The 72089-nt window shown below is 44.3% G+C and overlaps 1 protein-coding gene across 1 annotated transcript; it reads left to right on the top strand.

Annotated features, from left to right (window-relative positions):
- The first annotated feature begins 25009 nt into the window (after positions 1-25009).
- On the top strand, positions 25010-53222 carry UFM1 (ubiquitin fold modifier 1). Its single transcript, XM_069758935.1, has 6 exons — positions 25010-25114; positions 33935-33991; positions 43427-43484; positions 44399-44438; positions 45356-45388; positions 51594-53222. Coding segments are annotated over exons 1-6 (258 nt in total). The 5' UTR covers positions 25010-25112; the 3' UTR covers positions 51662-53222.
- Positions 53223-72089: the final 18867 nt, after the last annotated feature.

The raw sequence follows: 72089 nt of genomic DNA, 5'->3' as shown, positions 1-72089 counted from the left end.
CATCAAATTCAGGGCAGCGCCTGAATCCACAAATGCCATGACAGAATAGGAAGACAAAGAGCAGATCAAAGTAACGGACAAAAGAAATTTCGACTGTACCGTACCAATGGTGGCAGACCTAGCGAACCGCTTAGTGCGCTTAGGACAATCGGAAATAGCATGAGTGGAATCACCACAGTAGAAACACAGCCCATTCTGACGTCTGTGTTCTTGCCTTTCAGCTCTGGTCAAAGTCCTATCGCACTGCATAGGCTCAGGTTCATGCTCAGATAATACTGCCAAATGGTGCACAGATTTACGCTCGCGCAAGCGTCGACCGATCTGAATGGCCAAAGACATAGACTCATTCAGACCAGCAGGCATAGGAAATCCCACCATGACATCCTTAAGGGCTTCAGAGAGACCCTTTCTGAAAATAGCTGCCAGTGCGCATTCATTCCATTGAGTGAGCACGGACCACTTTCTAAATTTCTGACAATAAATCTCTATCTCATCCTGACCCTGACACAGAGCCAGCAAATTTTTCTCTGCCTGATCCACTGAATTGGGTTCGTCGTACAGCAATCCGAGCGCCAGAAAAAACGCAACAATATTACATAATGCAGGATCTCCTGGCGCAAGGGAAAATGCCCAGTCTTGAGGGTCGCCACGTGATAAAGAAATAATGATCTTAACTTGTTGAACTGGGTCACCAGAGGAGCGGGGTTTCAGAGCCAGAAATAGTTTACAATTATTTTTAAAATTCAAAAACTTTGCTCTATCGCCAGAAAATAACTCAGGAATAGGAATCTTAGGTTCTATCATAGGATTGGAGATTGCGCCTGTGCTGCCAGTGCGGCCACCCACCTCCCCATCTCTCAAAGAATGTCGGTCATTTGGGTGGTTTGTGATCGCTTCTCTAAGATGGTCCATTTGGTGCCCTTGTCTAAATTGCCTTCCTCCTCTGATTTGGTGCCGTTGTTTTTCCAGCATGTGGTTCGTATTGCGCAAAAAATACGCCAATGAAAGTCTATGGCGGCGAGAAAAATACGGATTACACACGGACCAGCAGTGTGACTTGCGAGAAATACGCAGCGGTGTTAGAGAGAAAAGCCAGCAATTCAGTGCGGTGTACAGTAAAATCACACTGACAGCTTACAATACAATAAGTAGAATAAATGTGTACACATAGTATAGGGACATATATATAATATATATATATATATATATATATTAACCCTCCGTCAGGGGCAACTGATCTGACAGGCGCAGCTCACTTAGTTTCATTTCTCTATTTTCAGTGGTTTGTCTGGGAAACACCATCCTCCCAGTACCTTCCTAACTTTAAAGGGCCACTGTCACCCCCCTCCAGCCGTTATAAACTAAAAGAGCCACCTTGTGCAGCAGTAATGCTACATTCTAACAAGGTGGCTCTTTTAGTTTTGTGTTCAGGTATTACTAAAATAAAGCGCTTTGAAACTTTGCAAAAATACCTATCTTTGTCCACGGAGGCGGGTCCTCAATCCCCAGCTTGAACGGTACTTTGCCGTCACTCACATCTTCAGGGGCTTTCGGCGCTGCCCCCTCCGCGCTGTTTTCTCTTCAAATTCGGCGCCTGCGCTGTGTAAATCTTTGTGGGGCAGGCGCAGTAAGCTCTGGCGGTCTGACGTCCCAGCCAGGCTTGGAGACTGCGCCTGTGCTGCCAGTGCGGCCACCCACCTCGTAATCCCTGCCCCGCTCTGTGTTATGCATTATGCACAGTGCGGGGCTAGGATTTCTGGGCATGCGCACTGCGTGTCAGACTGTCACCCAGGTCCCCCGCCTTACAGCCTCTGTCTATTCAGCTGATCGTGCCTCCTCCTCCTCATAGCAATCGCCGGGACGATCAGCTGAATAGACAGAGGCTGTAAGGCGGGGACAGTCTGACACATATGATCTCATATCAGTAAATATGCTGCTGGTCCGTGTGTAATCCGTATTTTTCTCGCCGCCATAGACTTTCATTGGCGTATTTTTTGCGCAATACGGTGACAAACACAGCACTCTGCGATTTTCTACGGCCGTAGAACACCATATAATACGGATCAGTAAAATACGGCTGATAGGAGCTGGGCCATAGAGAAACATTGTACCGTATGCAATCCGTATTTTCAGCACCTCTCTTACGTCCGTAAAACACGCTAGTGTGACGCCGGCCTTAGACAATTATATAGACAGGTGTGCGCCTTTCCAAATCAAGTCCTATCAGTTTAATTAAACACAGCTGGACTCCAATATTAAGGAGTAGAACCAACTCAAGGAGGATCACAAGGAAATGGACAGCATGTGACTTAAATATGAGTGTCTGAGCAAAGGGTCTGAATACTTATGACCATGTGATATTTCAGTTTTTCTTTTTTATTAAATTTGTAAACATTACATTTCTGTTTTTTTTTTTAGTAAAGATGGGGTGCAGAGTGTACATTAATGTGAAAAAAATGAACTTTTTTGAATTCACCAAATGGCTGCAATGAAACAAACAGTAAGAAATGTAAACGGGTCTGAATAATTTCTGTACCCACTGTGGATGCGGAAGCATTATTATTGAAGGTTATTTGTCCTGTTTTGCAAGATACACTTAGTGAGTCTCTATCCCTCATTTTTTATCTGGCACTTTTCTTGAATTTTAAATTATGTTTTACTGGTATAGTAATAAAAAATTAATGTTTTAATTTTCATTTTGTAGCACTTTTTTCTGCCTGTGGTTATTAAACTGAAACTAAACCTGTCAAAAACTGAACTCCTCGTGTTCTCTCCCTCTACTAACCTACCTTTGCCTGACATTGCCATCTCCGTGTGCGGTTCCACCATTACTCCAAAGCAACATGCCCGCTGCCTTGGGGTCATCCTTGATTCTGACCTTTCATTCACCCCCCACATCCGATCACTGGCTCGCTCTTCTTACCTGCATCTCAAAAACATTTCTAGAATTCGACCTTTTCTTACTTTCGACTCTGCAAAAACTCTTACTGTTTCACTTATTCATTCTCGTCTGGACTATTGTAACCCTCTACTAATCGGCCTCCCTCTTACCAAACTCTCCCCACTCCAATCTGTCCTGAATGCTGCTGCCAGGATCATATTCCTCACCAACCGTTACACCGATGCCTCTACCCTGTGCCAGTCATTACACTGGCTACCCATCCACTCCAGAATCCAGTACAAAACTACTACCCTCATCCACAAAGCACTCCATGGCTCAGCACCACCCTACATCTCCTCTCTGGTCTCAGTCTACCACCCTACCCGTGCCCTCCGCTCCGCTAATGACCTCAGGTTAGCATCCTCAATAATCAGAACCTCCCACTCTCGTCTCCAAGACTTTACACGTGCTGCGCCGATTCTTTGGAATGCACTACCTAGGTTAATGCGATTAATCCCCAATCCCCACAGTTTTAAGCGTGCCCTAAAAACTCATTTGTTCAGACTGGCCTATCGCCTCAATGCATTAACGTAACGATCCCTGTGTGGCCTATTTAAAAAAAAAGTTCTCATTCACTTTATTCAGTTAATAGCCCTCTGTGTCTGTACTGTTACTTACTTAGGCAGATAACTGGTTCATGCAGCTTTACATGAACACCCGAGCCTTACACTATGGCTGGTCCGAATAACTAAAGCAATTGTTACCATCCACCTCTCGTGTCTCCCCTTTTCCTCATAGTCTGTGAGCTTGCGAGCAGGGCCCTCATTCCTCCTGGTATCTGTTTTGAACTGTATTTCTGTTATGCTGTAATGTCTATTGTCTGTGCAAGTCCCCTCTGCAATTTGTAAAGCGCTGCGGAATATGTTGGCGCTATATAAATAAAAAAAATTATTATTATTATTATTATTAAGCACGTAGGTTGATATATTGTATAAATTGTTTACAGGAAGTGCCTACCTATTGCTATAGGATTACTATATTAGGACATTAAGCAATATGATTACTGATTGTATTTTTATAATGGTATTATTGTATTTATGCCACATTTTATATTGTAATAATTTGCTTATTATTTCCAATTATTAGCTTGTCAATATAAAGCACTTATGCTGGTTATTATTACTGAAGCATTTGTGCCCTTTAACGCTCCATTAATGTGCATGTCTGCTTCTTGTAGCCTAGTACAGTGAGAGCTGGGAGCCATGTGGATGCCATATAAATAATACATAGTATCACTCAGATAAAGTCACAGTCAGAAGGAACATACCGTACACAAACCCATGATACTGCTATATCTGAAGTCGCTTACAATGTATCTTCTTGATGACCCAAAAGAAAGTAAAATTGAACAATCCATATAAAGTAGTTATTTGTTTGCTCTTATGCTAGTAGAAAACCAATCCTCAGGTCCATAAATGGCTGTGAGATGAGATCTACGGTTAAAGGCAGATTAGTGATCTCATTGTTATTGCAGTACACAGCTATCTAATACTGGATAGCATGCCAATAAGTTTTATCCTTAGGACAGAAAATTACTGATGAAGTTCTGATTATCAGAAATGCCAGACTATTGCAATTGACAGATTCGGCAGGCTTTAAAGGGGCATTTCTATTTTCAAGATCCTATCACAATATGTAGTAGGTGTAATAATATTAGCAAATACCTCCAATTAAAAATGTGGTATAGTTCTTCTGATAAGCTATGTCGCTTACCTTATGTGCAGGACATTCCAGTAGCTTAGGTATCTATGGTTACGCCCAGTGGTGTAACTTGAAACTCATGGGCCCCGATGCGAAAGCTCCAACGGGGCCCCCAAATATTTTAAATCATTAATAGCAATAGTCTTTTTCTATACGCCAAAGGGACTTTTAGGGCCCCCGAAATTGCAGGGTGAGGGTGCGATTGCAACCCCTGCACCTGTTGGAGCTATGCCCCTGGTTATGTCCACTGATAAAGTGACAGTTAGCTTAGTGGTCATAACTAGAGATGAGCGAATATTTCAATATTCGGTTAGGATTACAATCGCCATATTTGCAATACTCACCGAACAAAGCCGAACACCATTGGAGTCATTGGGAGTACAGAAGAGCGAATATGTTCGGAAACGATCATAAATTTGGCACAAATATGGCAAATTTGGATTCAGCAATCGCTTTCCGAACATATTCGCTCATCTCGAATCATAACCATCGATACATAAGCTACTGAAATGCCCCGCACATAAGGTAAGCATATGCTACCACCTCATATACACAGCTTAAGCGGTTTAAGTAGCTGTGTGACCGCTCATATGCAATTTGCAGACTTAGTCAAGTGCCAACTAACTGCTCTTACTGATTCTCTCAATGATTAGTGAAAAATCAATGAAAGAAGCAAGAAGCTAAGTTAATTGACACATTATAATTATGAATATATGAGTGATGACAGCTGAAAATCAGCAAACAGAGCTGAATCCTGACAGTGAGTATATTGCATGCTGATAGGATTTGGCATGCATCAGAGCTTAATTTAATGATCCTAACTAGAGATGGGCAAACCCAAACAGTAAAGTTTGGGGTCCGTGCCGAACATCTGCTGTTTGGGCATGAACCCCAAACATGACTTCACCAGGAAGTCCGTGTTACTTTTTGGGTTCGGCCCCCATGAACACCGGGTGTTTCTCACACTGTCATCTGCAAACACTGCCTATGATCGGTGATAAAATCATTACCACCGGTCAGACAGCCGCTGTTCCCACGCTGGCAGCTGCGATTGGAGGTAAAAAGTTTACCTCCGTTCACTGGCATCGGCTGATGGGAATACTACTTGCATCAGCCTATGCCTGCTGCAGCTAATAACAGGGAGAGCAGATGGCGGCTGATGTGATTATTCATCAGCCGGCGCTTGAGCTCTAAGTAAATAATTTAAAAAAAACATGTGGGTTTCCCTGTATTTCTGATAACCAGCCAGGCAAAACTGACATTTAAATAAATAAATAAATGTGACACTAGTCACTACTCACGGACAGGCCGTGAGGCAGAAGAGTCAGATGTTCCAAGGTCAATACTGAGAGACTACGTAGATAACCAAGGGAAAAGACAAAGGCGTAAGTCAGGTCACAGTCCAGGGTCAATAACAAGAGATAGCGGAGCAAAGGCCGAAGGACAAGACAAAGTGGTAGTCAGAACATGGTCCAAAGGGTCAGGCAGCAGAAGATCAGTACTCAGAGCAACAGAATCAGGCTAACTCTCACCAAGAAGCACAAACTACGTCTGGCAGGAATTAGGCACAGACAGGTCAGTTAAGTAGCTATGCGATTACCAGAACACTGAACACCTGCAGAAGTCCCGCAAGCACCAGTCACAGATTGGACAGCAGAGCTGTCAATCAATGCACCAACAGCCCAGCAAGCCCATCACAAAATTGGTCAACCAAGCTTTCAGTCAAGACACAGACAGCTCAGCAAGACAGTTTCCACAGAACAGCATAGCAATCATTCAGTGAGCGGAGGAATCGTGACAATAATTTAAAAAATAGTGTAACCACCATTTTTGATGACCAGCCAAGCTAAAGCAGAGAGCTAGGGGCTGGTATTCTCAAGATGGTAAGAGGCCATGGATATTGGCCCCCCACAGCCTAACAAATAGCAGCCCGCAGACGTCCTGAAAAGGTGAATCTATTAGATGCGCCAATTCTGTCGCTTTGCCCGGCTCTTCCCACCTGCCCTATGGCGGTGGCAAGTGGGGTTATTTGTGGGATTGATGTCACCTTTACGTTGTCCAGTGACATCAAAACCGTGGCTTAGCAATAGAGAGGCATCTATAAGACACCTATCCATTACTTACAATGCAGCGCTGAGCTCAGACTTTTTCTACCTGTACTAACGGTTATCTCACTCGCAGTTCAGGGACCAGACTGGGAACGCAGCCTTAGTGACCTGCGGTAGCCTAGATGACGTCACTGCTAGTCACTGATGCTGGCCAGTAGAATCTTGGCAACGTCCAGGTTGAAAACTGTTGCTCCCTAGACATGGATTATGGCATGGGACAGAACGACAGAGAGGTGAGCGATATGGTTTTTTATAATTTCAAATATAAGACTTTATTCTGGCTGTGTGTTTATATACAATATACAGTGGGGAAAAAAAGTATTTAGTCAGCCACCAATTATGCAAGTTCACTGATGTCATTGATGTGAATGGAGTCCATTGGATATGAAGAACTGCTCATCTTTTTACCGTCACCACGAGACTCTGAGCTGCGCAAACACGCGGTGCTCATTGTCTCTACTGCCTGGCATACTGACTGCTCACATCATGCCAGCATTCAGCATGCCAATTAGATGTAGCAGAGCTAGATTTGTCTATGAACAAATGGATTATTATCTTCTAGTTGAAGAGGTGAGGAATAAGGTTGTTAATTTTTTTTAAGTCTTTTACAGGGGACCTGGGCATTGGATGATTATCTTGCCATTGAGGACAGGTGAATAATATGGTTGTTTATTATTTTAAAATGGAAAATGGGCTTCATTGTATTGGGTGCTAAAGTGAGTATAAGTTTGCTTTTATATTTTTAAGAAAAAAATAAATTGTCAGTGTCTTTATTGCAAATAATGGACTTTATTCAGGGTATTTTTTTTATCTACAGTATGACTGTTACGATTGAACTGGCGAGTAAACTGGGACCAGGGGCACCTTTCCTGGCCCTAGCTCGCCCTGTTCCGCAGGATACCTCAGATGGCGAGGATGCCGGGGCCTCCGCCCTTGCCCTGTCTCCTAACTGTAGCCCTGCGTCTGACCCCCTCCCCACTCGGGGAAGTGAGGCGCTACCGTGTACCGCAGTACACCAACCCAACAAACGGGAACCAAGACAAGGGTAAAAGTGAACTCCACTCACACAAAATATGCTCTCTGTTATGAAAGGCAATTCAGTTCCACAATGGACATAGCGGTCAGAGCACATACAGTGATCTGACAATAACCCAAAATCATAGAACGAGCTCTGAGACGTGGGAACTCTGCAGACCGCAATCCCTAGTCCTCTCCAAACAACACTAGAGGCAGCCGTGGATTGCGCCTAACTCTGCCTATGCAACTCGGCACAGCCTGAGAAACTAACTAGCCTGAAGATAGAAAATAAGCCTACCTTGCCTCAGAGAAATACCCCAAAGGAAAAGGCAGCCCCCCACATATAATGACTGTGAGTTAAGATGAAAAGACAAACGTAGAGATGAAATAGATTCAGCAAAGTGAGGCCCGACTTTATTAACAGAGCGAGGATAGGAAAGGTAACTTTGCGGTCTACACAAAACCCTAAAGAAAACCACGCAAAGGGGCAAAAAGACCCTCCGTACCGAACTAACGGCACGGAGGTACACCCTTTGCGTCCCAGAGCTTCCAGCAAAACAATTAGACAAGCTGGACAGAAAAAATAGCAAACAAATAGCAAAGAAGAACTTCGCTATGCAGAGCAGCAGGCCACAGGAATGATCCAGGGAAAAAACAAGTCCAACACTGGAACATTGACAGGAAACCAGGATCAAAGCATTAGGTGGAGTTGAGTAGAGAAGCACCTAACGACCTCACCACATCACCTGAGGGAGGAAACTCAGAAGCCGCAGTACCACTTTCCTCCACCAACGGAAGCTCACAGAGAGAATCAGCCGAAATACCACTTGTGACCACAGGAGGGAGCTCTGCCACAGAATTCACAACAGTACCCCCCCCTTGAGGAGGGGTCACCGAGCCCTCACCAGAGCCCACAGGCCGACCAGGATGAGCCACATGAAAGGCACGAACAAGATCGGGAGCATGGACATCAGAGGCAAAAACCCAGGAATTATCTTCCTGAGCATAACCCTTCCATTTAACCAGATACTGGAGTTTCCGTCTTGAAACACGAGAATCCAAAATCTTCTCCACAATATACTCCAACTCCCCCTCCACCAAAACTGGGGCAGGAGGGTCAACAGATGGAACCATAGGTGCCACGTATCTCCGCAACAATGACCTATGGAATACGTTATGTATGGAAAAAGAATCTGGAAGGGTCAGACGAAAAGACACAGGATTAAGAACCTCAGAAATCCTATACGGACCAATGAAACGAGGTTTAAACTTAGGAGAGGAAACCTTCATAGGAATATGACGAGAAGATAACCAAACCAGATCCCCAACACGAAGTCGGGGACCCACACGGCGTCTGCGATTAGCGAAAAGTTGAGCCTTCTCCTGGGACAAGGTTAAATTGTCCACTACATGAGTCCAAATCTGCTGCAACCTGTCCACCACAGTATCCACACCAGGACAGTCCGAAGACTCAACCTGTCCTGAAGAGAAACGAGGATGGAACCCAGAATTGCAGAAAAATGGCGAAACCAAGGTAGCCGAGCTGGCCCAATTATTAAGGGCGAACTCAGCCAAAGGCAAAAAGGACACTGAGTCATCCTGATCAGCAGAAACAAAGCATCTCAGATATGTTTCCAAGGTCTGATTGGTTCGTTCGGTCTGGCCATTAGTCTGAGGATGGAAAGCCGAGGAAAAAGACAAGTCAATGCCCATCCTACCACAAAAGGCTCGCCAAAACCTCATAACAAACTGGGAACCTCTGTCAGAAACGATATTCTCCGGAATGCCATGTAAACGAACCACATGCTGGAAGAACAATGGCACCAAATCAGAGGAGGAAGGCAATTTAGACAAGGGTACCAGATGGACCATCTTAGAAAAGCGATCACAGACCACCCAAATGACTGACATCTTTTGAGAAACGGGAAGATCTGAAATAAAATCCATAGAGATATGTGTCCAAGGCCTCTTCGGGACCGGCAAGGGCAAAAGCAACCCACTGGCACGAGAACAGCAGGGCTTAGCCCGAGCACAAATCCCACAGGACTGCACAAAAGTACGCACATCCCGCGACAGAGATGGCCACCAAAAGGATCTAGCCACTAACTCTCTGGTACCAAAGATTCCAGGATGACCAGCTAACACCGAACAATGAACCTCAGAGATAACTTTATTCGTCCACCTATCAGGGACAAACAGTTTCTCCGCTGGACAACGATCAGGTTTATTAGCCTGAAATTTTTGCAGCACCCACCGCAAATCAGGGGAGATGGAAGACACAATAACTCCTTCCTTGAGGATACCCGCCGGCTCAGACAAACCCGGAGAGTCGGGCACAAAACTCCTAGACAGAGCATCCGCCTTCACATTTTTAGAGCCCGGAAGGTACGAAATCACAAAGTCAAAACGGGCAAAAAACAGCGACCAACGAGCCTGTCTAGGATTCAACCGCTTAGCAGACTCGAGATAAGTCAAGTTCTTATGATCAGTCAATACCACCACGCGATGCTTAGCTCCTTCAAGCCAATGACGCCACTCCTCGAATGCCCACTTCATGGCCAGCAACTCTTGGTTGCCCACATCATAATTTCGCTCAGCAGGCGAAAACTTCCTGGAAAAAAAAGCGCATGGTTTCATCACTGAGCAATCAGAAACTCTCTGCGACAAAACAGCCCCTGCTCCAATCTCAGAAGCATCCACCTCGACCTGGAACGGAAGAGAAACATCTGGTTGACACAACACAGGGGCAGAAGAAAAACGACGCTTCAACTCTTGAAAAGCTTCCACAGCAGCAGAAGACCAATTGACCACATCAGCACCCTTCTTGGTCAAATCGGTCAATGGTTTGGCAATACTAGAAAAATTGCAGATGAAGCGACGATAAAAATTAGCAAAGCCCAGGAACTTTTGCAGACTTTTCAGAGATGTCGGCTGAGTCCCATCATGGATGGCTTGGACCTTAACAGGATCCATCTCGATAGTAGAAGGGGAAAAGATGAACCCCAAAAATGAAACCTTCTGCACACCAAAGAGACACTTTGATCCCTTCACAAACAAAGAATTAGCACGCAGGACCTGAAAAACCGTTCTGACCTGCTTCACATGAGACTCCCAATCATCCGAGAAGATCAAAATGTCATCCAAGTACACAATCAGGAATTTATCCAGGTACTCTCGGAAGATGTCATGCATAAAGGACTGAAACACTGTTGGAGCATTGGCAAGTCCGAATGGCATCACTAGATACTCAAAATGACCCTCGGGCGTATTAAATGCAGTTTTCCATTCATCGCCTCGCCTGATTCGCACCAGATTATACGCACCACGAAGATCTATCTTGGTGAACCAACTAGCCCCCTTAATCCGAGCAAACAAATCAGATAACAATGGCAAGGGGTACTGAAATTTAACCGTGATCTTATTTAGAAGGCGGTAATCTATACAAGGTCTCAGCGAACCATCCTTCTTGGCTACAAAAAAGAACCCTGCTCCTAATGGCGACGATGACGGGCGAATATGCCCCTTCTCCAGGGATTCCTTCACATAACTGTGCATAGCGGCGTGCTCAGGCACGGATAAATTAAACAGTCGACCTTTTGGGAATTTACTACCAGAAATCAAATTGATAGCACAATCACAATCCCTATGCGGAGGTAGGGTATCGGACTTGGGCTCATCAAATACATCCCGGTAATCAGACAAGAACTCTGGAACCTCAGAAGGGGTGGATGACGAAATTGACAGAAATGGAACATCACCATGTACCCCCTGACAACCCCAGCTGGACACCGACATGGATTTCCAATCTAATACTGGATTATGGGCTTGTAGCCATGGCAACCCCAACACGACCACATCATGCAGATTATGCAACACCAGAAAGCGAATAACCTCCTGATGTGCAGGAGCCATGCACATGGTCAGCTGGGTCCAGTATTGAGGCTTATTCTTGGCCAAAGGCGTAGCATCAATTCCTCTCAATGGAATAGGACACTGCAAGGGCTCCAAGAAAAACCCACAACGCTTAGCATATTCCAAGTCCATCAAATTCAGGGCAGCGCCTGAATCCACAAATGCCATGACAGAATACGATGACAAAGAGCAGATCAAGGTAACGGACAGAAGAAATTTTGACTGTACCGTACCAATGGTGGCAGACCTAGCGAACCGCTTAGTGCGCCTAGGACAATCAGAGATAGCATGAGTGGAATCACCACAGTAGAAACACAGCCCATTCAGACGTCTGTGTTCTTGCCGTTCAACTCTGGTCAAAGTCCTATCGCACTGCATAGGCTCAGGTTTAAGCTCAGGTAATGTCGCCAAATGGTGCACAGATTTACGCTCACGCAAGCGTCGACCGATCTGAATGGCCAAAGACATAGACTCATTCAAACCAGCAGGCATAGGAAATCCCACCATGACATCCTTAAGGGCTTCAGAGAGACCCTTTCTGAACATAGCTGCCAGCGCAGATTCATTCCATTGAGTGAGCACGGACCACTTTCTAAATTTCTGACAATATACCTCTATCTCATCCTGACCCTGACAAAGAGCCAGCAAATTTTTTTCTGCCTGATTGACTGAATTAGGCTCATCGTACAGCAATCCAAGCGCCAGGAAAAAGGCATCGATATTACTTAATGCAGGATCTCCTGACGCAAGAGAAAATGCCCAGTCCTGAGGGTCGCCACGCAAAAAAGAAATGACGATCCTAACCTGTTGAACTGGGTCACCAGAGGAGCGAGGTTTCAAAGCCAGAAATAGTTTACAATTATTTTTGAAACTCAGAAATTTAGTTCTATCTCCAAAAAACAAATCTGTAATAGGAATTCTCGGTTCTAACAAAGAATTCTGAACCACAAAATCTTGAATATTTTGAACTCTTGCCGTGAGCTGATCCACACATGAAGACAGACCTTTAATGTCCATTGCTACACCTGTGTCCTGAACCACCCAAATGTCTTGGGGAAAAAAAAGGCAAAACACAGTGCAAAGAAAAAAAAATGGTCTCAGAACTTCTTTTTTCCCTCTATTGAGAATCATTAGCACTTTTGGCTTCCTGTACTGTTATGAAAGGCAATTCAGTTCCACAATGGACATAGCGGTCAGAGCACATACAGTGATCTGACAATAACCCAAAATCATAGAACGAGCTCTGAGACGTGGGAACTCTGCAGACCGCAATCCCTAATCCTCTCCAAACAACACTAGAGGCAGCCGTGGATTGCGCCTAACTCTGCCTATGCCACTCGGCACAGCCTGAGAAACTAACTAGCCTGAAGATAGAAAATAAGCCTACCTTGCCTCAGAGAAATACCCCAAAGGAAAAGGCAGCCCCCCACATATAATGACTGTGAGTTAAGATGAAAAGACAAACGTAGAGATGAAATAGATTCAGCAAAGTGAGGCCCGACTTTATTAACAGAGCGAGGATAGGAAAGGTAACTTTGCGGTCTACACAAAACCCTAAAGAAAACCACGCAAAGGGGCAAAAAGACCCTCCGTACCGAACTAACGGCACGGAGGTACACCCTTTGCGTCCCAGAGCTTCCAGCAAAACAATTAGACAAGCTGGACAGAAAAAATAGCAAACAAATAGCAAAGAAGAACTTAGCTATGCAGAGCAGCAGGCCACAGGAATGATCCAGGGGAAAAACAAGTCCAACACTGGAACATTGACAGGAAGCCAGGATCAAAGCATTAGGTGGAGTTAAGTAGAGAAGCACCTAACGACCTCACCACATCACCTAAGGGAGGAAACTCAGAAGCCGCAGTACCACTTTTCTCCACCAACGGAAGCTCACAGAGAGAATCAGCCGAAATACCACTTGTGACCACAGGAGGGAGCTCTGCCACAGAATTCACAACAGCTCTCACAAATAACAGAGGTATTCACCAGGGTGTGAAGGACGGGGAAGGTAAATAAGGCAGGTAAGGATGTGGAATTTCCAAGTGTACAAACCAAACAACTGTCCTACAATAAATTCCTCCAGCTCTCCAAACCCCAGCTCCTCACTACTCCAGGTCTATCAAGCAAGTGCTATCTCAGACAAGGATCTGACCAGAGGCCTAGCTTTTATAGGAGAGAGGAGCTGAAAGCAGGAATTTCCACATGGCCTATTAACCGCTGTCCTGCTGAAAGAAAACCAACACCTTTAACACACTGGAGAAGTGCTTCTTCTCAGCGATGAAGCAGGAGCAATCAGACGCAGCGGTCTTCTGGTACTGCTCTGGGGTTACTAATGGGGGCATCTTCTAGATGCATCTCCATAACTAATCCATGTGTTTGATATCAGCTGCCAATACAAAGCTGACATCATCCCCAATACTATCACCCCACTTGCCTGCGCACCAGAGCAAGTGGGAAGAGCAAGGCTAAGTGCCAGAATTGGCGCATCCGATGGATGCGCCATCCGATGGATGCGCCTTTTCTGGGGGGGCTGAGCGCTAATGTTTTTAGTCTTTGATAGGGCCAATATACATGGCCCACTCCTAGCCTATTAATATCAACCCTCAGATGTCTGGCTAGCCTTTGCTGGCTATTAATTAAAGGGGGATTCTATGTAATTTTTTTGGAGGTGTTCATCATTTTAATAGCCAGTAAAGGCTAAATATATAGCTGTGAGCTGATATTAATAGCCTGGGAAGCTCCATGTGTATTACCCTCATCCCAGGCTATAAACATCTGCCCCCCAGCTTTCCGCTTTCCCTCTGCTGGTTAATAAAATTTCCAGGGATCCCACGCCATTTTTTCAGAAATGTATTTATTTATTAATTTACTAATTAATCTCTCTCCTCACTACACTCCTGCTTCCCCTCTTTGCAAATCCCTTCACTGGCTCCCAATTCCCCAGCATATCCAGTTACTACTAGCACTGATCTACAAAGCCATCCATAACCTTTCTCTTCCGTATAGTTCTGTACTAATCTCTCAATATCTTCCCTCACGTAATCTCCGGTCCTCCCAAGACCTCCTTCTCTCCTCCACGCTTATTCGCTCTTCACCCAATCACCTCCAAAACGTCTCCCGAATATCCCCCATCCTCTGGAATTCTGTGCCCCAACACATCTGGTTATCCACCACATTTGGATCCTTCAAACGGAACCTGAAAACCCATCTTTTCAAAGAAGCTTACAACCTGTAATGATCACACGGCCACCTCAACACCATTGGAGCCACTGCAACCCCCCGACCTACTGTCTCCTTCCCCATCATCCTGTAGAATGTAAGCCTGCAAGGGCAGGGTCCTCTCCCCTCTGTATCAGTCTGTCATTGTTAGTTTGGTTACTGTAAGTGATATTTGTATTTTGATGCAACCCCATCCCATGAACAGCATCATGGAATTAATGGTGCTATATCTACTATATAAAGCTGAATGTGTGTGTGTGTGTATGTGTGTGTGTATGTCCGGGATTGGCATCTGCACCGTCGCAGCTACAGCCACAAAATTTTGCACAGTCACACGTCTGGACCACGAGAGTGTCATAGGCTATGTTGTGAGGCGAAATTTTAACCCCGCGCGTTCCAATTCACCAAACAATTTTGCCCCTATCTACATAATGGGGAAAAAAGTGAAAGGAAAAGTGTTGGAAGCGTCGCAGCTACAGCAACAAAATTTTGCACAGTCACACGTCTGGACCCTGAGAGCGTCATAGGCTACGTTGTGAGGTGAAATTTTAACCCCGTGCTTTCCAAATCACCAAACAATTTTTCCCCTATCTACATAATGGGGAAAAAAGTGAAAGGAAAAGTGTTGGAGGCGTCGCAGCTACAGAAACAAAATTTTGCACAGTCACACGTCTGGACCCTGAGAGCGTCATAGGCTACGTTGTGAGGTGAAATTTTAACCCCGCGCTTTCCAATTCACCAAACAATTTTGCCCCTATCTACATAATGGGGAAAAAGTGAAATGAAAAGTGTTGGAGGCGTCGCAGCTACAGCCACAGAATTTTGCACAGTCACACGTCTGGACCCTGAGAGCGTCATAGGCTACGTTGTGAGGTGAAATTTTAACCCCGCGCTTTCCAATTCACCAAACAATTTTGCCCCTATCTACATAATGGGGAAAAAGTGAAATGAAAAGTGTTGGAGGCAAATTGACAGCTGCCAGATGTGAACAAGGGGGACTTAAAGAATGAGAGCGATGGCGCCAAAGAGTATATACCGATCAGTTGCTAAGGTGGGGCCCCGACATGAGATACTCACCACACATGGGGATATGAACACACACACAAAATGCGCCACACACTACCACATGCTTGAACACATATACCACCCTCAGCACACATTTCACCACACATACACCAACCTCGCCACATAAAAGTCGAAACACAAAAGTCGCCGCTCAAAACTCACCACGCGCAAAACTCGCCACATGCAAAAACTAGGCTCACGCAAAACTCGCCACAAGTGCAAAACTCACCTCATGGAAAACTCGCCACACGCAAAACTTGCACACGCGGAAAAATTGCCACATGCACAAAATTTGCAACACATGCAAAAGTTGCCTCACACAAAACTTGCACATACTCAAAAGGCACCAGACATAAAACTCACCACGCGCAAAACTCGCCATGCGCAAAACTTGCTGCACACAACTTGCTACACTAACCTGTCACATGCAACTCGACACACAAAAAGTTGCTACACGCATGTTGCCACACAAAACTCATCTCACAAAAGTCGCTACATGCATGTCGCCACACACAACTCAACACACACAACTTGACAGACGAAACTTGCCCTAAAACACACACAAGTCTGGTATTAGCCTTCAAAAATAAAAATCTGATTAATAAGCAGACAAACTACAAGAGCAACAAATGTACCATATAGGAAATACAGCAGCTGTCAGTCACATGACCTGTCTATTATGTGTATGTGTGAGCTAATATATACTGCCAGGGGGAGGGCTTCCTGTTGGCTGGGGATTTATCAGGCTGCCAATTTATCTTACAAATACTGAGGTAAAAATACTGAGCAAATAACGTGTTAACGAGGTCTAATACAGGAGATCACACAGGTATATACTATATACAGGGGAGATGACACACAGATATATACTATATACAGGAGAGATAACACACAGGTATATACTATATAGAGGAGGAGATGACATACAGGTACATACTATATACAGGAGGAGATGACATACAGGTATATACTAAATACAGGAGGAGATGACACACAGGTATATACTACATACAGGAGCAGATTACCTACAGGTATATACTATATAGAGGAGGAGATGACATACAGGTATATGCTATATATAGAAGATGACATACAGGTATATACTATATACAGGAGGAGATGACACACAGATATATACTATATACAGGGGAGATGACACACAGGTATATACTATATACAGGAGGAGATGACATACAGGTATATACTATATATAGAAGGAGATGACATACAGGTATATACTATATATAGGAGATGACATACAGGTATATACTATATATAGGAGGAGATGACATACAGGTATATACTATATATAGGAGGAGATGACATACAGGTATATACTATATACAGGGGAGATGACACACAGCAGGTATATACTATATACAGGGGAGATGACATACAGGTATATACTATATACAGGAGATGACATACAGGTGTATACTATATATAAGGGAGATGACAAACATGTATATACTGAGGTGAAAATGAGAGGTGTGAGGTGAAAATGAAAAGGTGTGAGTGCAAAATGAGAGGAGTGAGGGAAAATAGTGTAGTGATCGGAAAATGACAGATGTGAGGTCGAAATGACAAGTGTTAGGGGGGAATGAGAGGAGTGAGGGAGAAAATGAGAGATGTGAGGGGGAAAATTAAAGATGTGATTGGGAAAATGAGAGGCGTGATGGGAAAATAAGAGAAGTGATGTGCTATAACTAACCACAGATATTTACTATGCCCAGGCAACGCCGGGCTCTTCAGCTAGTAAATAAATAATAATAATAACAATAATTAAATACATGTACAGTAAGCTACACATGCACTATAATAATTATATACGCCGCTCAAAAAAATAAAGGGAACACTAAAATACCACATCCTAGATATCACTGAATAAAATATTCCACTTGTAAATCTTTATTCACTACATAGTGGAATGCGTTGAGAACAATAAAACATAAAAATTATCAATGTAAATCAAAATTAATGTCTCACGGAGGTCTGGATTTGGAATGATACTCAAAATCAAATTACAGACTGATACAACATCAGTGGAAATGCCTCAAGACAAGGAAATTATGCTCAGTAGTGTGTGACCTCCACGTGCCTGGAAGACCTCCCTACAACATCTGAGCATGCCCCTGATGAGGCGGCGGATTGTCTCCTGAGGAATCTCCTCCCAGACCTGGACTAAAGCATCCTCCAACTCCTGGACAGTCTGTGGTACAACGTGACGTTGGTAGATGGTGCAAGACATGATGTCCCAGATGTGTTCAATCGGATTCAGGTCTGGGGAACGGGCGGGCCAGTCCATAACTTCAATGCCTTCATCTTGCAGGTACTACTAACACACTCCAGCCACATGAGGTCTGGCATTGTCCTGCATTAGGAGGAACCCAGGGCCAACCGCACCAGCATATGGTCTCACAAGGGGTCTGAGGATCTCATCTCGGTACTTAATGGCAGTCAGGCTACCTCTATCAAGCACATGGAAGGCTGTGCGGCCCTCCAAAGAAATGCCACCCCACACCATTACTGACCCACTGCCAAACCGGTCATGCTGAAGGATGTTGCAGACAGATCGCTCTCCATGGTGTCTCCAGACTCTGTCACGTATGTCACGTGCTCAGTGTGAACCTGCATTCATCTGTGAAGAGTACAGGGTGCCAGTGGCGAACTTGCCAATCCTGGTGTTCTGTGACAAATGCCAAGCATCCTGAACTGTGTTGGGCTGTGAGCTCAACCCCCATCTGTGGACATCGGGCACTCAGACCATCCTCATGGAGTCCGTTTCTAATGGACACATGCAGATTTGTGGCCTGCTGGAAGTCATTTTACAGTCCTGTGGCAGTGCTCCTCCTGTTCCTCCTTGCACAAAGGCTGAGGTAGCAGTCCTGCTGCTGGGTTGATGCCCTCCTACGGCCTCCTCCACATCTCCTGGTATACTGGCCTGTCATCTGGTAGCACCTCCAGTCTCTGGACACTACGCTGACAGACACAGCAAACCTTCTTGCCACAGCTCGCATTGATGTGCCATCCTGGATGAGCTGCACTACCTGAGCCACTTGTGTGGGTTGTAGAGTCCAAATCATGCTACCACGAGTGTGAAAGCACAACCAACATTCAAAAGTGACCAAAACATCAGCCAGAAAGCATTGGTACTGAGATCTGGTCTATAGTCCCCACTTGCAGAACCACTCCTTTATTGAGGGTGTCTAGATAATTGCCAATAATTTCCATCTGTTGTCTATTCCATTTGCACAACAGCATGTGAAATTGATTGTCAAACAGTGTTGTTTCCTAAGTGGACAGTTTAATTTCACAAAAGTTTGATTTACTTGGAGTTATATTCTGTTGTTTAAGTGTTCCCTTTATATTTTTGAACAGTGTATATTACTGATACCTTTATGTATATTTATTCTATCTATTCTAACTTGTCACGCTGTGACATTACTGTATGCGGCTAATGAAATGTTGGGTTTTCAAGGAGATGGGTGAGCAAAAATCGGATAAGGCTATGTGCACACGTTGTGGTTTTTCCAGCGGATCTGCAGCAGTTTTCATGCGTTTACAGTAGCATGTAAACCTATGGAAAACCAAATCCACTGTGCACATGCTGAGGAAAAAAACATGCAGAAACGTAGCAGTGTTTTTCACGCAGCATGTCAATTATTTGTGCAGATCTGCAGCGTTTCTGCACTCATTCACTTACATTGAGTAAGGCACTTCCGCATCTAAGCCGCAGATGTTAAAAAGATCTGCGGTTTAGCTGCGGAAGAAACACTGCAGATCGGGAGGAGGGAAGTGTGTGGGCGAAGTGTGGACAGAGCTATGTGTGTGTATGTGTGTGGGCGGGGTCTGCGTGTCTGTGTGTGTAGGGTCGGCGAGGCTGTGTACGGGGTCGGCGGGGCTGTCCGTGGGTTTGCGGGGGTCTGCCGTGGCTGTCCGAGGGTCTGTGGGTGTCTGCCCGGGGTGTCCATGGGTGTCCGGGGGTCTGCGGTGCTGTGTGTGTGTGTGTGTGTGTGTGTGTGTGTGTGTGTGCAGGCATCGTCCGATGAGACTACAAGTCCCATCCGGCTATGCCTGCTACAGTGACAGTGATTGATACATTAGCCAATGATAGGACAGTAGTACTCCCATCATCCGGCTAATGTGTTGAATGTTAAAAAAAAAAAACACATACACACATATACAGTACATACATATAGACATACAGTACATACAACATACAGAACATACCGTACATACAGTACTTACAACATACAGTACATATAGATATACAGTACATACAACATACAGTACATACAACATACAGTACGTACAATATACAGTACATACAGTAAACACAACATACAGTACATACAGTACATACAACATATAGTACATGCAGTACATACAACATAGAGTACATACTCACAAATCACCTTGATCCCGAAGCCATTGATCACCTGTAAAAAATATTAAAATAATAAACAATATACTCTCTGTGTCTGCAGAAATCCAAACAATACGAGTGTCCCACGACGATCTCCCGTGGAGAGCTGCCACATCAGCTGATGCGACCGCTCTCCAAAGGCTACGGCGATACAATGACGGAAGGTATCCTTCCGCACTGTATCCCTCCGCCGCTGTGAGTATAGTTCATACTCTCACTTGCGGCACTACTGTGTGGGAAATTCCCATGCAACATTGCCATAAAGCAAGATCAATGAACTCAGGTAACCTCAGTGATGCACTGCAGAAGCCATTGTCTCCTGTCAATTCATCACTGGGAGGCCCTATAGAGCAGTGACATCACCCGATGTCACTGTTCTATAGGGAAATCATTGTGGGACACTCATTATTAATTGGATTATGGCGGACAGGGAGTATAGAGTTGACTTATTATTTTTTATTTTTTGCAGGCGATCGAGGGCGTCGCAGGAAATAGGCGTGCTTGTAAGTATGGTGAAATTAAGAATATTAAAATACTTTTTTCTGGCTGTGTCTTTTTTTAACTCTTTCACTACTATAGGATTAATAATGGATAGGCGTCTTATTGACGCCTCTCCATTACTAACCGGGCTTAATTTCATTGTACAATAGCAAGGTGACATTAACCCCATATCCCACCACTACACGGGAGTGGGAAGAGAGGGGCTAAGTGCCAGAATTGGCGCATCTTAGAGATGCACCATTTCTGGGGCAGCTGGGGCCTGGTATTTGTAGCCAACCACCGGGAGGTGCTCATAGCAATCCAGCAGTGACAACCATAGAGGTGTGCTAGAGACCTCTGGTTGTTATGCCAACCCATTGGTGACCCTTGACATGTGACGAAATCACTGATAGTTGGGATTTCCAGCACGCTAGTGCGCGTTAAATGCCGCTGTCAGAGTTTGACTGCGGCATTTAACTAGTTAACAGCCGTGGGTCTATCGAGATTCCACCCACAGCTGTTAGAGGCACATGTCAGCTGTTCAAAACAGCTGACATGTGCCGGAAAAGATGCATACACCAAAGACAGAGAGTCCGACATCGGCAAACTATTACACCCGATGTCAGAAAGGTGTTAACATGCACTTTCATCACATTTTTTACTTTGTGGTTTTAGTCTCGGTTTGGTGTGTCATGCTTTAAATAAAGCTACCTTGTGTTAGGGGTCGAGTTCCCGCCTCTGCACAGGGGGAATCTCAGGCCGTCTCCGCTGCGGTTTCCCATTCTTCTCCTGCCGCAGTGGAGTCTGCTCAGCGGAGACGTCAGTCCCAGCGCCTTGCTCAGTCCCACTCTGTACAAAGAGTTACTGCTGCTTTTCCTGCTTCTGCCATTGAAGTCAGTGTTGGGTAGCGGCGAGCAGATGCTTTTGGGACTAAGTCCTGCTTTTCTCTTTCTGAGCATGCCCAGGGTGAGATCTCCCGTTGGAGATCGAGGGTCACATGCTCAGGTACTGCAGCACATCCCATTGGTCCTCCAGGAAGGTCCTGAAAGTGCAAAACTTCGGTAGCAGCTTCCCATTGGTCCTTTATTGGAAGGTCCTGAACGTACTGCAACTATATAAGCTGCGCATGACCGCACGGCCATGCGCTAGTATTGACTTGATATAATGTGTGTGTGTAGATGGATGTATGTTGATGGATGAAAGCTCCTAAATCATTCCCATTCCTAGTGTTGTTGACTGTTCGCGAATGATGGTAGCTATCTAGCGCCCGACTAAGACATCAGCACGAAACACACATTACAGCGTCTAGTTGCTGTGACTGCCAGTGCGGCGCCGTGCGCTTTCTCAGCGCTTTCCTGACCCAAGCCTGGGTGGTTAGTGGCGTCCGCCAGTGCGGCACCGCACGCACTCACGTGCATCTTTAATACATTTATTTCTGTCACTCTAACACCCCAGTAGCGGTGTCGAGCGCATGAGGTTTTTATGAACTCTATTCCTGTGTCTTGGGATTGAGTTCTGAGACTCCTTGCTTGCGCTCTTGGTGCGGTACCGCGGCCCTGTGACGCAACAGGGTTCGCTTCCTTCACACAGGGTGAAGTAAAGCCGTGTGTGTATTCACATTGTACCGGAATATCGTCCGTCATCACTAGCAGCAGGTTTTCACCTGCACGGTGGACCCCGGACTGCGAACGCACCTGATACTATTCCATGTTAAACTTGGTGCGTTCCGCCAGTCCTAACACCTTGTTTTTTAAACTGTTTGGCATTTTCATTCCACTGAACTTTATTGACATACGTAAGTGTGGATTACATGCAGGGTTTTTTACACTTCCACTGTGGTACATGCATATTTTACCTGCAGATTTTCCGCATCTAAGGCGCCATATTTTTTAGACTATAAGACGCACTGGACCATAAGACGCACCTAGGTTTTAGAGGAGGAAATTAGGAAAAAAAATGTAGCAAAAAAGGTGGAAAATCCTGTAATTAATGTCCCCTACCCTGGTATATATGGTCTCCTCATCCCCATCCTGATACACATGGCTCCCTCATCCCTACCCTGGTATGCATGCCCTCTCATCCCTATCTTGGTATGCATGGCCCCCTCATCCCTATCCTGGTATGCATGCACCTCATCCATATCCTGGTATGCATTGCCCCCTCATCCCTATCCTGGTATGCATGCCCCTCATCCCTATCCTGGTATGCATGGCCCCCTCATCCCTATCCTGGTATGCATGCCCCTCATCCCTATCCTGGTATGCATTGCCCCCTCATCCCTATCCTGGTATGCATGGACCCTCTCATCCTGGTATGCATGGCCCCCATCTCATCCTAGTATGCAGGGCCCCATCCCAATTCTAGTATGATTGGCCCCAGTCCCGATCCTGGTATGCATGGCCCCATCCTTATGATTGGCCCCCACCCCCATCCTGGAATGCATAGCCCCATCAGAAAACATTGAAAATCCAAAAACATTACACTTACCTTCCCGGCACTCCCTCGCAGCATCTTGTTCTGATGCCAGCAGCTGCTTTATGCTTGTAAGCAGAACATGGCAGGGACGTCATGCACCGCTTGAGAGTCGAAGGGCAGCTGCCGGAATACTCACCGGGACTGTGTGCGCAGAGAGCAGTGCAGTGCAGAGGGAAGAAAATGTTCTTTATTCTCTCCACCAGCATTCGGGATATTCCGTCATGGAGGCGAGGGCGGTGCTGGTTCAGTCACCTCTGTGGGTATATAGAGAAGCCTTTCAAATTTGGTTTCATTTGCTGCGCTTTTTTTTTTAGTCTGGTGGGTGAAGCTGTCTTCCACTGGCTGGACTGCTGTTTTGTTTCAGGATCATAGGCGTAACACCAATATTCAGCTCCTGTGATGACAAAAAAATATGGTCAGTTTGTGCCTGTTCCTTTAATTCCTCACACATTCTCAGACGGTTCTCCTGCTGGTCATTTAACAGGATACAGAATTTGATGTTGCCGTGTTGCTCCTTATCATTTGCCATCGCAAAATAGCCAAGAGTGTTGGGAAGGAATTAAGAAAACAATCACTCTGTCCGCTGCAAAGGTTTCTCATAAACACTACTTGGTCAATGGAGCAGGAAGCGTGTCTAGTAAGCATACCTAGCAGGAGAGGGCAGACTGCCAACCAACTTTACCTACAGAAAATAATTTTTTTTTGTTGGGTGGCCCCTCATATGTTGCTCCACAGCAGAGATATTCATATTTGTTGGTTGGGAGTGCATTATGTGAAATCTCTGCTTGCAGAACAACTGGGTGTTTCTTCAGAGTCTTCCCTGGGGTGTGCCCTTTCACCCGCCCTTTCCAGATGCTGCCAATCACAGCGTGACAGCATCTGAGACTGCTAGATCAGCTACAGAGCTGTGATTGGCAGCATCTGAGAGGGAGATTGTGAAAATGCACGCCCCAGAGAAGACTCTGAAGACTTGTCCAGTTGTTCTGTAAGCAGAGATTTCACATAATGCACTACAAAGCCAACATATGTGGATATCTGCCATAAAGCGACCCAGCGAAGAACGAAAAAAAAAGTGGCAGAATCAGCAGAGCTCTGAGACTTTTAATAAGGTATTTCACACAAGATTTTTTTACAAGTTTTTTACTTATCTGAAACATATGAAGCTAAGATTAAATACACCTGACTGTGGTCATCTCTGTATCTATTTACTAAGTTCTCACATCCAATAGATAGCTGAAGTGTCCAAAAGTATCATTATGCAAATCCCATACCTTCAGCACATCATCATTATTTATTAACTGCATTATGTATGTCCTGATAAAAATTAAAAAAAAACAACGCATTAGCTGCAGGAGAGATATTCCAGAAACTTGCAATTCACCTGCTTCAGTGTCTTGCCCTCACTAAACATGGCCGCCGGATGACTCATACACAGTGACGTCACGTCACGGCCTGAAATTGAATCCAATGAACACGTAATAACACGTCAGGACCCTGTGAGGGGTGTCTTAGTCTGCCTATACAGGGTGCATAATAAATATCCTTTTTGTATGTTTAAATATCTGGAAACCTTTGTCAGTTAAGTGACTTCTAGCAAGACTGAATAGGTTTGTGGTAACTTCTTTGCCTTTTACGCTCTTTTGTGCAGTATTTTTGTTTAGGCATCATCGAGGACAGCCCTGGACGAGGGTGACGTAGCCGTCGGTGCGGCTGCAGCGGTGTTGGGCAGAGTGGTTGATACTTTGGGGGCGCTGCTGATCTTCCTACAACATGTGAGTAGTATAATGGCGGCGCCGGCAGCAGTAACAGCTGTGCCTTACACCGGCTGTGGGCAGTGGCACAGCTGGCATGTCAGAGTCCCGGCAGCGCTTCATACCTGCAGGTTGTGCTCATATCTCTATGGGCACTGCCACAAGCAGCCAATGCCCGGGTGGGGGGATGCCACTGGCCATGGCGGAGTACAAGAGCTGGAAATCCGCGCACTGCACAGCAGGGAGAATTGTGCTGGAGTTTTCTTTACTGTGTAAATTTACACCCAGAATTAATAGTAACACAAATCCACGGGAAAAATGTATTGTGGCTCTTACTCCTCACATTAAGGGGAGTCTGTCCCCCAAAACTGGACTTATACCCCGCAAACGGTTCTTTCCCCCATAAATGTCATCCCTGCGGTGTAGGTTTCGTGTCTTTAGTGTTTCAGAAAAATTGTCATATGCAAATGAAGGCTCCTCTCCCCACATTTTGCCCCTAAAACCACCGTGCTGCGCGCTTCCTGTTAGCTTTACTCTCAGCGCTCACATGGCCAGAGCAAGCAATGCCTGAAATGAGTTCCCAGCTCTGCACGTCAGCAATGTTGCTGCAGGAGCATAGCGAGTGCCCCCCGGTGATGGTGCAGGCGCCCCCCGCTGCGTCTGTGCAGTCGCCCCCCGCTGCGTCTGTGCAGTCGCCCCCCGCTGCGTCTGTGCAGTCGCCCCCCGCTGCGTCTGTGCAGTCGCCCCCCATCCGTTGCGTCTGTGCAGTCGCCCCCCGCTGCGTCTGTGCAGTCGCCCCCCGCTGCGTCTGTGCAGTCGCCCCCCGCTGCGTCTGTGCAGTCGCCCCCCATCCGTTGCGTCTGTGCAGTCGCCCCCCATCCGTTGCGTCTGTGCAGGCGCCCCCCATCTGCTGCGTCTGTGCAGTCGCCCCCCATCCGCTGCGTCTGTGCAGGCGCCCCCCATCCGCTGCGTCTGTGCAGGCGCCCCCCATCCGCTGCGTCTGTGCAGGCGCCCCCCATCCGCTGCGTCTGTGCAGGCGCCCCCCATCCGCTGCGTCTGTGCAGGCGCCCCCCATCCGCTGCGTCTGTGCAGGCGCCCCCCATCCGCTGCGTCTGTGCAGGCGCCCCCCATCCGCTGCGTCTGCAGGCGCCCCCCATCCGCTGCGTCTGTGCAGGCGCCCCCCATCCGCTGCGTCTGTGCAGGCGCCCCCCATCCGCTGCGTCTGTGCAGGCGCCCCCCATCCGCTGCGTCTGTGCAGGCGCCCCCCATCCGCTGCGTCTGTGCAGGCGCCCCCCATCCGCTGCGTCTGTGCAGGCGCCCCCCATCCGCTGCGTCTGTGCAGGCGCCCCCCATCCGCTGCGTCTGTGCAGGCGCCCCCCATCCGCTGCGTCTGTGCAGGCGCCCCCCATCCGCTGCGTCTGTGCAGGCGCCCCCCATCCGCTGCGTCTGTGCAGGCGCCCCCCATCCGCTGCGTCTGTGCAGGCGCCCCCCATCCGCTGCGTCTGTGCAGGCGCCCCCCATCCGCTGCGTCTGTGCAGGCGCCCCCCATCCGCTGCGTCTGTGCAGGCGCCCCCCATCCGCTGCGTCTGTGCAGGCGCCCCCCATCCGCTGCGTCTGTGCAGGCGCCCCCCATCCGCTGCGTCTGTGCAGGCGCCCCCCATCCGCTGCATCGGTGCAGGCGCCCCCTCTCCTGTCTTCATTGCACACAGGATCACAAAGTAGCGATACAGACAGGAGAGAGGACGCCTGCACTGACACCGTGCTTGCACTCAATTCAGACAGCGATTGTTTGGGACCAGCAGTGTCAATCAAGCTAAGGGGAAGTGTTTAGCATGGTGGTTAAAGGGACAAAACTGCAAAATTGGCCACAAAGGTGTATCAATGCCCCCTTATTTGTAAATTAAATAAGACCATTTTTCTGAAACAAGTGAAATCTATCCTGAACGCATGATTTTGTTTAATAGGGGCTAAGTCCTCTATAGGACTATCTAAGTGGTTTACATTAAGTTTTATGAGTGACCGTCTTCCTTTAAAAGGTGTGAAATCCACAGTAAAAATCTGCAACATAAATGGACACTCCGAGGATTTTATTAAAAAATGTTCCACAGGTCAGATGATGTGAGGAAAAATCCCACAATGTGTCAGTGAGCGGTGTTCAAATCGCCAAGGCTGGCGCTGGATATAAATCCTCAAATATAATCCACAGCATTATTTTCCTGTGTGGACTATCCAGGAGTCCTTAAAGGGACCAACACTATTCTGTTCAGTGGCTCCTCTGACATGGAGTAGATTTTCATAGGGTTAGCTGCTGTCGCGTTCTGGTGAGGAGACCTGCGGCCAGCTCGGACATCAAGGTTTACACCCGGATTTGTGACACGGCTACATTACGGCTGCACTGTGGTGAAGGCCACCATGACACAACTAGAAGGGCCTCTCACTTCAAGATGCAGAAGTGAGGTGTCTGGTAAACCTTTACAGTGGACCGATCACTTCCAGCTAAAAACACAAAAATGTGACAGTACTTTCATTAGTAAATCTGGAACATGGGCCCCAACTGTGAAGAGAAGAGGATTCCATACAGGAATAGGCAGAGCTTTGTGCCCAGATCTGGCAGGATTTATAATGGACTTCTTAATGTAGACACGCAGGTAGAGTGTATGACCTTGGTCCGGCATCCACTTGTTACTAGACCATTACACTTCCCGGCAGGCACTTTATTACCAGCATCCTTTGCGCCCATCCAGTTACCAGGCCCCTGCGACATCATGACAATGTGTTATGCACTGCAGCAATGTGATGTTATGGGGGCCTTGTAATCAAGAGGCACCCAGGAAGTCAATGTTCGGGTACCGACAGGACAAGCTTGCACTGCCCTGGTCCGGCTGCCACGGAGTACCAAAGTGGACACCAGACCAGGATCCTGCACATCAATTTCATCTCTTCTTGCTGCTATATAGAATAAAATGAGATAACCAGTTTGCTTATTTATCTGGAAAAAAAATGACAAGGCAATGTAGAAGCTTGGTAAATGTATCCTAATGAGCAGCGAATCACAAAAATCTTTAGGATAAGTCATCTATATAAAATCTGTGATACTCCAGTATCTCCATCAATCAGCCATGATTACCTTAGTTGGATGGCTGTAAACATGGAGCACCATCGCTCCAGCGGAGCTGATCTGCAGTAACCGGCAGCAGCCACCAATAAACTGTGTATGGCGCTCTGTACACTGCGGCCATCAGGGGTGTTGTCCAACTGCTTAAGTATAATAAGTGCAAGGGTTGCAGTCGCACTCGGGCCCCGAAGTCTATGGGGACCAAAAAGGTCCCTTTGTTCCATATATTATAGGGCATCTATCAGTAGGATCAACCCTCCTGAGCCGTCTACATGGATATGCAGGTCATAGGAACCTGAATAAAGTACTTCTGAAGGATGACACTTGAGAGATCACGCAGAATTCCGCCACTGCCACCACTTGTGAAGGATGACACTAGAGAGATCATGCAGAAACCCTTCACTGCCACCACATAAGACGAACCCGCACCCCGCCTGACATCACTTACGTCATCGAGATCACTTGGTATGGTCTCCTCACTTGCACATACATGTCGTTTTGCACCCCTTGGAGACACGTAAGGTCAGCTTGGCATAGTTTTACCCACACGCCACCTGTCCACACGGGTCCATGGAGACACGGGGAGTGAGAGGATGTGGCCCACGCAGTCACTGATTTGGCACCAAGCTTTCTCACAACAATGACAGGCTGAGAAACCCCTTTCACTAGCACCAGTGAACCAGAGTGCTGCCAGCCGGGTAGGACTTCCACCAGTTCATCATTAGATATAAGCCCAGTCCTTTAACAGGATTAGATCGGGCCAGAAACCATCCCCGGTAGCATGGGAAGTTAAACCGAGAAACGGATGTGTGGATCGAGATAAAAGAGCAGCCCAAGGTTAAATTTATAAATCTAATCGCCTTTAGGGCACACTAGATAATATACTATATACACGATTGTAACACATAAAGGTCAGATGTGCATATACAGATAGGGGTAGGACAAAAGATATAAGCAGAATATATGTCAACTACCGGATGGTGTTAGATCATGGGTTCGCTTGGGCCCCAATGGGGCATGGCTGCCAGCTGGCTCCTAGGTCCTTCACAGCACGTAACCCGGCGCAATCCCCACTGTCTTCAGTGGACCACATGGATCACAGAGAGTTCCACATTGCCCTACACTAACCTTTATCCCTTTTGGATCACTTCCTTGGCATGAAATTATATCTCCTATATTCTTTACAATGATACCTTGTAGTGATGAACGAGTGTGCTCGTTGTTCGGGTGATCTCCGAGTATTTGTTAGTGCTCGGAGATTTCATTTTTGTTGATGCAGCTAAATGATTTACAGCTGCTAGACAGGCTGAATACATGCGGGGGTTGCCTGGTTGCTAGGGAATCCCCACATGTAGTCAAGCTGTCTGATAGCTGCAAATCGTGCAGCTGCGGCAAGGAAAACTAAATCTCCGAGCAGTCACAATTACTTGGAGACCACCCGAGCAACGAGTATACTCGCTCATCACTAATACATTATCTGTGATCCGATGTCTTATTCCAGAGGAATCCACATTTTTCTGAACATGTAACTGAGCTGTTACAATCTATGGGTCGGACACTGATCTCTCTGAGAATCTGCCTCCAGGGAGCTTGTTTTAGATCAAAAGGCTGTAACCTGACTGACGTGCAATGGCCGCTCTCTGCTCTCCAGATCTGCAAGTCTCACACTGGTAATGCCCCCTTTCAGGGGGATCAGTGTCCGGTCCATCGATCTCCAACTTCTCATTTACATATTAAGATGTATGTGGATTTCTCTGCAATAAGACACTGGATCACAGATACCAAGGAATCATGTTATTCAGTTTCATATGACCTGCATGCCATACAGACGGCTTAGGAGGGTTGATCCTATGGATACATTCCCTTTAAAGACCTGTGATAGTTGAAGATTTTGCATTGAGGCCTATGAGCTTCAAGTTATACCACTAGTGATGTTAGCTCATCACTGGTGGTGCTGGGTGTCGGACCCCACCCTGCCAATTTTATGTTGATGACCTATTCTAAGGATAAGTAGTAATAGACAACCCCTTTTAAATGAAGAGGTGAGAATGGATGCATAATACGTTTTAGGCAATGTTGACATCCCGTTTTTAACACCACATTAAAGAGGTTGTCTGGACTTCAGCAGTCAAACATCAGACTTGTGAATCTTTACAGCGTGTGTACAGCACACTGTTAGGATTCTCCGGTATTGGTGGCTAGAGCGAGCAGTCACGTGACCACAAATATGTGATTTGCATACTTCCAGCCACATTCCGACTAGACATGCACTGCCTCGCTCAGTTATTGTAAGGATTCGGAAGTCTGCAGTCACATAGAGTAATTGCAGATTTTGGAATAAGACCGGGCAAGCCCTTTAACCACTTAATGATACTTCTTTTAACGGCGGCTGTTAAGAGTACTTACTTCTCAGCGCTGTTTTTTAACAGCACTGAGAAATAAGGTTATAGCGCCTACCGCCACCGGAAAATGATTCTTGTGATCACCATTATTTACCAAATAACGGGGATCGCAAAAAAAAGTCAGATTTCCCATTCATTTCTCCTCTGATATGATCTAGCATACCAGAGGATAGAGAAATGGGGTCCACCGAGCTCCCACTCCGGTACCTCCGGTATCCTGGACCCTCCGGCTCTGTCCCACGGCCCTTGTTATCTTCTTCTGGGAAGAAAAAGGCGGGCGAATGCACAGTGCACCCGCCGAGATCTGCCTGCCAGCGCCCAGCAACAATAGGAGATTTTTCCTATTGGTTCATTTTGATCACTGTGATAGATCCTATCACAGTGATCAAAATACAAAAAAATAGTAAATCAAACCCCCCTTTATCACCTCCTTATTAAGGTAAAAATAATAAAATACAAAAATGTATTTTTCCATTCTTTGCAGTTAGGGCTAGGGTTGGGGTTAGAGTTAGGGTTGTGTTGGGGTTACGGTTGTGGTGTTGGGGTTAGGTTTGTGTTTGGGATACGGTTGGGATTGGGGTCAGGGGTAGGGCCGTTTTAGCTACCTTTTAACACAAGTAATTTCATGTCCATAATGTTATGATTTGGGAGACAAAAATGTATTCTAAGAGAGACAGAAGAGTCTGGGAATATAAACTGATGACGACTTTTGACAGTCTTAATGCAGGAATGAATGTGTTGCACGGATTTATGTCTTTTTACATCAACTAAGGAACTTGCCCCTCAGACTATGAGGGGTCATCACAACAGAACCAGACACCAATCAGAGGACAATAAAACATTCCTTATCTAAGAACTGGCCCAATATTTAGGGACATAACTGTTTATCACTCATGGTAATTCTGCTTCATGTCACCTGTCTTATCCATGTTTTGTTTTTTTTCCGTGCTATGTTGTGCATAAATATGTGATTCTTCAGAATTTCTTTTAGTCTTTACCTGATGAAGAGACCTGTGTTGTCTCGAAAGCTTGCAATTTGTTACCATCTTTTCAGTTAGCCATTAAAAGGTATCAACCACTGAGGACTCTCAATTCTAAATATTTTTGAAATTTATTGGTTATTTTACATTTTTTGGAAATTCAAAAACTGAAAAGTGGGTAGTGCAATATTATTCGACCCATTTACTTTCAGTGCAGTGAACTCACTCCAGAGGTTCATTGTGGATCTCTGAATGATCCAATGCTGTCCTAAATACCTAATGATGATAAATATAATCCACCTGTGTAATCAAGTCTCCGTATAAATGCACCTGCTCTGTGATAGTCTCAGGGTTCTGTTTGAAGCACAGAGAGCATCATGAAGACCAAGGAACACAACAGGCAGGTCCGTGATACTGTTGTGGAGAAGTTTAAAGCCGGATTTGGATACAAAATGATTTCCAAAACTTTAAACATCCCAAGGAGCACTGTGCAAGCGAACATATTGAGATGTAAGGAGTATCATACCACTGCAAATCTACCAAGACCCGGCCGTCCCTCTAAACTTTCATCTCAAACAAGAAGACTGATCAGAGATGCAGCCAAGAGGCCCATGATCACTCTGGATGAACTGCAGAGATCTACAGCTGAGGTGGGACAGTCTGTCCATAGGACAACAATCAGTCGTACACTGCACAAATCTGGCCTTTATGGAAGAGTGGCAAGAAGAAAGCCATTTCTCAAAGATATCCATAAAAAGTGTCATTTAAAGTTTGCAACAAGCCACCGGGGAGACACAGCAAACATGTGGAAGAAGGTGCTCTGGTCAGATGAAACTAAAATCAAACTTTTTGGCAACAATGCCAAATGAAACGTTTGGCGTAAAGGCAACACAGCTCATCACCCTGAACACACCATCCCCACTGTCAAACATGGTGGTGGCAGCATCTTGGTATGGGCCTGCTTTTCATGGTTAAAATTGATGGGAAGATGGATGGAGCCAAATACAGGACCATTCTTGAAGAAAACCTGTTGGAGTCTGCAAAAGACCTGAGACTGGGACGGACATTTGTCTTCCAACAAGACAATGACCCCAAACATAAAGCAAAATCTACAATGGAATGATTCACAAATAAACGTATCCAGGTGTTAGAATGGCCAAGTCAAAGTCCAGACCTCAATCCAATCGACAATCTGTGGAAAGAGCTGAAAACTGCTGTTCACAAACGATCTCCATCAAACCTCACTGAGCTCGAGCTGTTTGCCAAGGAAGAATGGGCAAGAATTTCAGTCTCTCAATGCACAAAACTGATAGAGACATACCCCAAGCGACTTTCAGCTGGAATTGCAGAAAAAGGTGGCGCAACAAAGTATTAAGATAAAGGGGCCGAATAATATTGCACGCCCCACTTTTCAGTTCTTGAATTTCCACCAAAATTTAAAATAACCAATACATTTTGTTCAAATTCATAATTTTGTTCCACTTGTTGTCTTCACTAAAAATTTGCATTTGGTATCTTTCTGTTTGAAGCATGATATGTGGGAAAAGGTTGAAAAGTTAGAAAGTTCCAGGGGGCCGAATACTTTCGCAAGGCACTGTGCATGTGTGTGTGTGTATGTGTATATATATATATATATATATATATATATATATATATATATATACCGTATTTTCTGGTGTATAAGACGACCCCCAACTTTTCCATATAAAATGTGGAATTTGGGATATGCCCACCGTATAAGACGGGGGTCATCCTATACGCCCAGTCATCTTATACGGCGTGTGGTTCCCAGGGCCTGGAGGAGAGGAGACTCTCCTTCAGGCCCTGGGATCCATATTCATGTAAAAAATAAAGAATAAAAATAAAAAATATGGATATACTCACCCCTCCTGAACGCTCACGTGACCGTGACGTCATCGAAGGTCCTTCACTCACTACATTCTTAGGAACGGAGGCAGACGCTTGCAGCGCTGAGAGCCAGGGTTCGTCGGAGGGGTGAGTATATCCATATTTTTTATTTTTATTCTTTATTTTTTACATGAATATGGATCCCAGGGTCTGAAGGAGAATCTCCTCTCCTTCAGACCCTGGGAACATCCAGGATCGCTCCATGCACCCGTACCCGGCGTATAAGACGATACCCGACTTTTGGGACAATTTTTAGGGGTTAAAAGTCGCCTTATACGCCGGAAAATACGGTATATATATAAATATAATTAGCTGAATCAGTACAATGTTATGTGATGGCCGATGATTGCAAGTGAAATGTCAGCTGCTTTCAGTGTAGGTAGATGGAAGGAAATGTCAGCACGGTGATTGCTGTAATGTTGTTTTGTTATTTCAGGTCAAAAGTAACGTTTAAAATTACGCTTACAGCGGACCCCCGACTTCCCTACAAAGTGTAAGTACAAGCCTTCCTCTATGCTTTCATACTGTAACCCCTTCCTGCCAGTAGACTGCTATCATATGTTCCCTGTTTAATGGCCTTACTTTCTGCTGTGGGTTTGGTGTAAATGTTTATATTGAACCTGTAGGAAAACAGTAGAAAAAAAACAGTAGAATCAGAGAGCGGCTCCTGCATTCTAATTGTGAGTGTTGTACTCTAATATGCTGTAGCACTTCAGAAAAAAACATAGTCGAGTCGGGTACTAATCACAGAGGTATATCCGCACCAGCTTATCCCTGCCCGCTCAACTATGGGAAGAGACCTGTTGTTCTAGCTGAGCGAGAGAAGAGAAGCTCACCCTGGTCACACCAGCATTTCAGAGCAAAACATACATTTTTTTAAGCCAGTCTCTGATACCCCGTGTGGTTCAACCTGTATGAATCAAGCAGCCAATTTCCTCTAGGAAATCTGTCAGTAGGATGAAACCTCATAAGCCACCTATTTGACATGTAGGGCATAGGAAGCTGAATAATATGACACCTACATACCTGTGATCTTATGTCTTATTCCAGAGAAATTGACATTCTTCTTAATATGGAAATAAGATCTGTGGGCCGGACATAGATCTCCCGGAGGATCTGCCTCCAGTGCTTATTGTAAAAGAAAGGAGGCATTACCAGTGTGAGACATGTAGATCAGTAGAGCAGCCTGTCAGTCATTGCATGTCTCACACTGGTAACTCCCCCTTTTATCTAAAACAAGCTCTGGATGCAGATTCTCCAGGAGATCTATGTCCGACCCATAGATCTTAACATCTCATTTACATATTTAATAAAAACCTGAATTTCTCTGGAATAAGCGATCGGATCGCAGATATCAAGATATCATGTTATTCAGCTTCCGATGACCTGCATGCCCTTATAGACAGCTTAGGAGGGTTCATCCTACTGACAGATTCCCTTTATCTTGTAAAAACCTCCTTAGGTTATATACCCAGCACATTTATCATTTAGATCTTCCTAAATATTTAGTAAAATCTTATCCATGAACTGCGAGTAAAAATATCTGCACTAATTTTGATTGACACTGAATATTTGACGTTCTCCGTCTTTCATTCTATTACTGTACATTTTTACCATTGCCTTATGTGATGCAGCATTGAAATCCGCAGTAAATGGCAGCATTTTCACAGCAGCCTTTTCTAGTATTTGGTTCTAATCTTGGCACTGTGGATTTTTTTGGCTGCTGCAGAGGAAGTGTCCCGTGTGCGTGGACCTTAAATGTAAGTGCAGGAGTAATCGGAGCTGCTATGAAATATGATGTCTGAGGTTGGCTAATGTATACGCTGCAGATTTTCTGGCCAGATTTTCCAGTCCGAAAATGAACTTTATATAATTGTTGCAGCATTTTTGACTGCCATCAGGGCGTGGCAGATATCTGTAGACGTGACGTTGCCTGCGGATTACTCCTGTAATGAGGGAGGTAGCTGTCAAGGCAAAAGTGCGTCGAAGTACGGTATGCCTGGGTGAATTCTTGGATTGGCATTGTCACACGTTCAGTATTTGGTCAGTATTTTACCTCAGTATTTGTAAGCCAAAACCAGGGGAGAACAATCAGAGGAAAAGTATAATAGTCACTTAGGCCGCGCTCACACCTTCAGTATTTGGTCAGTATTTTACCTCGGTATTTGTAAGCCAAAACCAGGAGAGGAACAATCAGAGGAAAAGTCTAATAGAAACATGTCACCACGTCTGTATTTCTCACCCACTCCTGGTTTTGGCTTACAAATACTGAGGTAAAATACTGACCAAATACTGAACGTGTGAACATGGCCTAAGTGTGAGAGTAGGACTGTACCTGTACATCTACCGCTGCACTAAAGGGAAAGATCTTGTTTAATTTTATCGATTGTCTATTTCGGCAGGTCACATACGTGTTTTCACCCATCCCTTTCTACATAGCTTACAACTTATATCCTAAGCTATAGAAGTATTGCAGAAATTCTGCCTTGTCAGGGTTTGTTCCTACATGATTGCACTCAGTCAGTCCTGATTAGACAATGTTTCTGTGTGGAGGGAGATGAAGAAGGAGAATGGTAGCAGCCAATTCCTATTTCATACCGTTCCAGGAGGAACAATGGAGGAACAACCCAATTCAGAGTTCTAGGCGCACCAAGATATTTGTTACAACAGTGAGTTTCCAAACATGGTGCATATTGATTGCCTGTTCTGGAAATTCGGGGGGGGGGGAGGAAGCTGTCACAGCAATACATTTCCATTAACCCCTTCCCGACCTTTGACGCATACGCTGCGTCATGAAAGTCGGTGCCATTCCGACCCATGACGCAGCATATGCGTCATGGAAAGATCGCGTCCCTGCAGGCCGGGTGAAAGGGTTAACTCCCATTTCACCCGATCTGCAGGGACAGGGGGAGTGGTAGTTTAGCCCAGGGGGGGTGGCTTCACCCCCTCGTGGCTACGATCGCTCTGATTGGCTGTTGAAAGTGAAACTGCCAATCAGAGCGATTTGTAATATTTCACCTAAAAAACTGGTGAAATATTACAATCCAGCCATGGCCGATGCTGCAATATCATCGGCCATGGCTGGAAACACTTATGTGCACCCACCCCACCCCTCCGATCGCCCCCCCCAGCCCCCCGATCTGTGGTCCGCTCCCCTCCGTCCTGTGCTCCGCTCCCCCGTCCTCCTGTCCGCTTCCCCCGTGCACCAATCACACCCCCCGTGCTCCAAACAAACCCCCCCGCACTCCGATCCCCACCCCCCGCACACAGCGACCCCCCCCCCCCGTGCTCCGATCCACCCCCCCCGCACAGCGATCCCTCACCCCGTGCTCCAATCCTCCCCCGTGCTCCAATCCTCCCTCCCGTGTTCCGATCCACCTCCCCCCATGCTCCGATCCACCCCCCCCCCCCCCCGTGCTCCGACGCCCCCCCCGTGCCCTGATCTCCCCCCCTCCCTTATACTTACCTGGCCGCCCGAGGTCCGTCCGTCTTCTTTGCTGGGCGCCGCCATCTTCCAAAATGGCGGGCGCATGTGCAGTGCGCCCGCCGAATCTGCCGGCCGGCAGATTCGTTCCAGAGTGAATTTTGATCACTGAGATATAACCTATCTCAGTGATCAAAATAAAAAAAATAGTAAATGACCCCCGCTTTGTCACCCCCATAGATAGGGCCAATAAAAAAAATAAAGAATTTTTTTTTTTCACTAAGGTTGGGGTAAGAACTAGGGTTAGGGTTAGGGGTAGGGTTAGGGGTAGGGTTAGGGGTAGGGGTAGGGTTAGGGGTAGGGGTAGGGTTAGGGGTAAGGTTAGGGTTAGGGGTAGGGTTAGGGGTAGGGTTAGGAGTAGGGGTAGGGTTAGGGGTAGGGTTAGGGGTAGGGTTTCGGTATGTGCACACATATTCTGGTCCTATGCGGATTTTTCCGCAGCGGATTTGAAAAATCCACAGTGCTAAACCGCTGCCGATTTATCGTGGATTTACCGCGGTTTTTCTGCGCATTTCACTGCGGTTTTACAACTGCGATTTTCTATTGGAGCAGTTGTAAAACCGCTGCGGAATCCGCAGAAAGAAGTGACATGCTGCGGAATGTAAACCGCTGCGTTTCCGTGCAGTTTTTCCGCAGCATGTGTACAGCGATTTTTGGTTCCCATAGGTTCACATTGAACTGTAAACTCATGGGAAACTGCTGCGGATCCGCAGCATTTTCTGCAGCGTGTGCACATACCTTTAGAATTAGGCTATGTGCACACGGTGCGGATTTGGCTGAGGATCCGCAGCAGTGTTCCATCAGGTTTACAGTACCATGTAAACATATGGAAAACCAAATCCGCTGTGCCCATGGTGCGGAAAATACCGTGCGGGAACGCTGCGTTGTATTTTCCGCAGCATGCCAATTCTTTGTGCGGATTCCGCAGCGTTTTACACCTGTTCCTCAATAGGAATCCGCAGGTGAAATCCGCACAAAAAACACTGGAAATCCGCGGAAAATCCGCAGGTAAAACGTAGTGCCTTTTACCCGCGGATTTTTCAAAAATGGTGCTGAAAAATCTCATACGAATCCGCAACGTTGGCACATAGCCTTAGGGTTGGGTTGGAATTAGGGTTGTGGTTAGGGTTAGGGGTGTGTTGGGGTTAGGATTGTGGTTAGGGGTGTGTTGGGGTTAGGGTTGTGATTAGGGTTATGGCTACAGTTGGGATTAGGGTTAGGGGTGTGTTGGGGTTAGTGTTGGAGGTAGAATTGAGGGGTTTCCACTGTTTAGGCACTTCAGGGGGTCTCCAAACGCAACATGGCGCCACCATTGATTCCAGCCAATCTTGTATTCAAAAATTCAAATGGTGCTCCCTCACTTCCGAACCCCGACGTGTGCCCAAACAGTGGTTTACCCCCACATATGGGGTACCAGCATACTCAGGACAAACTGCGCAACAATTACTGGGGTCCAATTTCTCCTGTTACCCTTGAGAAAATAAAAAATTGCTTGCTAAAACATCATTTTTGAGGAAAGAAAAATGATTTTTTATTTTCACGGCTCTGCGTTGTAAACGTCTGTGAAGCACTTGGGGGTTCAAAGTGCTCACCACATATCTAGATAAGTTCCTTGGGGGGTCTAGTTTCCAAAATGGGGTCACTTGTGGGGGGTTTCTACTGTTTAGGCACACTGGGGGCTCTGCAAACGCAACGTGACGCCCGCAGACCATTCCATCAAAGTCTGCATTTCAAAAGTCACTACTTCCCTTCTGAGCCCCCACGTGTGCCCAAACAGTGGTTTACCCCCACACATGGGGTATCAGCGTACTCAGGAGAAACTGGACAACAACTTTTGTGGTCCAATTTCTCCTGTAACCCTTGGGAAAATAAAAAATTCTGGGCTAAAAAATTATTTTTGAGGAAAGAAAACGTATTTATTATTTTCACGGCTCTGCGTTATAAACTTCTGTTAAGCACTTGGGGGTTGAAAGTGCTCACCACACATCTAGATAAGTTCCTTTGGGGGTCTAGTTTCCAAAATGGGGTCGCTTGTGGGGGGTTTCTACTGTTTAGGCACACCAGGGGCTCTGCAAACGCAACGTGACGCCCGCAGACCATTCCATCAAAGTCTGCATTTCAAAAGTCACTACTTCCCTTCTGAGCCCCCACGTGTGCCCAAACAGTGGTTTACCCCCACACATGGGGTATCAGCGTACTCAGGAGAAACTGGACAACAACTTTTGTGGTCCAATTTCTCCTGTAACCCTTGGGAAAATAAAAAATTCTGGGCTAAAAAATTATTTTTGAGGAAAGAAAACGTATTTATTATTTTCACTGCTCTGTGTTATGAACTTCTGTGAAGCACTTGGGGGTTCAAAGTGCTCACCTCACATCTAGATAAGTTCCTTTCGGGGTCTAGTTTCCAAAATGGGGACACTTGTGGGGGGTTTCTACTGTTTAGCCACATCAGGGGCTCTGCAAACGCAACGTGACGCCCACAGAGCATTCCATCAAAGTCTGCATTTCAACACGTCACTACTTCACTTCCGAGCCCCAGCATGTGCCTAAACAGTGGTTTACCCCCACATATGGGGTATCAGCGTACTCAGGAGAAACTGGACAACAACTTTTGGGGTCAAATTTCTCCTGTTACCCTTGGGAAAATAAAAAATTGCGGGCTAAAATTCATTTTTGAGAAAATAATTTTTTTATTTTATTTTCATGGCTCTGCGTTATAAATTTCTGTGAAGCACTTGAGGGTTCAAAGTGCTCACTACACATCTAGATTAGTTCCTTTGGGGGTCTAGTTTCCAAAATGGGGTAATTTGTGGGGGATCTCCAATGTTTAGGCACACAGGGGCTCTCCAAACGCGACATGGTGTCCGCTAATGATTGGAGATAATTTTCCATTTAAAAAGCCAAATGGCGTGCCTTCCCTTCTGAGCCCTGCCGTGCGCCCAAACAGTGGTTTACCCCCACATATGGGGTATCTGCATACTCAGGACAAACTGGACAACAACATTTGTGGTCCAATTTCTCCTATTACCATTGGCAAAATAGGAAATTCCAGGCTAAAAAATCATTTTTGAGAAAAGAAAAATTATTTTTTATTTTCATGGCTCTGCATTATAAACTTCTGTGAAGCACCTGGGGGTTTAAAGTGCTCAGTATGCATCTAGGTAAGTTCCTTGGGGGGTCTAGTTTCCAAAATGGGGTCACTTGTGGGGGAGCTCCTTTGCATAGGCACACAGGGGCTCTCCAAATGCGACATGGTGTCCGCTAACAATTGGAGCTAATTTTCCATTCAAAAAGTTAAAAGGCGCGCCTTCCCTTCCGAGCCCTGCCGTGTGCCCAAACAGTGGTTTACCCCCACATATGAGGTATCGGCGTACTCGGGAGAAATTGCTCAACAAATTTTAGGATCCATTTTATCCTGTTGCCCATGTGAAAATGAAAAAATTGAGGCGAAAATAAATTTTTTGTGAAAAAAAAGTACTTTTTCATTTTTACGGATCAATTTGTGAAGCACCTGAGGGTTTAAAGTGCTCACTAGGCATCTAGATAAGTTCCTTGGGGGGTCCAGTTTCCAAAATGGGGTCACTTGTGGGGGAGCTCCAATGTTTAAGCACACAGGGTCTCTCCAAACGCGACATGGTGTCCGCTAACGATGGAGATAATTTTTCATTCAAAAAGTCAAATGGCGCTCCTTCCCTTCCGAGCCTTACCATGTGCCCAAACAGTGGTTTACCCCCACATGTGAAGTATCGGTGTACTCAGGAGAAATTGCCAAACAAATTTTAGGATCCATTTTATCCTGTTGTCCATGTGAAAATGAAAAAATTGAGGCTAAAAAACTTTTTTTGTGAAAAAAAAGTACTTTTTCATTTTTACGGATCAATTTGTGAAGAATCTGGGGGTTTAAAGGGCTCACTATGCATCTAGATAAGTTCCTTGGGGCGTCTAGTTTCCAAAATGGGGTCACTTGTGGGGGAGCTCCAATTTTTAGGCACACGGGGGCTCTCCAAATGTGACATGGTGTCCGCTAAAGAGTGCAGCCAATTTTTCATTCAAAAAGTCAAATGGCGCTCCTTCCCTTCCAAGCCCTGCCGTGCGCCCAAACAGTGGTTTACCCCCACATATGAGGTATCAGCGTACTCAGGACAAATTGGACAACAACTTACGTGGTTCAGTTTCTCCTTTTACCATTGGGAAAATAAAAAAATTGTTGCTGAAAAATCATTTTTGTGACTAAAAAGTTAAATGTTCATTTTTTCCTTCCATGTTGCTTCTGCTGCTGTGAAGCACCTGAAGGGTTAATAAACTTCTTGAATGTGGTTTTGTGCACCTTGAGGGGTGCAGTTTTTAGAATGGTGTCACTTTTGGGTATTTTCAGCCATATAGACCCCTCAAACTGACTTCAAATGTGAGGTGGTCCCTAAAAAAAATGGTTTTGTAAATTTCGTTGTAAAAATGAGAAATCGTTGGTCAAATTTTAACCCTTATAACTTCCTAGCAAAAAAAAATTTTGTTTCCAAAATTGTGCTGATGTAAAGTAGACGTGTGGGAAATGTTATTTATTAACTATTTTGTGTCACATAACTCTCTGGTTTAACAGAATAAAAATTCAAAATGTGAAAATTGCGAAATTTTCAAAATTTTCGCCAAATTTCCGTTTTTATCACAAATAAACACAGAATCTATTGACCTAAATTTACCACTAACATGAAGCCCAATATGTCACGAAAAAACAATCTCGGAACCGCTAGGATCCATTGAAGCGTTCCTGAGTTATTACCTCATGAAGGGACACTGGTCAGAATTGCAAAAAACGGCAAGGTCTTTAAGGTCAAAATAGGCTGGGTCATGAAGGGGTTAACGGGAACCTGTCATCTGATTAATGTCGCCCAAACCGCAGGCAGTATGAATCGGTACCTGGCTGAATTAATGCAGGCTGGGATTTTTTTTCCTGTGAAATAATGGCATTTCAGAAAAAATGTACTGTAAAGATACCCGGGGAGCATAGCATAGATGAGACTAGTTCAGCTGCCCCTCTGGCCGGCTCTTTCCAGCGCTGCTGCCGGTGCGTTTTTGAGAAAAAATATACCCGACTGCGTTCATGCTGCCTGCGCTTTGGGATTTGAGATGACAGGTTCCCTTTAGAGGACCTGTCACTGCTCCTGTCATTTCTGCTTGGTCTATTTACTTCTTATTCCCATAAAATAACATTTCTGGAACATCCTTTCTTGCTCTGTTCCACTGTTAATTCTCCTTGAAATGTATTAATTGCTTAAGAGCTGAGTGTTGGCATTCTCTTTGTCAAAGAGGTGTGTCCCATTAAGGTCTGATTGGACAGTGTCACAGTCTACAGAGACACGGCCCTTAACAGGTAACGCCCAAATGTCAATCTATTCATAAATTTCTATAGGAATGACCGCGCAACAGCTCAACCTGCAGTTCGAAGAAAAGATACCTTAGAATTGTTATGTAATGAAGAGTACAAGTACTTAACAAATATGTCATGAGCCAAGCCAAAAGGATCTATCAATGCTTAGAAACATGCTTCTTTTTTCCAGAAACTGCGCCACTTCTGACCATACATTGGGTGTGTTGAAGTGAATAGAGTTGAACTGCAATACCGAGTACAACCCATGGCCGGGGGTGGCATTTTTTTTTTCAAACAAAGCAGCTGTGTTTTTCTAATTCTTTTCAACCTATCCCATCATTTTGGCCCCCTGCTGTCTCCAGTGCTTTGTCTTTCAGCCTGTATTCCTTACATGCTATGGTAACACTAAACTACCCCTGCATTTCTCCAAGAAGGCGCTTTTATTGTATTAACACTTAGTTTGCTTATTATCTGCTTCTTTTTAAGTGGGTCAAAATAACGAAAGCTTATGTATGCTGTTAATATACAGATGTTATCAATTTTATTTGAATGTCTTAATTAAAGGGAACATCCATTACTGAGAATACCTATGTTTTCCCTATTAAAATAATAGCAGTTGTACTCCCCTGTGGTGCCGTTCTGTTGGTGTCGGCACTGGCTGTCTCAGGGATAACATGACATTGTCATGCGATCCCTGCTGCCAGTCAGTGCTGGCTACACTTTCCTCTCTTACTGACAAAACATCTGAAGGAAGGGCAATTGGAAGAGCCAGTGCTGGAACTGCATCGGAGGTGATCGTGTAACAAGGGGGAAACATAGGAATTGAGAAGGGGTCGTCTGAGTAGTGGACAACCCTTCCTACCATGTCTCACTGTGCTGAGCTGATGGTTGTGGGCCTCCCCTTCCCAATCAGCTGTCGTCAGTTTCTTCACTTGAGAAATGGCCTGGCATTATTTGCGGAACAGTTAAAAGCCATAACCATCCTTGTATTGCAATGTGGAGTGGCCAATCTGCATCATATTAATCCAGATTTGCTGTACCCATGAGCGTTCCCTAAGGTTGTCACATTTCGTCGGCAGGCTGTGTGTCCCGGAGACTACGCCATTCACGGCGGTTCTGAAGTTTGCGGCAGAGGAGGTGAGTACAGAACTAATCTTTTAATATAACGCCGGTTCCCGCTACTGCATGTGCCAACCCAGCGTACCGAGACCTCTGTGGTCGTCTGTCGGCTGTTTTGTTGACATTGACATTCATTTCTTCTCCCTCCCATTACTATTAAAATGATGAAGTCGTTGTTTTTCATTGCATTTCCATCTCGCTTTCCAACTTGCGGATTATTCTAGCTGCATGTGTGAATCTTCCGTGATGGGCAAAGTAAATGAGGGACGTCGGCTGGAAAAGATTGTTTCCTGCTCCTTTTTACCAGCTGATTAAAATGTCAATGCCGGAGCAGGTTTCCATAGAAACCTTTATTGTGACGGTGACATGAAGATTCTGACCGGCTTCCTCCTACCCGTCCCTGCCAGTAACTAGTCACCAGCTAGATGTTGGTGTCTCACCTGGGAGCTGATCTGTATGGAGACAGGAAAATGACCTGCTATATGGACCTTTCAGTACGCCATCTGGACACATTCCGAACGCTATAAACCTGCAAATTAGCAATGTTAGTCATCCTGACCAGTTCTCTTCCTGGTCCATCTACACTGTGAAAGCTCATTCCCAATGATCTGCCTATCTACACAGGCCGCGGATTACCCAATATGATTTCTGAGCATGCTTTATAATTCATCTTTCTCGGCAGCACGTCGTCCTGACTATATACTAAGCTCACAGAACAATTGTGTTAAAGAACGTTGTGTGTGGATGGAAGTATAGTCTCAGTCTGTCTATAAATGACCCACCACCCCAACATGTTATATGTACCAAAGGGAGGCTGTTAATGGTGAAATGCACCTCATTTAAGTCGTTAAATGAAGTATCTTGACTTTTACTGTGGAGCATGGTGTGGTCATAAATGGGGGTAAAATGCTGTGTTCTTTGTTTTCCTTTAGTTTAAGGTCCCTGCAGAAACCAGCGCCATCATAACCAATGGTAAGTGGGTTTAATGTTTCCTTATTACAACACTCTGTATTGTCCGCCAGTTACTATCGAGCAAGTTATAGGGAAGGGATTCATCCAGGATTGAACATTTTTTTTTTCTCTTATTCATGGCTAATCCTGTTTTCTAAGGCCTCATTTAGATGTAAGTGATTTTCTCGTCCTCAAAAGACGGCCCGCATTTCATCATTTTGATTTGATTGAGTGTCATGAGAGTTCGGTCAGTGTCAGTTTTTACCGTCAGACTTTCATCAGTTTTTCAAGTGCTGTATGATATTTTTTTTTTCACGGAATCGGTGGCATTGGCGAGTTTGATACGAGAACTTGATGAAAATTGGACATGTCTCCATGATGTTCTGCGGACCACTAAGTCAGCAAAAATACACGTGTGAACAGCCCCATGGATTATAAAAGTTACGAGTTCTATTTGTGAAAATCAAAGAACTCGTTAAAGAAAAACTGTCATCTGTATGAGCCCAAATACGGGACCCCTGTTTCATATAGTCATAAAGGAGATTTTCTGATTGGTGGCAGTCTCACCAATCTCACCCTAGCGGATCCCTAGAATGAAGGTGCCGCAGTGTTGGTTTACTGCAGGGTTATTATCCAGCCCTGCGGCCCCTTCCTTCTTAAAATTAGTGGGGGGCTGAACTTTATCAAAGTGAAATGCCATTATTTTGGGAATAGGAAATCCTTTAATAGGATTATTGCACTGAGACGTCATGGGTGCGCTGGCAGATGCCGAAAAGTCGGTGTAAGCATCTTGGTATTGGTTCAAGCTGTATTTTATATGAACCCAATATTTCATTTCCATTTTGTATTTTCTGGGTTTGCTTGTCGTATTATTCTTCATACCAGTTAGTTTACTATTCTTTTATTTCTAAATTCCTTTGTGTGATGTTGTTCTACAGATGGAGTAGGATTAAATCCAGCACAGACAGCTGGTAAGTGCCATTGGATAATACTGGGCAGCTCTGGGTTCAAAATTTGTTTCCATGTTTCGGAAATCCGTGCATAAAATATAAATTGTATTTAGAAGTGAATTTATTCTGCTTCAAATCTAATTCCTTTCCTGAAAGGGAACCTGCCAGCTGCCCTCATAAATAGCCACCATGGCTCCAGTACTAGTTCGATGTGACGTAGATTTTCCCAGATTGGTTCTTATTTCCATCTTGTAACCATGCACCTCTGTTCACGATTTCCATAATTAACAATAGCGACATCACCGTTGTCTCCTTTCAAATCGCATACATGCGCCCGGTAGTCTGCCTTCCTGAAAGTGCACAATGAAGCCGGATGTACGTTCCCCAGCTACATCTGCGCACTGTGAATGCCCGAAGAAGCAAAATATCGCCCCAGATTTGCTAATGGCCAAATGTGATGTCACTCTTGAAAATGCTGTAAATTGTGCATGGAAGTGCGTGCTTACAAGATGGGGCTCGGGACTAGTCCAAGGAAACCAATGCCCCGCTGGACTAGTCCTGAAACATTAGCCTAGCAAGAATGCAGAATAAAACTTGATTTTGAAAATATATAGAGATTGTTAAAACCACAAGAAAGGGGTGCCCAGAATGCAGAAGTAGCATGGAACAGAGTCATGGTGGCAAATTAGAGGGGCTAGGGCAGCTGATGGTGTCCCGCTAAAAGGGTTTATATCCTATGTATAAGCCAGAGTGGAGAGCACCTATTACCAAATGATTTTAAGGTGATCCTGTCCACTCCGATAACGCTATTAACTTACAGATGTAGCGTTAATCTGCAGGTTAATGGAGTTTATGGAGGTGCCTGACCACTGTACTGAAAGTGAAGCCCCCAGAAGGAAAATTAACCACCAGTCATGCTCGGAGCAATTAGTGTCACCGTTCACAGCACTGAGGGACGGCGGTTGTAAACACTCCCAGGCACTGACTGACAACTGGCTATGCACTGTAGACCTGGCTGTCAGTCAGTGCTGGGGTGTGGTTACAGCTGCTGCCCTTACTGCTGTGACTGGTGACTGTAGTTGTGCCAGGCATGACTGAAAGCCAACAGCTCACAGCACTGAGAGATGGCGGCTGTAAACACGCCCGGGCTTTGAGTGACAACCGGCTATGCACTGTAGAGCTGGCTGTCAGTCAGTGCTGGTTTGGGTTTACAGCTGCTCCTCTTACTGCTGTGTCTGGTGACTGTAGTTGAGCCAGGCATGACTAAAAGCCAACAGCTCTCGGGAGGAATAAAGTACATTTTCTTTTCTTGGTACCACACTTTCAGTACTGCAGCAGGGCACTTTCATAACACTATTAACCTGCAGATTAACCTTGTATCTGCAGGTGAATGACGTTATCAAACCTAACAGTATTCCTTTAATGGTCATCCTGTAATACTTCATTTCCTCTATGGTGACTCTGTAAGGTAATTGGACACTTGCTGTGTGTCTCTCCCACCCACAAATTATAGCTGCTTTCTAGGGGTCCCAGCTGCAGGGCACATGGAAATCAATTTATCATTGGAGTCCCCCTAACCTAAAGGCATTGAATCCAATGCGAGGCAAAAAGAGGCAAGCACCACCTCACGTTATAATTTCCCTTTATTGCAGTTCCATAGAACAGAATGTGGCGACGACAATGGCTGACAGCCGTTTTGCATGTGAGCCACGCTACATCTCAGCCCAGGGGTCAGAGGAAGCGTGGTTCACACTCGAAATGGCTGTAAATGAATGAATGGATGTACACATGCACGACCACCTCTCCATTCAGATGGGGCTTTTCAGAGCACCGATCAGTAGATCCTGGTGGTTACATCTCCAGCGATCAATAAGTTATCCCCAAATCTCATACATTGGGGATAACTTGGTACAACCTTTTTAAGTACTGTATATACTCGAGTATAAGCTGACCCGAGTATAAGCCGACCCCCCCCAATTTTGCCACAAAAAACTGGGAAAACTTAATGACTCGAGTATAAGCCTAGGGTGGGAAATGCAGCAGCTACCGGTAAATGTCAAAAGTAAAAATAGATACCAATAAAAGTAAAATTAATTGAGACATCAGTAGGTTAAGTGTTTTTGAATATTTACATTGAATCAGGAGCCCCATATAATGCTCCATAAAGTTCATTATGGCCCCATAAGATGCTCCATATTAAAATATGCCCCATATAATCCTGCATAAAGGTTAATAATGGCCCCATAAGATGCTCCATAGACATATTTGCCCAATATAATGCTGCACAAATGCTGATTATGGCCCCATAAGATGCTCCATAAAGATATTTGCCCCATAGAGTGCTGCACAAACATTGATTATGGCCCCATACATACACTTGCCCCATATAGTGCTGCACAAACGTTATGGCCCCATATAGTGCTGCACAAACGTTATGGCCCCATATAGTGCTGCACAAACGTTATGGCCCCATACAGTGCTGCACAAACATTATGGTCCCATATAGTGCTGCACAAACGTTATGACCCCATAGATGCTCCATACAGACACTTGCCCCATTTGCTGTGATAAAAAAAATCACATACTCACCTCTCCGTCGCTCAGGCCCTCGGCGCTTTCAATATTCACGTGCTGATCGTTCCGGCGCCGCTTCAGCACTGACGTTCAGGCTGAGGGTGCGCACTAACTACGTCACCGCGCCCTCTGACCTGAGCGCCACTGCTGAAGATGGAGCGGTGCCGAAACGAGGAGCAGGTGACTATCGCACAGTGCAGCGCTCCCCTCCCCGTTATACTTACCTGCTCCTGGCGCTGTGCAGTCCTTGCTTCCCCGACGCTGCAGCTTCTTCCTGTAGTGAGCAGTCACCGTTACCGCTCATTACAGTAATGAATATGCGGCTCCACCTCTATGGGAGGTGGAGCCGCATATTCATTACTGTAATGAGCGGTACCATGTGACTGCTCAGTACAGGAGGAAGCTGCCGGCGCCGGGAAGCCAGGGACCTGCAGGGACCGCGCCAGGAGTAGGTGAGTATAATTAGCCCTCGATCCTCCTCACCTGCCGACCACTGGGTATGACTCGAGTATAAGCCGAGAGGGGGACTTTCAGCCCCAAAAAATGGGCTGAAAATCTCGGCTTATACTTGAGTATATACGGTAATTAGCAATTAGTGAAAGATTAAACATTAGAGATAAATTTCTCCTATTGAATACATGTTACATATTCTTCTTTTATTTCTATTTTTATTGTAATTTCCATATGGTATAATATTCCCTTTTCTTCAACAACATGACGGATCCTTTAGCAGTTACTTGTTCTTGTCTTTAGATTTGCCACAAATTAGTGCTAAAGATTCAGAAAGTGTTTTACCGTTTCCCTGAACAACAATAAACATGTCCTGTTATTTGCTTGTCGGGAGATACAGTAATTGACTTCAGCCGACTCTATCTCTGCGTTCACGCAAGTCTCGAAATTAATTTCAGACCTTTTGATCCCGAGTCATTTAAAATTCCTCCTGATGGTTTTTTCCACATTGCCATTAAAAATTTAGTCCAGGCAGCAACAGGGCACAACTTAGCAACAGTGGGCGAAGAGCTTCACACATCACATGAAAATCAAAGATGCAATTTCTACACGCGTGAACCAATTAATTGAGGTCCCTTACTGTGTAATTAATATACCTGTCATTTGCTTGTTTAATGACCCTCTCCAGCGTTAAATGCTCTGGAACGGAGTGCTTTGCTGTTCTGTAAAGTACCAAAATGAGTTCATGCATCTTCAATTTATGAAGAGTAGTAAGGCTTAAAGGGGTATTCCATTGTCCAAAACTCATCGCCTTTACACTGGATAAGGAGCTACTTGTTAGATCAGTGTGGGAACCATTTCTAGGACCCCTGCTATTTCCAGAATGGGGGATCTTTGTCCTTCATTCTCCCCTAACTAGGGCAAGGAGAAGTCGAATGAAGTGGTCGGATGCTCATGTACAGTATCGCTCCATTCATTGTATGGGAGATAAACTGGTTCAAGTTAATGTCCGGGCTATTTTCTGCCCCTCAGACCAGGCACATTGTTATCTTTTATTGTACATGCGTGTTTAACGGATAAAAAGATTTTCTTGTTCAGATATTCAAATCATTTTTGCCTCATTTTTTTTCGTGAAACATGGGCTTCATTTTTGTCAGTTTTGTATTCTTTTTTTTTAGATTGGGGGAAAATGTAAAGAAAAATATGAAATGCTCATCCATTTTTTCCAATTTTTTTAACAACCACAAAGAACTGTTGAACACATTTTAAATTGCATTCCCCTTTCAATAGACATTATATATTGGATATTTTTTTTTTAGTGAGGGCAAGACTAGAAAATGCAATTTTGGTCTGGCAGTGTCTCAACTTTTTCATTTTATTTGTTTTTTTATTCTTTTTTTTTCTTTTCATTTTATTTTTTTCATTTATTTTTCACAGTGTGCATCCATATGGTCTTAAAAGACCTTTAGAGAGGGGGTATTTAAACATACTAAAACCTTATTTTTATTGCTGATTTCCCTTGAAACTGGGTCTAATACATTAACCCCAGGTACAGGGGAATTTCATCCTTCTGCCTACATAGCAAAGCTGACTGTGTCTCCTAGGATCCAGCAGCTCATTCTCTCTCTATATACCCAGTGATGACGTGTTCTTTGGGTCCGGAGGAGGAAGCACAGTCAGTGCTAAAACTTCTTAATCTGTATACACAAGCTCTGGTTTAGTTCTGTGTTATGTTCTCTCTGGGAAGCCTAAATTTGTCTGACAGCCAACTTCCCTCCCACGGCTGTACGATCTTGGGCAAGCTGCTTAGACTGCACTGACATTTTAGAACATCAATATAAAGTAATGAGGTGATGAAGTACCGTATATACTCGTGTATAAGCCGACCCTAGTATAAACCGAGGCACCTAATTTTGCGTCGGAAAAACTTATTTACTCAAGTTTAAGCCAGGTGTACATTGTCCTCTAATCCTTATTCTGGTATGCATGGTTCCTCATCCCCGTCCTTGTATTCATGGCTCCTTATTCCCATTCTTGTATGCATGGCCCCTTATTCCCATTCTCATATGCATGGCTCCTTATTCCCATCCTTGTCTGCATGGTTCCTCATTCGTATCCTTGCATGCATGGACCCCATGAGAGAAGCATAAAAAAAACCATCCTACTTACCTTCCCTGCGCGCCCTCGCAGCATCTAGTTCCGGTGCCAGCAGCTCCTGCGACCGAGCGATCACATGTCCCAGCTCATTAAGGTAATGAATATTCACCTCTCAATGTCTATGGAAGTGGAGAGAGGTAAATATTCATTACCTTAATGAGCAGGCACCTGTTAGAGCCCGGCAGCTGCTGGAATCCGGCATCTGTAACTGTGCGCTATAAGAGAAATGAATGTTCACTGCAAGTGTAGTGAATATTCATTTCTCTTTAGTGGCGGGCACAGGCTTTAGTCTCTGCCGGTTCCTGCCTCCTATCACCGGCTGCTCTGCCGCTCCCCTTCCCCCATCGTCTTCTGGGACAGTGACTTGTGTATAAGCCAAGGATGGCATTTTCAGCACAAAAAAATGTGCTGAGAAACTCGGCTTGTACGCGAGTATATACGGTAGTTTAATAGCCAAGTGCCATAACAATGAATGTGACGGTATCATGGAATCTGGAACAGCCACTTCACTGTTGCTTTCACTGATGAATCGGAGACATAAATTTTAGTCATTGGTGGGGCTACAAGAGCTGGAGGCCCTCACTTGATAGGTGACATTTTGGAATTTTTTTTGCCATTTTTAAGATAACTGCTTGCTGTCATTTTATTGGAACCATTAATGTTTACATATAAATAGACAAATCTGAACTGGTCATGGAATAGACGCACTGATCGACGCATCATTTCTAGAAACAGACAATAAAGGTTTCTATTGAATAGCTGCAAACCTTCTGCACTTATAACGATGAGAAAACCCCTTTAATACAGAAATCTTGTCCTAAATTATACCATTCGTTTTAGTAGCATTTGTCATCTTGTTTCTGTTGCCACTTACAATACATTCTCTAATGTCACCCTTGCTGCATGGAGGAAAATTGAGCTTCATAAAAAGTACTTTGTGGTTGCTTTCCTTTTATAAATTATTCATTATTAAAGGGCTTGAATACTATATTCATGAAGGATCTTTCAATACTCATTTTTGTCCTTTTTTCTTTTTTCTTTCTAGGAAATGTATTCCTTAAACACGGATCAGAACTTAGACTCATTCCCAGAGACCGAGTGGGCAGCTGTTAATATTCGGACCTCTTACTATAGAAATTTCTTTTGGACACATTAAACAAAAAAAAGTATCTAATTTATTCCAGGCTTTACAAAAGAAAAAAGATCAGACTCTGAATTTTAAGTCGGTTTTAAGATTTAATTCAGTAGGGCCCATTTCATTTTAAAATGAAAGTAACTTTGAAGATTAAAGATTTGTAAGGTTTAATTATTGCCTCTCATGTCTATAAAACCATATTGATTTTGCAAATCTATCAGTATCGTCCGCCACTTTTGAAGAACAGCGTTCACTGTGTACATTTTATTGCAATGTGTAGCGTTGTGTAAAAGAATTGCTATGTTGTTTTGTTGCACGCTTATCATGTACATGGAGTTAATTGTAAAGCAAATATATGTACACTAACATCTTAAAAGGGATTGTCCACTACTATGATATTGATGACTCCCACCAACCTGATGCTGATGACCTATCTTCAGGAGAGGTTCCGATTGTGGTACACCAGCACCTCCACCGATCAGCTGCTACCAGCAGAGACCAGATGTAAACTGTGTTTGGCATGAAGCCGCAAAGATCTGTCACAATGTTTAGTGGTTGCTTCTGGATACTGCTGATCAATAGTAGCGGTCACTGAACAATGTGATGGAGCTTTGGGGTTCTTCTCCATATGCTGTGTAGATCTAGAACTGGTAACAGCCGATCGTGGGGTGCCAAATGTTTGATCCCCACCAATCTGATATTTTATAGCCTACACTAAATGTTGGTCGTCAATAGCATGGTAGTGAATCACTCCTTTAATAATTAGATTAATTATCAGTCATTTTGGATCACTTCATCATGCTGCCTGTGAGACATAGACTTTCTGGAGGTCCAGAGGGTTATCATCATGTTGCCTGTTATACCTAGACTTTCTGGAGGTCCAGAGTTTCTTCTGATTGGGAAAGCCATACAAATATAGGAAGTCTTATAGGTCAAAAGGTGCCTTCTGGGGGAGAAAAAAGATATGTAAATTGGCCCCCGTATAAGAGGAAGACTGCTTGCGCTCTAATTTCACCAATTGGAGGTAATCATCGGTCAATACCGACACTATGATGAATCTTGGCACATGTTCATGACCCTCCTTGCAGAATAGGATACCGGTTGGCTGATGGAGAAACTTTCTCCGCTAGACCTCTCAATGTGTAAAGCGCCAAGCTGGTCTAGGGAATCTCATAGGTGGCCCTAGAGAGCCAGATGTCTAATAATCCCTATGACTGTCCCTCCACAGAGCATTGTATTACACACAGAGAGTCTCTGCCATAGACAATTCTACAGGAAAATATCTCTAATACTGTTTTTTTGCCCTCTTATGAAATCATAGCTTAGTGCAGCCCCATAGACTTCTGTACGTGCCCAATAACCGCTGCCTACAAAGAGATGCTACCGAGCTGCAATAAAGCTCTAGTATGATCAACTAAAATATGACCAAGGCTTCATTCAAGAATTCGACATACAGCAAGCAATCGCTTATTTTTGCTAAAAAATAAATGTTATAAAAAATGTTCATGTTATAGATTAAATATTATTCATCTGCTTCTACGTGGTAGTTTAGTGTTTGTACAAGTTGCAGAAATTTATTTTGTAATGTTTTCTTATCTTCTGATTTTTCTGCATTTTATTAGGAGCATTGGGTGATTCCGCTTTAAAAAAAAAAATACATGTTTCAGCTCTCTGTAGGGACTATAGGACTGACATGCTCAATCACCGCTCCAGATCAAGTGTGCTGTGCAGTCAGGAGGCTTGATTTATCTTTCTAAGAGAAACCTGACCATATAAACGGAACGGGGCTGGAGTTTTCACAGACTCCCTTTAATATACAGTCATGGCCAAAAGTATTAACACCCCTGCAATTCTGTCAGATAATACTCATTTTCTTCCTGAAAATGATTGCAAACGCAAATTATTTGGTATTATTATCTTCATTTAATTTGTCTTAAATGAAAAAACACAAAAGAGAATGAAGCAAAAAGCAAAACATTGATCATTTTACACAAAACTCCAAAAATGGGCCAGACAAAAGTATTGGCACCCTCAGCCTAATACTTGGTTGCACAACCTTTAGCCAAAATAACTGCGACCAACCGCTTCCGGTAACCATCAATGAGCTTCTTACAATGCTCTGCTGGAATTTTAGACCTTTCTTCTTTGGCAAACTGCTCCAGGTCCCTGATATTTGAAGGGTGCCTTCTCCAAACTGCCATTTTTAGATCTCTCCACAGGTGTTCTATGGGATTCAGGTCTGGACTCATTGCTGGCCACCTTAGAAGTCTCCAGTGCTTTCTCTCAAACCATTTTCTAGTGCTTTTTGAAGTGTGTTTTGGGTCATTGTCCTGCTGGAAGACCCGTGACCTCTGAGGGAGACCCAGCTTTCTCACACTGGGCCCTACATTATGCTGCAAAATTTGTTGGTAGTCTTCCGACTTCATAATGCCATGCACACGGTCACGCAGTCCAGTGCCAGAGGCAGCAAAGCAACCCCAAAACATCAAGGAACTTCCGCCATGTTGGACTGTAGGGACCGTGTTCTTTTCTTTGAATGCCTCTTTTTTTTCTCCTGTAAACTCTATGTTGATGCCTTTGCCCAAAAAGCTCTACTTTTGTCTCATCTGACCAGAGAACATTCTTCCAAAACGTTTTAGGCTTTTTCAGGTAAGTTTTGGCACACTCCAGCCTGGCTTTTTTATGTCTCAGGGTAAGGAGTGGGGTCTTCCTGGGTCTCCTACCATACAGTCCCTTTTCATTCAGATGCCGACGGATAGTACGGGTTAACACTGTTGTACCCTCGGACTGCAGGGCAGCTTGAACTTGTTTGGATGTTAGTCGAGGTTCTTTATCCAACATCCGCACAATCTTGCGTTGAAATCTCTTGTCCATTTTTCTTTTCCGTCCACATCTAGGGAGGTTAGCCACAGTGCCATGGGCTTTAAACTTCTTGATGACACTGCGCACGGTAGACACAGGAACATTCAGGTCTTTGGAGATGGACTTGTAGCCTTGAGATTGCTCATGCTTCCTCACAATTTGGTTTCTCAAGTCCTCAGACAGTTCTTTGGTCTTCTTTCTTTTCTCCATGCTCAATGTGGTACACACAAGGACACAGGACAGAGGTTGAGTCAACTTTAATCCATGTCAACTGGCTGCAAGTGTGATTTAGTTATTGCCAACACCTGTTAGGTGCCACAGGTAAGTTACAGGTGCTGTTACTTACACAAATTAGAGAAGCATCACATGATTTTTCGAACAGTGCCAAGACTTTTGTCCACCCCCTTTTTTATGTTTGGTGTGGAATTATATCCAATTTGGCTTTAGGACAATTCTTTTTGTGTTTTTTCATTTAAGACAAATTAAATGAAGATAATAATACCAAATAATTTGTGTTTGCAATCATTTTCAGGAAGAAAATGAGTATTATCTGACAGAATTGCAGGGGTGTCAATACTTTTGGCCATGACTGTGCATGTATATATATATGTGTGTGTGTATGTATATATATATATATATATATATATATATAAACTGTAGGCTCCGTGGAAGATTCTGGCAGGCATCGTAGCTGAAATCGATTGCTGTACCGTTGTTACGAATCCTGGCTCTGCTCTACAAAGGTCTTCCCCTACTACATTACAGATGGCCAGGGACCTATGTGATCTTTTAATTGCAAGCAGATCGATAGGGTGTAAGACCTGAGTCCCACCAATCACTCAAAATAGCCAAAACAACAAAGTGGTCCGTATTTTAAGCGACAAGATCGTACATATTAAATCCATACTCCCTCTGTGTATGTGGTTAGGCAGGAGTTGTGCTCCCCAGTTACCTGAGCTGCGAACCTCTCCAGGGAGAAGAAGGTGGAAGTTTTTGAGTGATTGTTAAGGATTTCAGGGGACCACCGATTTGCTTGCAATTAAAAACAAGAAAAGGGCATCTATATATACCGTATTTTTTGGACTATAAGATGCACCTTGGTTTTAGAGGTGGAAAATAGGGAAAAAAATATTTGAAGCAAAAAAAATGTGGTAAAATATTTAACCCTTTTCTGACATATGACGTACTATCCCGTCGAGGTGGGGTGGGCCCGTATGACCACCGACGGGATAGTACGTCATACGCGATCGGCCACGCTCAAAAATTCAAAGTTGGAAAATTGCGAAATTTTCGCCAAATTTCTGTTTTTTTCACAAATAAATGCAGGTAATATCAAAGAAATTTTACCACTATCATGAAGTACAATATGTCACGAGAAAACAATGTCAGAATCACCAGGATCCGTTGAAGCGTTCCAGAGTTATAACCTCATAAAGGGACAGTGGTCAGAATTGTAAAAATTTGCCCAGTCATTAACGTGCAAACCACCCTTGGGGGTAAAGGGGTTACCGTAATGGGAAAATGGAAATAAATACATTTTTTTAATTTTTCCCTAACTAAGGGGGTGATGAAGGGGGGTTTGATTTACTTTTATAGCGGGTTTTTTAGCGGATTTTTATGATTGGCAGCCGTCACACACTGAAAGATGTTTATTGCAAAAAATATTTTTTGCGTTACCACAGTTTGAGAGCTATAATTTTTCCATATTTTGGTCCACAGAGTCATGTGAGGTCTTGTTTTTTGCGGGACGAGTTGACGTTAACATTTTTGGGCACGTGACATTTTTTGATCGCCTTTTATTCCGATTTTTGTGAGGCAGAATGACCAAAAACCAGCTATTCATGAATTTCTTTTGGGGGACGCGTTTATACCGTTCCGCGTTTGGTAAAATTGATAAAGCAATTTTATTCTTCGGGTCAGTACGATTACAGCGATACCTCATTTATATCATTTTTTTATGTTTTGGCGCTTTTATACGATAAAAACTATTTTATAGAAAAAATAATTATTTTTGCATCGCTTTATTCTGAGGACTATAACTTTTTTATTTTTTTGCTGATGATGCTGTATGGTGGCTCGTTTTTTGCGGGACAAGATGACGCTTTCAGCTGTACCATGGTTATTTATATCTGTCTTTTTGATCGCGTGTTATTCCACTTTTTGTTCGGCGGTATGATAATAAAGCATTGTTTTTTGCCTCGTTTTTTTTTTTTCTTACGGTGTTTACTGAAGGGGTTAACTAGTGGGACAGTTTTATAGGTTGGGTCGTTACGGACGCGGCGATACTAAATATGTACTTTTATTGTTTTTTTTATTTAGATAAAGAAATGTATTTATGGGAATAATATATATATATAATTTTTTTTTTTTTTTCATTATTTAGGAAATTTTTTTTTTTTTTTTTTTACACATGTGGACATTTTTTTTTTTACTTTGTCCCAGGGGGGACATCACAGACCGCTGATCTAACAGTTTGCACAGCACTCTGTCAGATCAGCGATCTGACTTACAGTGCTGTAGGCTTACCAAGCGCCTGCTCTGAGCAGGCATTTGGTAAGCCACCTCCGTCCTGCAGGACCCGGATGCTGCGGCCATCTTGGATCCGGGCCTGCTGCAGGGGGGGGAGGTAAGGAGACCCTCGCAGCAACGCGATCACATTGTGTTGCTGCGGGGGTCTCAGGGAAGCCCGCAGGGAGCCCCCTCCCTGCGTGATGCTTCCCTGTACCGCCGGCACACCGCGATCATGTTTGATCGTGGTGTGCCGGGGGTTAATGTGCCGGGGGCGGTCTGTGACAGCTCCTGGCACATAGCGCCGGATGTCAGCTGCGATAGGCAGCTGACACCTGGCCGCGATCGGCCGCGCTCCCCCCGTGAGCGCGGCCGATCGCCCTGGACGTACTATTCCGTCCTTGGGAATTTAGGCCCACCCCACATGGACGGAATAGTACGTCCAATGACAAAGGGGTTAAGGTTAGGGCTAGGATTGGGGCTAGGGTTAAGGCTACAGTTAGGGTTGGGGCTAAAGTTAGGGTTGGGGCTACATTTACGGTTGGGAATAGGGTTGGGATTAGGGTTAGGGGTGTGTCAGGGTTAGAGGTGTGGTTAGGGTTACCATTGGGATTAGGGTTAGGGGTGTGTTTGGATTAGGGTTTCAGTTTTAATTGGGGGGTTTCCACTGTTTTGGCACATCAGGGGCTCTCCAAACGCGACATGGCGTCATCTCAATTCCAGCCAATTCTGCGTTGAAAAAGTAAAACAGTGCTCCTTCCCTTCCGAGCTCTCCCGTGTGCCCAAACAGGGGTTTACCCCAACATATGGGGTATCAGCGTACTCAGGACAAATTGAACAACGACTTTTGGGTTCCCATTTCTCCTGTTACCCTTGGGAAAAAACAAAACTGGAGGCTAAAAAATAATTTTTGTGGGAAAAATTTTCATTTTTTTTATTTTCACGGCTCTGCGTTATAAACTGTAGTGAAACACTTGGGGGTTCAAAGTTCTCACAACACATCTAGATAAGTTCCTTGGGTGGTCAAGTTTCCAATATGGGGTCACTTGTGGGGGGTTTCTACTGTTTAGGTACATTAGGGGCTCTGCAAACGCAATGTGACGCCTGCAGACCATTCCATCTAAGTCTGCATTCCAAATTGCGCTCCTTCCTTTCCGAGCCCTCCCATGCTCCCAAACGGTGGTTCCACCCACATATGGGGTATCAGCATACTCAGGACAAATTATACAACAACTTTTGGAGTCCCATTTCTTCTCTTACCCTAAAAAATTGGGGGCAAAAAGATCATTTTTGTTAAAAAATATGATTTTTTATTTTTACGGCTCTGCATTATAAACTGCTGTGAAGCCCTAGGTGGGTCAAAGTGCTCACCACACATCTAGATAAGTTCCTTAGAGGGTCTACTTTCCAAAATGGTGTCACTTGTGGGGGGTTTCAATGTTTAGGCACATTAGTGGCTCTCCAAACGCAACATGGCGTACCATCTCAATTCCTGTCAAATTTGCATTGCAAAGTCAAATTGCGCTCCTTCCCTTCCGAGCTCTGCCATGCGCCCAAACAGTGGTTTACCCCCACATATGGGGTATCAGCGTACTCAGGACAAATTGTACAACAACTTTTGTGGTCCCTTTTCTCCTGTTACACTTGGTAAAATAAAACAAATTGGAGCTGAATTAAATTTTTTGTGAAAAAAAGTTAAATGTTCATTTTTATTTAAAAATATTTAGAATTGAGAGTCCTCAGTGGTTGATACCTTTTAATGGCTAACTGAAAATATGGTAACAAATTGCAAGCTTTCGAGACTACACAGGTCTCTTCATCAGGCAAAGACTAAAACAAATTCTGAAGAATCACATATTTATGCACAACATGGCGTAGGAAAGAAAAAAAAAGGGAAAACCCATGGATAAGAGACAGGTGACATGAAGCAGAATTACCATGGGTGATAAACAGTTACGTCCATAAATATTGGGCCAATTCTTAGATAAGGATTGTTTTATTGTCCTGTGATTAGGGTCTCTGTTGTGATGACCCCACATGGTCTAAGGGGCAAGTTCCTTAGTTGATGTAAAAAGACATATGCAAGTTGCCTCTTCTGAAAAAAAGAGGACTTAAACTCTATAGCGCCACCTGTTGGAAGTAGCGATCCTACAAGTCACAATCAACTCTTTAACGAGTCGTGCAATATGACTTAGGATAAAAGCCAAATTAGTATCTCAATTCGCAGACACGGTGTTTCGGGCTGTTGGCCCTCGTCAGTGCGAAGCATGAGAACTAATTTGGCTAGGTGAGAGGCTCTGGACTGGGGTCTAAGGGGTATTGTTTCTCCTTATGGAGAGTGACATACCATCTCTGGCTTGTAAAAAGACATAAATCCATGTGACACATTCATTCCTGCAGTGTGAGTGTCAAAGGTTGTCATCAGTTTATATTCCCAGACTCTTCTTTTTATTTAAACATTCAAAAAATTCCTGTGGAACACCTGAAGGGTTAATAAACTTCTTGAATGTGGTTTTGAGCACCTTGAGGGGTGCAGTTTTTAGAATGGTGTCACACTTGGTTATTTTCTATCACATAGACCCCTCAAAATGACTTCAAATGAGATGTGGTCCCTAAAAAAAAAGGGTGTTGTAAAAATGATAAATTTCTGGTCAACTTTTAACCCTTATAACTCCCTAACAAAAAAAAAATGTAGTTCCAAAATTGTGCTGATGTAAAGTAGACATGTGGGAAATGTTACTTATTAAGTATTTTGTGTGACATTTGTGATTTAATTGCATAAAAATTCAAAGTTGGAAAATTGCAAAATTTTCAAAATTTTCGCCAAATTTCCATTTTTTTCACAAATAAACGCAGGTAATATCAAAGAAATGTTACCACTATCATGAAGTACAATATGTCACGAGAAAACAATGAAAAATCGCCAAGATCCGTTGAAGCGTTCCAGAGTTATAACCTCATAAAGGGACAGTGGTAAAAAATGGCCATAATACAAATTCGAACAGTCTATTCAGTAGGACTATCAGCTGTGTATCCACCAGACTTCTGCACAACACAACTGATGGTCCCAACCCCATTCATAAGGCAAGAAATCCCACTTATTAAACCTGACAGGGCACACCTGTGAAGTGAAAACCATTCCCGGTGACTACCTCTTGAAGCTCATCAAGAGAATGCCAAGAGTGTGCAAAGCAGTCATCAAAGCAAAAGGTGGCTACTTTGAAGAACCTAGAATATAAGATAATTTCTGTTTCACACTTTTTTGTTAAGTATATAATTCCACATATGTTAATTCATTTTTGATGCCTTCAGTGTGAATGTACAATTTTCATAGTCATAAAAATACAGAAAAATCTTTAGATGAGAAGGTGTGTTCACTGAAAGGGTTAACTAGTGTTACATTTTGATGGGGCGGGTCATTCCGGACACGCCGATACTAAACGTGTAGTTTTTTTTGTTTTTGTACACAAAATACTAATTTATGGTACAATATTTTTCTTTATTTTATGATTTAAAAAAAGAAAAAGTTTTTTTTTACTTGTTTACTTAGTCCCTCTATCGGACTTTCACTTTTTGCAGTCTGATTGCTGTTATAAACCATTGCAATGGTTTATAACTGTCAGTGTTGCATTTTTACAAGCCCTTTAGACCAGGGGTCCCCAACTCCAGTCCTCAAGGCCCACCAACATGTCATGTTTTCAGGATTTCCTTAGTATTGCCCAGGTGATAATTGCATCACCTTCACAGGTAATAATTGCATCACCTGTACAATGCAAAGGAAATCCTGAAAACATGACCTGTTGGTGGGCTTTGAGGACTGGAGTTGGGCACCCCTGCTTTAGACCATCCTTTGCACATGGTCTGGGGGCTTACCGTAGCCAGGTGACGGGAGGGGAGCTCTCTCCCTGTCCCTGCCTTCTAAATGCTGGGATCAGTATCAATCACAGCATTTAGAGGGTTAAACTGCCAGGATTGTTGCAGGTACCTCTCGGCAGTGGGAGCCAAGTGTCAGCTATGATATTAGCTGAACACCTGGCGGCGATCGCACGTGCAAAGCTTCTGTGCACGCAAAATCGCCATGACCTACATAGTACGTGCAAGGTCAGGAAGTCATTTCTTTCCATGACATACTGGGTAGGTTGTGAAGGTTGCTGTCTGATTGCCAAAATAAGTTAGGAAAATCTTTTGTCTGAAATTTTCACTTTATCTTTATTCTTAGATTAGCCAACATCTGTAAAAATTCTCTAGTGATATGTGAACATACAGATTTTTTTTATATATTTGTGCCATTGTTTTTTCTAGAAGTTTTATATAAGCTGCTACAATGAGTAATTTCAGCAATCATTGACTTGTCGCCATTATCCATCACATGCCTATTTATTTTAGTGATTGTCATGTAATATTATACTTTTGCAGCAGAAATAATGTGTAGCAGCTTTAAGGGATTGTCCCATAATTATTTGTCAGCTATCGACTGGATAAAAAATGTAAGATAACTGTGTGTCTAGCTGCAAAGACCTTCATGGAGTTGAGGGAGCCATAGTCCTCCATGAGGATGAAGGAATTAACTTTTCAACTGCCACCAATCTTATAGACCGTATATGCAGCAGTAGTCCGAGATATTCTCTTAATCCGTTCACCCTTGTGTCCCCCGTTCACCCTTGTGTCCCCCATTCCCGAGATTGGTCAATTCAATACTCAGACTCTTAAGAAAATTTTCTAACTGTCAACATAGGGTCTTTCTTCCATTCTGATTAAGTAAAGAGTATATCACTGTGATAGAATGTTTTCTTTCCATTTTGCTGCATCTAAGTGATGGTTGATATGAAAGATAAATGTTAAATGTAGCCTACCTAACCATTTGTTTGGTTTTACTGACTCATTTCACTAGATCCTAAAGTTCCTGATCATCTGACAGTCTGGACTTTACCACTGTTAACGCTTGAAGCGGTTTCATAAATATGGCCATTAGCCTAGGCACAGTTTTTGCTAAGCCAGTGGGGTATAACATTATATCTATTTTGTCTCCCTGTTGTACTGAAACCTTGAACCTATGATCTTTGCTGACTGATATCTGGTCACTTACACATAGCTGGTTGTATGTGGCTTGTAGGTCCATTCTAAGAGCTGCACGTTTGTTATGAAAAATTCAGATCTGAAAAATCAAAAAAAATCTCAAGTTAGAATCAAATCCGTTTTGAATATTGATCCAATACAGCTTAATTTATTACATGAGGGGAATAATCCCATTTTATTGAATGAGCTGTCTGCCTATTGCTTCACGGTATTGGAAGGCGCCTTTGTAATAAATAAAAGCTCTGTGAATCATATTTTCTGTTAATACACAGGATTATGGATTCCCAGCGCAGAATGCGCCCTGCATACATATCCCACACAGCGGAGTCACTCATAAGCGGACAGCTATTTGTAACACCATTTCAGAGCACAGAGAAGATAATGACGATATACTGCTGAGTAAATAATCATGGATCGAACAGACTGAAACTTACTGTATATTGAGTATGCGCGGAACATTGGGCTATAAAACTACAAAAATATACAGTGGGTAAGGAAAGTATTCAGACCCCTTTAAATTTTTCACTCTTTGTTTCATTGCAGCCATTTGGTAAATTAAAAAAAAAATTACATTAATGTACACTCTGCACCCCATCTTGACTGAAAAAAAAACAAATGTAGTAATTTTTGCAAATTTATTAAAAAAGAAAAACCAAAATATTACATGGTCATAAGTATTCAGACCCTTTGCTCAAACACTCATATTTAAGTCACATGCTGTCCATTTCCTTGTGATCCTCCTTGAGTTGTTTCAACTCCTTCATTAGAGTCCAGCTGTGTTTAATTAAACTGATAGGACTTGATTTGGAAAGGCACAAACCTGTATATAAGCCCCTACAGCTCACCGTGTATGTCAGGCCAAATGAGAATCCTGAGGTCCTAGGAACTGGCCAAGGAGCTCAGAGACAGACTTGTGGAAAGGCACAGATCTGGCTAAGGTTACAGCAGAATTTCTGCAGTACTCAAGGTTCCTAAGAGCACAGTGACCTCCATAATCCTTAAATGGAAGAAGTTTGGGACCACCAGAACTTTTTCTAGACCTTCCCGTCCAGCCAAACAGAGCAATCGTGGGAGAAGAGCCTTCGTGTGAGAGGTAAAGAAGAACCGCAAGATCACTGGCTGAGCTTCGGAGATGCAGAAGGGAGATGGGAAAAAGTTCCACAAAGTCAACTATCACTGCAGCCCTCCACCAGTCTGGCCTTTATGGCAGAGTGGCCCGACGGAAGCCTCTCCTCAGTGCAAGACATATGAAAGCCTGCATAGCGTTTGCTAAAAAACACATGAAGGACTCCCAGACTATGAGAAAAAAGATAGACCTTTTTGGTGATAATTCTAAGCGGTATGTGTCGAGAAAACAGACACTGCTCATCTCCTGCCCAGTACAATCCCAACAGTAAAACGTGGTGGCAGCGTCATTCTATTGGGGTTTTTTTTAGCTGCTGGGACATGACGACTGGTTGCCATTGAAGGAAACATGAATGTGGCAAAGTACATAGATATCCTGGATGAAAGCCTCTTCCGGAGTGCTCTGGACCTCAGACTTGGCCAAAGGTTCACCTTCCAACAAGACAATGACCCTAAGCACACAGCTAAAATAACAAAGGAGTGGCTTCAGAACAACTCTATGACCATTCTTGACTGGCCCAGCCAGAGCCCTGACCTAAACCCAATTGAGCATCTCTGGAGAGATCTGAAAATGGCTGTCCACCAATGTTCACCATCCAACCTGACATAACTGGAGAGGATCCCCAAATTCAGGTGTGAAAAACTTGTTGCATCATTCCCAAAAAAAGACTCATGGCAGTACTAGCTCAAAATGGTGCTTCTCTACCGAAAAAAAGGATCTGAATACTTATGAACATGTGATATTACGGTTTTTCTTTTTTAATAAATTTGCAAAACTTGCTGTGAATGACCCATATTAAGTTCTTACAAGGGGGCCTTCTTCTGTATGAGTCTGCTAGTGTTTCAATTGTAGCTGTCAATTGATGCCATATAAATATACAAGTAATAGATTCTTTTAGTAGGATCCACCAACAAATATCTTCTGTATCTGTCAAGCGTAAAGGCATAAGTATACAGACGGCATCATTTTCCAGAGGAAATCCATAGCAAACTACATTGGAGCGGGGCATTATTATTGCTTTTCGATTTTTGTTAAGTCTACAAATAAGTGAATTGTTTTGAATTCTCTTCAAATTTTGCAAAAAATTCTGATTTGCCATAACCTGATTTATTTTTTTTTCAAATTTGGTTCACTCAATTCATGCAAAATGACGGCCTAGTGGACACCGTTTTGGTTTATTATTTTTATGACCAGCAATGGGTTTAAAAATAAACATTATACTGATCTCGCCTGTCCTGGCACTGCAGATTCCTGCCTGGGCCTCTATTGTTTCTTCCCTGAAGTCTTCACCTCCATCTCCACTATTCAATTCTGAGTAGGGCCCAAATGACAGGAGGCATAATGAATGCCGGATGCACCAAAGAGGAAAGAGAAGACTGGTGTCAGAGAGAGGGAAGCTGGCCAGTGGAAGACCGGATGGGGGACCTGCAACATCAGGACAGGTGAAGAACAAGGTGAGTATAATATTTTTTTAACCCTTCAGTTTATTAGACAATAGAGCATAATAAACATTTTTTTAGCAATAATTTGATTTGAACTTTAATAAATGTGATGTAAATTGAATTTCCTGGTGAAATTTGGCTGATTGCTCAACTCTAGTGGCGTCCCATGCACTCATCTGAAAGTTGAGTTTATAATGCTCCCATTTCTGTATCTTCCATCTATGTTCGGGCTAAGGGGCTTGAGTTGGTTCTTATATTGTTATGATCAGTGAAGACACCAGATCAGATTCCCCCTCTACATAATGCTGTCTCCTAATATATTAGCTATGGCTAGAGTTATTTCTATACCAGTGTGGTGGCGGTGATAACGGTGCATCATACAATCAGTTTACCACCATCTTTTTCCTGTAGTGTCCGTCATCATTCAGCATGCCTTGTTGCCTAATCTGTTGAAGACTAAAAAGCACTTTCAGGTCTTACTTGCCATTGCTTTCTGAGACCTATATAAGTGGAGTGGAAATTTCACCCTAAAACAAAGCAGAATGTCAATGACGCATCGCAATGGCTCCGATCATCAACGCACACTGTCATTTTCCAAAGACTCATCAAGCCATTTTGCTCATCATCATTGTTTCTTCTTCTACTTTTTTCTCCAAGTAAAATTGCAAAGTTTGCAGAAGAATGAATCCATTGTCACCCCTTGATTGTGAATCGGGTTTTAGCATTAGCATCTGAATGACGTCCATTCTATCTAGTCAGTTGTTAGAGGAGGCGTCAGCTGTTCCATTGTTTTACATTCATACACGTGTACACACTTTTCCTATGTTGCATTCAAGTTCCGTAATTACATTTTATCAGATTTACCAAGTAAATGAAAAAAGTCAGCTGTGAAAAATTGTTTCCTGGTCTTTTCCCTACTCCTGATTAGTATGTCAATGAAGAAATGGTTTCCATTAGCAACTCCTATTGTGAAGATAACAAGGAGAAAGATCCCCCGACAAAAATCCTGGCTTACAATTTATTACCGGATTGCATACAGTCGTCCTTTATGATACTGATATACCGTGACTACATTAGTTAATTATATGATTTATAAAAAAGGAGGTCTTGTAAACCGAGCTGACATGACATCTAAGCAATTACATCCTATCCGATTATCAAAGATTGCTATATTCTCATGTTATCTTCAAAAGAGTTATGAAATCTCTATAACTTGTTATCTCTCCAAATTAACATCACATCTCTAACGGTCTGTTCAAGTTAACATGTAATCAATATAGTAGAAGAAGAAATGCACATCACATTGTGAGGTTGGAACAGCACATTTACAAGCACGCGTGAATTTGAGCTCAGAATTAGCAGCAATCATTTGGACACAGCTACACTAACTTAATGTTTGCAGAAGTTTGTCTAGAAGTGGTCTTTAAGGAAAAATCAGGACTGGGGATGAGCAAACCGTGAATGGTCAGGTTTGTCCGAACTGCAGTTGAAAGTTCGGTTCGGTATCCGAACTTAGAATAGAAGTCAAAGCTGACCCAACTTTGGTGCTTTAAAATGGCTGTAAAATCTTCATAGTAAGTTCTCAGTGGCTGCAAAAGGAAGCAAAATGAGGGTAAAAGCATGACAATTGTCCTTTAAATAAATGTGGATAGGGAAATGACTTAAAATAACAATAAAAAACAAGAAAAATTATAATCTTGAACCAGGAGACGGAAGTTCAAGTGGAGGAGGAGGTGGTAGCGTGTAGGTGGAAGAGGCGTAGGCGGTAACCCACAATGTTTTTGTGTGTTTTTTTAATTGATTTTATTTGTGGGGGCTACGCTGAAAACAGAGGAAGTGTAATAACCTGCTGGCCACTCTCTGTATACAGGCCATGTAATACTCTGCACCTTTTGGGTGAAAACAATGAGAGCATCAAATAGGGGCCATGTTGGCGGTGGTGTAGCTGCTGCAGAGAGATAGAGAGGCCGTGATGATCAATCTGTGCCTGCTATGTGCCCAAATGAAACACCATCCTCTGGTGCATGCAGGCGACAGGATGTTCTGTACAATTTCTTAGGCCTGAGTAACGCTGAATGAATGGTGAGGCCAGAACAAGTAGAGGTGGTTTTAGATTGGTTGCAGTGATTGCCTATTAGGCAATTCCTGCTTGTGCTGCAACTGTCGTGGGGTCTCGAACATATTTGAGTTAATTAAAATGCCGTTGGCCCGAAAGCTACTGCCTAAGACTGTAGTTAAGAACAGTCTACTTCATAACTATCAATTTTTTTAGTACACCTCAAATGTGATGTGTATTTGGCCTAGTAGTGTCCCCAAAGGTCTGGCATCTTGCATTACATTAGCTGAATTAACTTTTTTAGCAATTCACAGGTAATCAATTTTTCTGGAGTATGGATATGTCTTGTATCTAAATAAGTATGAAGTACATGAAGCTTATGTACTTTGGGGTACAATGGTGGACTAAATTCCAATGTCAGAAAAATATATTGCAGTGCTTGATGATCATTAAAAATCTTAGTCAGTATTAATGCATTTGATAAAAAATACTCTATCATAAAACATTAAAAAGTGAAGACTACACACAAATGGAAAACCAGAAAAGGAGACTCTCGCCTGGGAAGTAACATGCAGTAAAAACCCATAGATAGATGTAAATGAATGTATTTATCACATATGCCATATCTCAAGAGGAAAGTGTCCCATAGCAAAGAGCAAAGCAAGCCTAAAACAGTGAATAAATTTACTGAAGAACCTATGTGACATAGGGTTAACTGCACACTTGTTTTGCTTAACTGCTGCTTAACCCAAGGTTCCTGACGCAGAATTTGTGACGCGTGCAATTGAGGACTGGTGGCTACCTGGTAATTTGAGTCATTATTTCATGTTTTTTCTCCCAATGTGTTTTTTTTTTTCTTTCACTGTGTGAGACTTCCTTCTGGGAATATTCACTCCTCAACATTGAAATTGCAACACCAAGAAGTCACGGAATTATGGAAATCACAGAATTACCAGAGTGACGAATAATAATAATAATAATTTTTATTTATATAGCGCCAACATATTCCGCAGCGCTTTACAAATTATAGAGGAGACTTGTACAGACAATAGACATTACAGCATAACAGAAATACAGTTCAAAACAGATACCAGGAGGAATGAGGGCCCTGCTCGCAAGCTTACAAACTATGAGGAAAAGGGGAGACACGAGAGGTGGATGGTAACAATTGCTTTAGTTATTCGGACCGGCCATAGTGTAAGGCTCGGGTGTTCATGTAAAGCTGCATGAACCAGTTAACTGCCTAAGTATGTAGCAGTACAGACACAGAGGGCTATTAACTGCAATATATATATTGCATACTAACCGCCAAGAGCAAGCGACACTACTCTGTCCTCCTCCACCTAGGCATGTCTTCTGCCTTCGACACTGCGCACCACTCCCTCCTGTTACAGATTCTCTCGTCTCTTGGCATCACAGACTTGGCCCTATCCTGGAGCTCATCATATCTAACAGACCGGACATTCAGTGTCTCCCACTCACACACCACCTCCTCATCTCACCCCCTGTCTCCCTGTCTGTCGGTGTTCCCCAAGGCTCAGTTCTAGGAGACCTACTCTTCTCCATCTACACCTTTGGCCTGGGACAGCTCGTAAAATCCCACGGTTTACAATATCATCTCTTCGCTGATGACACGCAGATCTACATATCTGGACCTGACCTCACTTCCTTACTGACCAAAATCCCACAATGTCTGTCTATTTCATCCTTCTTTTCTGCTCGTTTTCTAAAACAACATGGACAAAACAGAATTCATCATCTTTCTCCCACCTCACTCTACCCCTCCACCCTACCTATCCATCAATGTCAATGGCTGCTCACTTTCCCCGGTCCCGCACGCTCGATGCCGCAGGGTGATCCTTGACTCTACCCTCTCTTTCAAGCCACATATCCAAGCCCTTGCCTCCTCTTGCCGATTACAACTCAAAAACATTTCCCGGATCCGTGCATTCCTTGACCATGAAACCACAAAGACACTAGTACATGCCCTTATCATCTCCCGCCTTGACTACTGCAACCTCCTACTCTCTGGCCTCCCCTCTAGCACTCTGGCACCACTCCAATCCATCCTAAACTCTGCTGCCCAACTAATCCACCTGTCTCCTTGTTATTCCCCAGCCTCTCCTCTCTGCCAGGCCCTTCACTGGCTTCCTATTGCCCAGAGGCTACAGTTCAAAACACTACATACAAAGTCATTCACAACCTGACTCCTCCATACATCTGTGACATGGTTTCCCGGTACCTACCTACACGCAACCTTCGATCATCTCACGATCTCCTCCTCTTCTCTTTCATCTCTTCCTCCCACAACCGCATCCAAGACTTCCCCCGTGCTTCCACTATACTCTGGAACTCTCTACCATAACACATCAGGCTCTCGCCTACCACGGAAACCTTCAAAAGGAACTGGAATACCCACCTCGTCGACAAGCCTACAACCTGCAGTGATCCCCAGTCTACTGAACTGCCGCATGACCAGCTCTACCCTCTCCTAGTGTATCCTCAACTATCCCCTGTAGACTGTTAGCCCTCACGGGGAGGGTCCTCTCTCCTCCTGTACTTGTGTGTGCCTTGTTTTACTCATGTTTATTGTACTTGTCTATATTTGCCCTGTTCACATGTAAAGTGCCATGGAATACATGGCGCTATAAAAATGTATAATAACAATAATAAATAATATTTGAGGACGCCAAAGACACTTGGTCAGTACCTGAGGATGAACGGATAACACCTTATCCAAGCACAATCGCTCATCACTAATTGGTTTGCTGACAAGTGCCTTTAGTTCCTTTTCTTTATTTTCCACCCGGACCCCTCCTGAAAGCTCAGTTTTCACCTGATCCCCTTGCAAATCAGGCAAGTAGTCTTAACCCCAAGTCATGCAGCAGTCACTTATGCTTTTTGATGACTCTGCTCACTGTGGTTCAGTGGGCCATCCACCTAGCCTTGCTACACAAATGGAAGAGATTGAAAGCACTGATGCCCAACCACTTGTTCTGTTTGAGGATGAATACTTGGGATGGGTAGTGCAAATGGTCAGTGTACCACCGCAGCACATTTCAGATTATGATGACAAAATACAGGTGCTAACTGCTGCAGTTTCTAGCTGTGACTAGTCCTGCCGGAGAGCAGTGGTGAGGACTGGGTGGAACATTATGCAGAGGATTATTTATTTTATTTTTTTAGAGCAATATTGATTCCATATCTTTGTCCATGATGAGGGGTTACATACAAAACACAAATAGAAATTGCAGTGAATAAACCCTTGCAACCTTACATTCTACAGGATAATGGGGAATGAGACAGTAGGTACGGGGGCTTCAGCAGCTTTGGTGTTGGTGAGGTGTCAGAGGAGGTCATTGCAGGCTGTAAGCTGCTATGAAGACATGGGTTTTCAAGTTCTGCTTGGAAATTCTGTATGTAAGGGAAATTCGGATGTGCTAGGCCACAGAATTCTATAGGATGGGGGATACTCGGAGAAGTCTTGCAGGTGATTGGATGAGGAATGTATGATTGTAGGGGAGCAAAGGAGATCGTGGGAGGACTAGAGATTACGTGGTGAGAGATTAGTTCAGAGTTATATTGGGAGACAGATTATGTACGGCTTTGTAGGTCAGTGTTAGTAGCTTGAAGTGTATACTTTGTGGAATAGGGATACAATAAAGGGATTTGCAGGGAGAAGTGGATTACTAGGGCAGCAAAGTTACGAACACACTGGAAAGATTTGATGTTGCGATGGGGGATGAGGGGTCCTTGACCCCAGATGTGGACAAGGCTATACAAGTGATGTGGGCAGTTTGGAGGAAACGGTGGTGGTCACGCTGCCCCAGCTGCACAGCAAACAAGGGAGCAGGGTGCAAAACCGTTGAGGCTGGCCCCTAGCCATTTGGTTGGCTGCTTCTGCGCACGTCAGCCAGCCCCCAGACCATGTTACTGCTTCCTCCTCCTACTCTGCTTTCTTCACTCCTCATTTGGTCAGAAAGTGCGGGCTGTCTGCGTGCTTTTGATGTTCTCACCCTGCTGCTGCTAACCTGACTGGTCTAGTGCTACTTTTGCCTTCCTGCTCCCCGCCACTTTGCATATGCTAGAGAGACACTGTGAGCACTGGCACACGATAGTGGAGTTACTGTTGCAGCACATACGATTGAGTCACTCTGCAGTACAACACCACTTTAAGACCAATGAGTGGGCATTCATGTGGGATTTGTGTGTTTTGTTGCACTGCTTCAAGTACTCAAAGAACATGGTTGTAACAACTCTGCTGGCACCACGGCATGGCCTCACATCTCTCACACTATCTTACCCACTGCTCCAGGTCATGATGTGGTTTCTGTTTCATGCCAGCTCCATGTTCTGTGTCTCTGCTCTCTGCATGCCTCATGGCTATGTGTATAGGGGGCCGGCGCCTGAACTCTCTGGTTCTTATAGGAATCAGGTGCATCTGTCTAATCAATTCCTGACCAATTACCAAGAGGCCTCCTGTATATAGTGCAGCTCCACCCTGTGGTCTGGGCCTGTGCAATGTGTTAGCTCAGTTAGTGTTTAGCTGCTGAGTTTGCCTGGCCTTGCTCTGAGTTACTCCCTCTCTGGAGGCTTTTCTCTGTGCTATTGCCTTGATCTTGTAGTCCGCCCTCCAGGAGGCAGAATATCCTGGTCCCTGTGTTTTTGTCCCTGTGTTTTGTTCCAGTGCCTTGTCTGTACTTTGTCTTTTCTCGGTCTCCTTGTCTGTGGCTTCCTTCCCTGCTTTGTCTTTCCTTGTGTTCTCAGTCTGCTTACACTCTGCACTCTTGCGGCTCTGCACTCAGACCTTGCTTTGCACTCTCTGGCTTTGCTCTGTGGCTCCGCTCTTTGCGGTTCTATCTGGCTCCGCTCTTTGCGGTTCTATCTGGCTCCGCCTCCTGTGTTTCTACACTTGGCTCCGTCTCTGCTCTTGGCTCAGCCTCCAGCGTCCCCACTCTTGGCGTTACCTCCAGCGTCTCTGCTTTTGGTTCCGCCTCCAGCGTCTCCGCTCTTGGCTCCGCCTCCAGCGTCTCCACTCTTGGCTCCGCCTCCAGTGTCTCCGCTCTTGGCTCCGCCTCTAGCATCTCCGCTCTTGGCTCCGCCTCCAGTGTCTCCGCTCTTGGCTCCGCCTCCTGCGTCTCTGCCCTTGGCTCCGCCTCCTGCGGCTCCGCCCCTGGCTCTGCCTTCTCCTTCTCTTCTCTTAGTTCCACCTTCTACTTGTTACTTAGTCCTCCTGTCTGAACAGGTTCCAACCTGTTTCACATACCTGCCTGCTGACCGGTCCCTACCGGTTCTTCCTATGTTCCAGCCGTACCCGCCTGCCTACCAGAGAGCCA

The sequence above is a fragment of the Ranitomeya imitator genome, chromosome 3 (assembly GCF_032444005.1).
Source record: "Ranitomeya imitator isolate aRanImi1 chromosome 3, aRanImi1.pri, whole genome shotgun sequence".
Taxonomy (NCBI): Eukaryota; Metazoa; Chordata; class Amphibia; order Anura; family Dendrobatidae; genus Ranitomeya; species Ranitomeya imitator.
The sequence above is the reverse complement of the archived record's forward strand: the minus strand, read 5'-3'. Positions and strand labels throughout refer to the sequence as shown.

Bases quoted from the DNA above. Each gene is read 5' to 3' on its own strand.
- UFM1 (XM_069758935.1), top strand. The intron at 43,485-44,398 runs GTGAGTACAGAA...GTTTTCCTTTAG, and splicing joins TGAAGTTTGCGGCAGAGGAG to TTTAAGGTCCCTGCAGAAAC. The intron at 44,439-45,355 runs GTAAGTGGGTTT...GTTGTTCTACAG, and splicing joins CAGCGCCATCATAACCAATG to ATGGAGTAGGATTAAATCCA.